The 60,948-nt window shown below is 41.9% G+C and overlaps 1 protein-coding gene and 1 pseudogene across 1 annotated transcript; both read right to left on the reverse strand.

The window, feature by feature from the left end:
* Positions 1–15,000: 15,000 nt before the first annotated feature.
* LOC113423640 (mediator of RNA polymerase II transcription subunit 6 pseudogene) lies at positions 15,001–16,572 on the reverse strand (annotated as a pseudogene).
* A 4,400-nt stretch (positions 16,573–20,972) lies between these two features.
* On the reverse strand, positions 20,973–60,580 carry CHRNA7 (cholinergic receptor nicotinic alpha 7 subunit). Its single transcript, XM_026685129.2, has 10 exons — positions 60,335–60,580; positions 56,442–56,581; positions 42,984–43,028; positions 38,156–38,265; positions 30,714–30,793; positions 29,838–30,005; positions 26,421–26,615; positions 24,404–24,490; positions 23,012–23,121; positions 20,973–21,756 (listed from the first exon to the last, which is right to left on the reverse strand). The coding sequence occupies exons 1-10, from the start codon at positions 60,387–60,389 to the stop codon at positions 21,241–21,243; spliced, it is 1,506 nt and encodes a 501-aa protein (XP_026540914.1). The 5' UTR covers positions 60,390–60,580; the 3' UTR covers positions 20,973–21,240.
* Positions 60,581–60,948: the final 368 nt, after the last annotated feature.

Raw genomic sequence — 60,948 nt, forward strand, 5'->3', positions numbered from 1 at the left:
GAGGAGAGGAGGAGGAGGAGGAGGAGGAGGAAGAGGAGAAGAGAAGAAAGAAGAAGAAGAAGAAGAAGAAGAAGAAGAAGAAGAAGAAGAAGAAGAAGAAGAGGAGGGAGGAGGAGGAGGAGGAGGAGGAGGAGGAGGAGGAGGAGGGAGGAGGAGGAGGAGGAGGAGGAGAGAGAAGAAGAAGAAGAAGAAGAAGAAGAAGAAGAAGAAGAAGAAGAAGAAGAAGAAGAAGAAGAAGAAGAAGAAGAAGAAGAAGAAGAAGAAGAAGAAGAAGAAGAAGAAGAAGAAGAAGAAGAAAGAAGAAGAAGAAGAAGAAGAAGAAGAAGAAGAAGACTACTTTGGGGTTCTTGGTGCTCTATGAGCTTGGTGGTTTTCTTGCAGACATTTTGGGACCTGACTCGGTAATGTTATTGGTACTAGAGGGATTTGCAGGGGGGGAGGAGGAGGAGGAGGAGGAGGAAGAAGAAGAGGAAGAGGAAGAAGAGGAAGAAGACTACTTTGGGGTTCTTGGTGCTCTCAAAGCTTGGTGGTTTTCTTGCAGATATTTCATGACCCAACAAGGGAATATCATCAGTGCTAGATTTTTTGACTCCAAGCGTCAGAGATAAGAGTGAAGAGGTGATGTTGTTGGTCAGTGTGTGTTCAGGAGAAAAACCTTGGAAAATAACAGAGGGAGCCTGAAGCAAGAACTCATGGCTTCAGTCCAAATCACAATCAGATCAGAAGAATTATTTCATGGATGGACGGAGAACATTCTCCAGAAAGGATGTGGTAGAAAACAGCCAGGAGAGTTTCAGTGAGCAGAAGGAATGTGGAACAGACAGCAGCAGGTGCCAAGGTGAGGAAGCTGTGTAAAAAAAAAAAAGTGTTATTGTAAACACAAGTGAAAGACAGTCTCGTGTGTCATCTTTCCACCAAGGCAGGAAATCAGGTGTCACAGCTTTCCCGACTCTATCCAGCTTCACTTTAAAAATGACTGAAACAAGAAATGCAAAAAAAAATTGTTTTCTATCGTAGAAAGCCATTTTTATACAGTTCCCAGGAGAATAGCTTTGTCCTATCCTCCCTTCCCAGGGGAGCCATTTCTAGACGTTCCTCACCAACCAATACACAGGTAGGACATTGACCTTCCTAGCTGAAATAATAAAAAGAAACCCATGGACCTCCCATCACAACCATATTGCAACAGAATGCAGCCTTGAAGTAAAAGCCATCGAGTTTCTCTTGAATCAACTCAAAGTGTCAGATTTTGGAGGCCTCAACCCACATCTGAGTCAGCTTGAAGAAGTCGGGGTGTTGCAGAAGAGTTTCCCCCATGAATGGTTCTGAATCACATGATGAACATCAACTTCCAGGTGAACCTGAATATCTGTCCAGGAGACAGATAATATTGCTCATATAATATTTTTTTTCTCCGAGGCAGTTTTCTTGGAAATTGATTAGCCACGTAGTCTATTAATTCCTTGGGAATCCTAGACAGAGAGGCTCATTAAAAGTGACAGCAGAATGAATGACTGCCAAGCCGTAATTTTAACTCACACTCATTAATCTTACATCCCTTCGTAATAAATGCCACGTGTGCCCTTTTTCTGTTTTACTAGCTGTGGTCCCTGTTCAAGGACAGCATTTGGCAATGTGGGTGGTAGGATGTCTTTGTCTTCATCTTTAGATTCCTCCTCACCCCCTGGACACCTGCCAAAGACGTGGCCTAAACTAAATTTTCTACAGAACGTTTTCCCATACTAATGTCAGGTTAACAATACCATAGTTGTAATTCCACAATTTGGTCAGCCAGTAGCAATCTCTCCTTTCTGAGGACCCTGCTGAACATTTTTCTTAAGGATTTCTCCTTGAGTCACAATGTCCAAGTTTTTGTACACACAAACAGTTTGCCTGCAGCATATCTTGGTTAATTATGTGCCAGTGTAGACTCTTAATCACCATAGAGATAGACCATCTCCAGAAGATTTGATCCCCAACTTTGTCCATCCAGTTGTCCAAAGGGGCACCATCACTTCTATAACGGGGTCTGTCCACTTTACCGAGGATTAACCTCCTCTTTCGTTGCACGTGATCTTGCCCAGCACTATGGATTTCTAAAAAAACAAGTCTTGGCAAAATGTGTCTAAAATATAATAATTTGAATTTGACCCTTCGTGCCTCAAGTTCATTTGTTTGTTTTTAGGCTGTCCATGATCAAGCTCTTTCCTTCCCACCCTTCATCCATCCATCTATCCATCTACTGATCGATTGATCAATCAATCAAACAATCAATTGATTGATCTACCTGAATGCTTGATATGTGAAAGCTTATAAACATTCTCCGAACTGTGATCCTAGGATGTAATAAGCCTAGAAAAGAAGAAATACATTTGTACACTTCAGAGACCTGCTAATATAATCCATTTGTGCCATATGGCAGTTTTAAAAATTGAGGGGGGGGGGGATTGCTCGTGGCATATCCCTAACATGTGAGCTGTCATCTTAATAATCTCCCTTGTTTATGAGTAAGTAGTTTCTAAACTGCTGATCATGTGAGCCACCCGTGCCTAAGCATAACTCTTGTTTGATGTATTTAAAGACGTCAGATTGCATCGACCTGAAATGTGTTGTCCTCTTATTTCGGTGAGATGATAAGAGATTTTTGTCCCCTTCCCTTAGAAATAAAGTGATGTGGTTCAAAAGACATCACAACCACTTTAGATCAGTCAAGCAGTTTGGGGCCTTACAACGTCTTTCGATTCAGATTTTCAATTGTGCATCATATCATATGAAATATTCTGTATTGTCCTACAGCTAGGCAATAGGGAATCTGATTTGGTCTCCAAGTCAACTGTTCCACCATATTTTTTTCAAAGGGGAAATTTAACTCCTACTGCTATCTTTGTCCATCGCTATTAGAGGTGGTATTCAGCTAGTTCTGACCAGTTCTGGAGAACCAGTAGTGGAAATTTTAGTAGTTCGGAGACTACCACCTCTGACTCACCCCACCAACCCCATCTATTCTCTGCCTCCCAAGTCCCAGATGTTTGGCTGGGTCTTCTTTGGTTGCCCTACACAGGAGAATGGAGCTGGAAAGCAGGTTAGTGGGGTGGGGAGAGAATGGGATTTTGCAGTAACCTTCCCCTGGAGTGGGATGGGAATGGAGATTTTAGAGTATCCTTCCCCTGCCACTCCCACCAAGCCACGCCATGCCCACAGAATCGGTAGTAAAAAAAATTTGAATCCCACCACTGAATTTGCTGTCCCAAAAGATTCAGATATCTCATCATTTCAAGTAGTAATGCTTGATGCAAAGAGAAAAACTGTCAGTCTTGGAAGCCATTTCTTTACTTGGAAGCTTCAAAGCTGCCACATTCAGTGCCTGGGAATTTGGGAGGGGGGATTTCATAGAGAGGTAGAAGATTAGACACAATAACATTCTTTCTCACAGAGTCAAGGACATGTTGCCCTGCACCTGGAAAGGACTGTCTGGAGGAAGGCCTCCAGTTGGGATGAAGGTTTGATTGGGCCATGTGATGGACCGGTGGGTGCAGTGGATGGATCTTTGATTTCTCTTTTGGGAGGGGAAAAACTCTCAGATTTGGGTTTTCCCAGATGTGCCAATATGACAACTTTAATAAAATGGAACTTTGAGGAAATGTCATCTCGGAGTTCATTAGTTTGGAGTTGGTTAGCTGGAACGCTGACAAAGACAAGGCAAACTTTGCGAGAACATTTGTGTTGCTCGTGTCTACAGAGTTGGAGGAAGTCATGGAACCCAAATCATTGAACCATGTTCTCCTGGACCACAGGGTTGATCTCATCTGTGTATTCTGGGCTACCTTGGTAACAAACATTTATGATTGGGAGTTACGCTGGTCAACCTCACAAGGGTATTTACAAATCAATTCCTGGCTTATGAAAAAACGGGGTTCAATCTACCATGATGCTACTGGACATAACATTTTGCTTTGCATGGTTTTCAGTCTATAGGCTGCGATTACCAGAAGGCCTTATACAACTGCTCAGGAATTGATAATTTTCCACCCATCATAAATCAGGATATGCAAAAAAAAAAAACAACAACAACAACCCTCTAGTGTTTGAAATTAGAGTCTGAAATTAGTTGTCAAGTATCTAATGGACTGCTTAGATGCCTTCTTAAGAAGCGGAGGCAGCTCAGATGCTATCCTGTGATCAGAGAAGGATGGCAATCAGATCAGGGGGGAAATGAAAGTTGGGTGCCTGTTTGTTTTAACTGTGATTTGTGTGGGAGTTATGCATATAGATTTACCAATTAAACTCTAGAAATGCCGTTTGTTAAACAGTTAAAAAGGCCTGTTATGCAACCCCTCCCTGTTTGTCCTTCTCAACCATTTTTTTTCTCGTAATTCAAACGACTTGTCTTCTTCTTTCCTTGATTTTGCCAAGCTAATTTCCACCATGAGACTTAAGTCCCTCCAATGGCCAAGAAAAATGAGTCCTTTGGAGCTGCGGAAAAAGATGGAGGCAATTATAACAAGAAAAAGGGCAAAATAAATTTATAATTACGCCTCTTTTAAATATGCATGGCTGTGCATTTTAAGATGCTCTATAAATGCCAGTGCTGGGATAGATAATGTCCCTTTGCTGCAAGGAAAACTTTTGAAGAGTTCTCTGTTCATAGGACATCATATAAATTTGACAGAGTGGGAAAGAATTTGGAACCTAAATTATAAACTAACAAAATTGGCATTATACAAAGAGAATGTTTATAAGATGTTTTATAGATGGTATTTACCCCCCGCGAGATTGGTGAAGATATATCCCAACATGAATCTGGCATGTTGGAAATGTAGAAAGAAAGAGGGTAGCTTCTACCACATGTGGTGGTCCTGTTCAGAAGCTCAGAAATATTGGCTTAAAATTAAACAATGGATGCAAGAAATCCTTAAGGAACAAGTAGAATTGGAACCGGAATTATTCCGGTTAGGGATATTCAAAAAGAAATGTGAAAAAAATATAAAATATATTGTATTACATATCTTAACGGCTGCTAGAATAGCTTATGCTCAGTGCTGGAAGCACAACTGTATACCATCGGATGAACTGATTATTCAAAAAATAATGGCATGTGCTGAAATGGACAAATTTACTTTAATGGTAAAGAGAAAGAGGAGTCTGAGTACTTTAGAATTTGGGGGAAATGGTATAATTGGATCGAATTAAGAAGATAGAAAATGAAGGAATTAAAGATAAACAACTTATAGATTAAATATATATATTCGCACAAAATTGTATATATTTGTAAATAGGCACAAAAGATAGAAATGGATGAGATGGATGTCACAAAACTGTTAACTTCATGATATTTATTTTTTGTTTTATTTTTAAAATATATAAAAGACTAATAAAGTTTATTTAAAAATAAATAAATAAAGAGTTCTCCGGTCCAAACTGGAACAACTTGAGTTTGCGGTTGAGTTGAAATTCCCAAAGACATCTCAACCCCGAAATAGTTTCCAAATTGTAATTTTTAATGTAACAGAGCATATTATTAATTATGTGACAGGGTTAATCGACAATATCAAATGCACTTGTTTTTTTTAAATGATTAAAATGTGTTGCATCTACCTCTGCATTCTGGCTTTTCTTTTGGCTCCCATTTTCATCATGCCACCTTCTTTTTTTCTTTTTTTTTGGCAATAATATACAAAAACGGTGTTTAAATTAAAAATATAATTCCGTCTGCAGAAAAGACAGCAGACTCTTTTCAACCTCTCCTTTTTCCTGGCTGTGCAATCTGGCATTTGTCCTTTTCTCTGCTCTCTGCAAAACAGTGCAAAATTTAAAATGTCAATGAAGGAATTTTGTGAGAAGATAAAAGAGCCAACCTGGAATCGGTTGGCATCTGTCATGAAAATAACAACCTGCTCACCTGCGTGACAAACACAAACCAATTGAAACCTACCTGCCTCTGCTTTTGCAAAGGATACATAATTGATAGCTATAAAATTAAGCCAACATTTTAAAGCTTCTTTGGGGAAATATTTCCCCCCGCCCAATTCGTTTAGATTTCTTTCGCTCTCTCCCCGGCGGATTTCAATGTTTCGCTAAATAAGGTTTTCTTTTGCTACTGTAACATGGCCTGTTTCAGAGACTGTGATCCCTAGTGGGCCGGAGCGAGATGTGTGACTAATGTTCATTTTAAGCTATTCTTTGCTTCTCTGCTCTATGAGATATGACAACAGGTTACAGGAGCATCTGAAAAGTGGGATCTGCAAATTGAAAGGTTTGCACAGATATCGGGAGGGGTGTTTTGGCACAACATCAGTAAGATTTGCCAAGCCGAGAATAATGGGACGTTAATGGTGAAAGGTCCTGTTAATAGATGTCTTAGTTATTTTTCCTTCTCTTCCCTCTCATTTTTTACAGAAATGTCTACATCATTATTTTAAACCGATGACTCCTGGTTTTCTTGCAAGTGATATAAATTATTTAAAACTTGATGTATTGGACTGAAGATGAAGGCATGACTAGGTCAATAAATTAAAAATGCCAGATGGTGCTGTACATCAAAATGTAAATTTCCACCAAAGGTCCCACTGCTGTGTTAATTCAAAGTTGTTTACCTTATCAAGACCTATTAAATATAATACACATCCAGAGAACGATTAATCTCTTAGAAATAGAGAGTAGGATTAACACCAGGGAGAAAATAAACATTTTTTTAAAAAAAGATCTTCTTCTATTAAAGATTTCCCCTGGTGAATCATCTGTCTTTCAACTAATTAATTGGCGTATCAATTCATTAAATAAATGGCCTTCTCTCCTAATCCTCATTCTGAGCTGCTTTTGGATATATTGAAAGACATCAAGAAGAAGACAGATATTGCCAACAGGAGAATGTGATTAAATCCATGGAGGACAACACCAACACCACAGATTGATGAAGACACTTATTTGGTTCAATTTTAAAGTGAAGTTAGCCGATTCTGAACAAGGCTGAGACACAGATATTTTCTCCACTTTCATGAATCATCCCAATTCAAAATTGGTTCAAAGATGATTGAAGGTCAGAGAGGCAGGTTTTGGTTAGAGGATGGTAAGATGAAGACAGTGGTTATTGAACCAATTTGTCTTCCAAAAACCCATAGCTCTCATCTCCAACCTTGTTTTTAAGGAGAAAGCAACTCTTTTGCTGCCTAACTGTGGTTGAATCACTAGCTAAAGGGGAATGGGGAGCTAAGAGACATGGAAGTATGGAGTTGCTCCAGGGAGGAAGGATGAGTGAAGTCTTTATCTACTTGTTCCCAAGGGAATGCAAGCCATCTGGGAAGATTCTCGTCAAAAAGGTGATCCGCAATAAAGAAACTGCTTTGCAATCAATGGAGTTGTTCTGTTTTCCTTGGGATATCTGTGGAGATTCTCAGTCATCCAGAACATGGTTGTCCCGTGAAGTTGCTTTTTTCAAGAGGCAACTGGACTTTCTGGTTTTTCTTTGAAGATCGTTTTGCTTTTCATCCAAGAAGCTTTTGAAGAAGCTTCTTGGATGAGAAGTGAAATTGTCTTCAAAGAAAAACCAGAAAGTCCAGTTGCCTCTTGAAAAAAGCAACTTTGGATTTTCCTTGGGACCAGGTTGTTTGAGGGACCATGTATCTCCTGTGGTTTCTGTCCATCTGATAAGATTCAATGCACGTCAGGTCCTCTTCATTAAATACTGCCATTTTTTGAAACCCAGGAAATGTACCTTCTCTTTTTTGTCCACCATCTGGAATGATATCCATGCATCACCCATCCTGATGATGTCCTGGAAGTCTTGAAAAACTTTCCTGTTCTCCCAGGCTTTGGGATAGATGAATGTGAAACCCCTGTTGGATGTGTTCTTGAAATGTGAAGTGGTATATAAGTCTAAGTGCTATTGCTATTTGTCCAGACACATGTTATAATTATGGGGTCCTTCATTCTCTCTGAGCTTCGTTGTTTTCTTATAGTCATCTCATTACCCACCTAAATAACATCATCAGCGCTCGAAGGGAGTGGGGTTTGCTCTCTGTTTACATATCAGTGGCAAAATTTACTCCCTCCGAGCACTGATGATGTTACCTCGTTGGGTAATGAAACATCTGCGAAAGAAAAGCAACCGAGCTCAGAGAGCACCAAGGACAGAGGTGGTATTCAGCAAGTTCTGACCAGTTCTGGAGAATTGGTAGCAGAAATTTTGAGTAATTTGGACAACTGGCCAATACCACCTCTAGTTGGCCCCGCCAACCCCATCTATTCTCTGCTTCCCATTGAGTCCCAGCTGATCGGCTGGGTCTTCTTTGGTTGCCCTGCACAGGAGAATGGAGCTGGAAAGCAGGTTAGTGGGGCGGGGATTTTGCAGTATCCTTCCCCTGCTATGACCACCAAGCCACGCCCACCAAGCCACACCCACAGAACTGGTTGTAAAAAAAATCTGAATCCCACCACTGACCAAGGACCTCACAATTCAACCCTGAACTACAAATAGCCTCTTCTATTGATACCACATGTTACATTTCTTTCCCATTTTATATTTTTTTTAAGCACAAGTCTAAATCTACACAGTAATAATAGTTTACAGCACAAAGACCTCAAAGCATTGCACATTTGTATGATTCAACTCCTGCTTGACAACACACTATTGACCCAACTGTTGTGACAACGGGTGTTTAAAAGAAAACAAAACCAGACCATGTCAACGTGCGTGTGTCCTAGAAGGAAGCATTATTATTCTCCATAGATTTCCTCTTGATAGGTTTGCAAATCTTCCCTACCTTATGAGCATTCAAGGATTTACTCTCTTGTTGATTGTTGGTTGCGCGTGGAATGTTGCAACATTATATTTTCAACCACTGCTATTATTTTCAAAGGTGCTTTTCTAAATTTGACGTTGATAAGAATACTGATTACAATCAAAGTGGGTTTGCACCTGTAACTATAAATTATTATTCGTGCTTAGTGAGGAAAAGTAATTTACTGGGTTTTACCGACACTGTGTAATTTCTCATTCAACCTGTTGATTATTTGATTTGGACAATAAATGGTTTCCCTTATGAAGTCTATGATACTCTAAATAAATGTGTTTCTTTGGAAGAATTTATTTATGGCCCATGACATACTAAGCAATTAATTAGAATTCACAAAACAAGGAACTCACTTAAAGGTTGCAGGTCTTCATATCTCTGTGGAATGCCTCATGATGTGAACAATTTTGCAGTATTTGGACCTCTGGGTTGTTTAATGTGGCCATCTTTGCTCACTTTTTGGTGTTACCTGGGGTGCCTCCGTTGGAAGGGTCAAAAAAAAGTCAGGATATCAGCTGGAACTATGCAATTTTTTTTTGCATATGTTGTGTGCATCTTAACTTTTTCAACTCGCCCTGCAAACACTCTGCATTCTCTCTTCCAATGTTATCATTAAAATATTTTTGAAAGCCCAAAAATGAGACTATAAAAGGAAAAGAAGAATCTTCAGCAGACTTAAATAGAAGTGGGGAAAACTCTGTACTGTCCTTTTTTCTCTCCTTTGCTCAATGTGTTAGATATTCCCTTTCTTCCTCTGTTTCATTTTCAGTGTGTTATAATTAAGTATTTCACTACCTTCGGTGTACGACACTCCTTTCTCCTCCCAAGGCCAAAATTCCTCACAAACTGTAATTAATGTTTTATATTTTATGCAAGTTATGCTTAGAAAAAAAACAGAGGCTGTATAGAATCAAGTCAACAGAGGATGACCCTTTGCGGATTATGACTGTCATGTGAATTTTCAGGGCTCGGGGCTCCCACCGCAAATTTTCACTGATTGCAAACCCCAGGGGGGAAAAAATAATCAGGGAAGCTGAAAGTTTTGTGAAATGGACAACCCGGATTTTTCTTCCACATCTGACAAGCAGCCACCTCTTCTCTTCTTCATTCATGGCCTCGAGGAGCTCACAGTGTTTCAAATTATTTTTTGACAATGATTTCTTCTTTCTTTCATTGCGGAACTCTACCTCTGCGAGAATTCACCTGCTGTGACTGTTGGCGATAAAAGAGGAGGAAAAAAACACCCCAACGAGGCTGGGCAGAAATGAGACTCCATGGATCCATTTGAAGATGTGGTTTTGACAAGAAAATGTCACACCCACCCCAAATACAATCCCAACTCAATTTGTAAGCCAAAGAGAAGTAGGCGATGGGCATTGGATAGGCCTATGACCTTCTACTCAAAGGACAACCTTTTGAAATAACAGTGATACTTCTGCCTCATTCTTCAAAGTGCATTGATTTCTCCAAATAAAACATGAAGCATTCAGAAAAAATAATCTTCTTTTTCCCCATTGCTTCTTCTCTCTTTTTCTTCCACCCCCCTGAAGTCAAGCATGCAGTGTGTGTATTTATGCTACAAAGCGTAACTACACCAGCTCTGATATTCTGGGTTATTAAATACCAAAGGCATCCCAAATTGAATTATCTGTGACAAGACAAATAACACTATTATCATTGGTATTTTCCAGGTATGCTTAGAGAGCCTTTTCCAACACCCCAATAATAGAAAGGGGTGGAAACTCCCGTTTAGACACAGATAAATGTAGAATAAGCAAAGAATGAAAAGAAATTCTGACTTTGCTATCCATTTCCTCCTCCCTCTTTTTTTCCATTTGCTCTCTGAGTCTAATTCCTTCTCCTGAGCTGAACCTTCTTTTGTAAAGATTTCTCTGATGAAATTAGATTGCTGTAAGATGCAAGTAATTGTTGGTTCTTTTTAACCTTTGCATTTTGTGTAGAAAAAAAATGTGTGTTAGTCCCAAGAGCGTGCATTAATCACACATTATGCGATGCTGAAGGGGAGTTGGTTTTTTCTTTCGGTTTCAAACAAAAACGGGCAATTTATACCTCTCTTTTGTCAAGGGATGATGGCACACTTGATCTTTCTTGCGAGGCGGGGATGAGAGAAAACCTAACATTTTCCGTTCAAAAGAAAAGCAAGCCAACTCTTAGCCATATTGCCATATATGAAGTGATCCTTAACCATCCTCTGACTCTGGAAATTAAGCCTGGATCTGAGACCCTCCCTGGTTTAGCATGTCATGGGTGGTAACCATGGTTTCTGATGTGGCGTATAAATGCCAAGCCAGACAAAGAAGCTCTTAGAGACACTTCTTGAAGTTGAATTCTGTTTGCAGATATGAATGAAAGAGAAGAGAAGCATTGAAGATATTGTGGGCGATGAGCATTACTCCAGTTGAATTCAACATAAATCAAAGGATTGGAAAGCTGGGTTTTGTTGGTCCCACCCAAGAACCTAAAGCAGGGGTCCCCAAACTTAGCAACTTGAAGACTTGTGGCTGGAGAATTCTGAGAGTTGAAGTCCACAAGTCTTAAAGTTGCCAAGTTTGGAGACCTCTGACCTAAAGATAAAAACCAAAAGCCCATCAAACTAATAGCTCCTTAGCTCAGTGTTTGTGTGAATGCAGCACAAGGTGGCCTTGTTCTTATGACAGCTACAATCCAATCATGTATCTGGGCTCAATGTGTACCATCTAACTGTAGGAAGTGGAATTATGATATGAAACAGCAAGGGGAATCTTTTTTTAAAATGAATGCAAACCCATAATCCATGTTTAAATTCATAACTGTGTAGACTGTGATTATCCTGATTATAGTATCTTGAAAGCCAGTAGAGAATGGTGGAGAGCTAAATAAGTGCCTGAAATAATGGCACATATTGTTTTTTCAACATTTATCCATTATTTGAGGGTGTTGTTTTTTTTTTAAAGTAGGTGGGTTGATAAAAACCTTGAAAAATTGGTCCTGATCGGTGGATACATGCTGCGGGAAAAGAAATTGGTTTTCAAAAAGAGCAATGAGTGACTTTTAGCAATATTGGCAACAAATGGATTTCAGATGAGATATATCATTCTATATCACAATTGCTTGCCGGACTTGAAATAATAGATTGCCTTAAAATGTTATGAGATTTAAATGATAGATTTTGGTGAGTTGTATAAACGTAACACACTTTTTAAAAATAAATTGCATTTATTTAGATATAAAGCTCCTGACAGTGGGACAACAAGGAAGCTAAGAGAAGCAACCTAGAACTAAGAAGGAATTTCCTGACAGTGAGAACAATTCACCAGTGGAATAGCTCCCCTCCAGAAGTTGTGGATGCCCCATCACTGGAGGTTTTTAAGAAGAGATTGGACAGCCATTGTCTGAAATGGTATAGAGCAGGGGTGTCCAACCTTGGCAACTTTAAGACTTGTGGACTTCAACTCCCAGAATTCCTCAGCCAGCTTTGCTGGCTGAGGAATTCTGGGAGTTGAAATCCACAAGTCTTAAAGTTGCCAAGGTTGGACACCCCTGGTATAGAGTCTCCTGCTTGAGCAAGGGTTGGGCTAGAAGGCCTCTAAGGTCCCTTCCAACTCTGTTATACTGTTACTTTGTTATTCGAAACAAGTAAACTTTGATTGGTGTCTAGTATTCTAATCCGAGGCCAGCCTATTATTGGTTTAATCCAAATGCATTCCCAATGCAGTTATTTTTCATGTAAGAGAGAGATGTACTGTATTAGCACCGTTCACATAGCAGCTGCTTCCCAGGAGAAGGGTTAACAATGCCTTCTAATCTTCTTAAAGAGTAATTAAGATGAACAATAGCTGAACTATGATGAATGCAACTGGCTAGCAAGAAATGATAACAAATAGAAGCAATACGGCAAATGATGCCATGCTTAGTTACCCCTTAAAAATAGAAAATATTTTCCCTGTTTTGAAGGAAGCAATACATAATTTCTCCTTTATGGAGAGAGAACTTAAAAATGTACCACTGTTTATATGTTGTTCTGGTTTTTATTAAAGGGACGTTAAATTCCATGAGATAGTATTAACCCATAATATGCTGTTGCCAAAAGCATATAGGGGTACTGTTAATCATGTATAAATTTCTTCCTTTATTCTTCCCCAATTACTCTTTTATGCTATTCATACTATAATAGATGTATTTGCCATGCTGTATGACTTTCTAAGTTGCTTTATTGTTCCTTGGAAAGAATCAGGAGAAGTCCACGTTTCAAAGGTTGGTTGTACTTTGGGCGGCATTTGTTATTTTGAAAGAACAAAATTTGGTAAAGTTGCATTAAAATTCTAATGGGATGAATTTGTCTTCCAAATCCTCAACCAACCAATTGATAGACCTTTTGAGTTCATCTCTAGAAATAGCTGATTAGGCTAGCCAAGGCATAAACCTATGCATTGCCATGGTATAGTAGAACTAAAATATTGCCTAAAATGTCTTTACCCTCAAAAAATAATAAATATATTGTTGGACCAATGTGCCAACAATCACAGTCAGACAAATCCTGGTCATCTGCCATGTGGACTATCGTGATATAAACCTTCCCTCCCTCTTCCCTTCCCTTCCCTTCCCTTTCCTTCCTTCCTTCCTTCCTTCCTTCCTTCCTTCCTTCCTTCCTTCCTTCCTTCCTTCCTTCCTTCCTTCCTTCCTTCCTTCCTTCCTTCCCTCCCATCCACCTTCCTTCCTCCCTCCCTTCACTTCCTCCCTTCCTCCTTTCTTTCTCTCTTTCTTTTCAGAAAAGGAGAACACCCATCAATACCAGGATAAACCACCTCCTTGTACAGTAAAGAGAAAGAAGATTGGAGAAATTAGATGACATTTGGGGAAATTAGCTGAAAACAGGGTCCAATCGAGACATGAAAAAGATGAAATTAGTGAATTGGACTAATGCTGCCTGCCATGTTTGGATTGTTCTCAGCCCACCACCAATTCAGTTTACTGCAGTCACATGAACTTATAATGTTCTTTTTTTTTTCTTCCTTCTTGGTCTGGCAGGTAAAGAGTTAGAGTACAATTGAAATAATTTCTTGAAATTTATTTTCAAAGTGCCATCTCCCTCTTATTTTTCCTAAAGAAACAGAAAGGGCAAAATGACTCGGAGCTTATAATGTTGGTGAAGCCACCAAGTTGCTTAAGGCTTTCCAAATGAATAAAAGTTGAACTACATCCCATTTCCAAATAATGGGTAGTCGGTGGGATATAGCAACCATCAATAAATGCAGTGCTTTCTTTCAAATAGTCACTGTTTCAGGAACAGTAAACTAAAAAATAAATAAATTACAAGGTTGGGTTTCTAACCTTCTCACTGCTACCAAAATTTGAGTGCAATTCAATGAGATCAGCGGAACAAAAAAAATCATTGCAGAACAATTGATGCCCAAAATACTCAACCACAATGCCAGGAAGTAAGCTTCTTTTTAAGGAAAGTGTCAGTGGGAATCTGAGACACAGCTACAGGCTTTGTAAAGAAAATCCCAAGGACATATTCTTACAACAATAGGCTAGAATAGCGGTCACTATTTTCAGCTTCAGCTGAGTCTTAAAATGTCACTTTTTTTTTGCTGAGGTCATTAACAGAGAATGAATTCACTCCAGAAACCAACATTTAATGTAGGGTTATATGATTGCTCAAACTTGAAGATGCAGTTCAAAGACATTTGGATAGAAACTTCACTCTAGTGAAAATCATAAGAAGGAGGAGGAGGAGAAGGAAGAGGAGGAAGAGGAAGAGGAAGAGAAGGAGGAGGAGGAGGAGGAGGAGGAGGAGGAGGAGGAGGAGGAGGAAGGAGAGAAGAAGAAGAGAAGAGGAGAGAAGGAGAAGAGGAAGAAGAAGAAAGAAGAAGAAGAAGAAGAAGAGAAGGAGGAGGAGGAGGAGGAGGAGGAGGAGGAGGAGGAGGAGGAGGAGGAGGAGGAGGAAGGAGGAGGAGGAGGAGGAGGAGGAGGAAGAAGAATCATCTTTTTTTTTTTTTTGGAAACAGTATTTAAAATGTTTTATTTTTCAGTGGAATAATATAAAAGTAGACCTAAAAAAAATACAAATGGACAAAACATTTTTAGAATAAAAAGAAAGGAAAAACAAACCATGTACTGTGAAAAACCAAGAAGAAAGATTAAAAATCCTTTAAAAATATTCTTGTCTCCGGTCCCTCTTCAAAACAAATAAATATTTACAAAAATCACAAATTATAAATTAATTTTATTGACAATTACCTTACAGGATTTTTCTCTGCAGGAAGTTGAGTAAGATGTTCCTAGCTTGTGTACTGACACTACCAGAGAATATCTACCACATAATATTCTACACATATAAAGCCTCATCCTTCAAAAAAAATATTACAATAATTGAGAGAAGCTAAGCCTATGGAATATTACTATGCTCTTATTTACTGGCTATTTTACATCAATATTTAAGCAAGTATCAAAATCATGGGCATTTTTTTTTCACCCCCATGCATAAGCTGTTCAAAGAATAAACTAAAAAAGGGAAAATCACCAATGATCAATACAATAAACCAAGTTGTGGGAAAGAATTTTTTCAAAAAAATAAATAAATCTTCTATCTCAATTTGAATTTAATCTTAGAGAAAAAGTGAAAATTCAGAAAAAGAACTGTCTCTGAACTGCTGTAATCAATTTGTTTGGAAAAGACCTGACAGAACAACAGAGCCACGTTCTATTTATGAAAGATTAAGGTGTTTCAGACTCCAGCAAGACATTAATAAAAAGTATGAAATTACAATTTGAAAATATCAGAGGCTAAAAAAAAGTCCTCAAAACACAAAGGAAAATTCAGACTTGAACACTAAAATAGGTCATTCCATCCTGAATGTTGCTGTAAATTTGTAACATTAAAAAAAGGGGGTGGGGGAATCAAATGCTGGAATTTTGGAAATGTCACAGTTCACTGTCCCATTTTTAAATAGCTAACTTGTTTACCTCTGTTTCTTCACCAAGTCCTCACTAGTTACGAATGTCATTTTCCCTTCTGTCATGGTAATCTCATTCGTTTCTCTGGTGGCCCTTTAGTAGTAGTGCTCTGTTGTGTGGTCTTTGCAGCTTCCTTCTCCTCTTGTTTTACAGCTTCAGGTGCTGGTTCTGATTCTTTCTTAATCTGATCCACTGGGACTGGTTTTTCTCCAGATTTTTGCTGCACAAACTTAGGGGGAAACTTTTTCCTCAGATCTAGAAGTAATGCATCCACACGTTGCCTCTGGAAAATAGAGCTTGGTTCCTCCTTCTTCTTTGTTTTTGGTTTGGCTTTATCTCGTTCCTCTTGATCTTTGAAATGCCACCAATAGCCTTTGGAAGGGTGATAGCGACAATAAGACATAGCTTCCTCAAAAGCTGACTGGATTCCATGTACTGCTGTGAGCACTCTTGAGTTTACAACTGACCCCAAGTCAGGTGCCTGATAAATTACTCCAGCAATAATGTAATAATCAGCCAATGGAATAACTTGGGTTGGGTTCTGTCTTTGCTGCTTACGGATGATAAAGAGGATTGGCTCTTGTGCATGGAGAAGAATATATTCTACTCCAACCATTTGATTCAAGTGGTCCAAGGTTAGCCTTTGCATTTTAACCATTTCATTGTTGCATGTTCGATCATAGAATGGATTACTGCGCTATGAGAAATAGTCCAATACACACCCAGTGTTTAATATTGGAATCCATGAACTATCAACCCAGGAAATTCCCAGAAGATTATCTCTTATATCGACCGCCGCCATGATTAACTTCCACGCGTCGCAGCCACTCTCGCCTTGACACCAAGAATCATCTTCTCAGGAAAGAAAAGGATCTCCTCTCATTCAACAGAGTAAAACAGGATGGATGAAGGATGATTCACGCTCAGTTTTAATCATTAAAATTCAGCATTCTCTCTCTGGCTGGACGTAGCTGCCGGCTTCTCACGTGGGCATCTATGGAAGTGCCATGGTCCTTGGGTGAAGATGATTGAACTTGCAGAAATAGCTAAATTGGCTTTTTTGATCAGAGGAGGGGGGAAAATGTCTACATTTATGGTTGAATGGAAATTCCTGAGAGACATTTTGCAAGAAACTGGGGGATGGGGAAATTGCACTTATGACTTGTGGTTTTGATGATTAGGAAAAGAAATGAGTAACAGGAAAGGTAGCTTCTTTCGTAACCATGGAGATAATGTTGTACTTGCACTTGTATTTGCTGCAAGGGAAATTGGAGGCTTCTTTATATTTGTTTTTCACTCTTTCTTTCCTTTTTCTTTCTTTCATTCTTTCTTTTTCTTTCATTCTTTCATTGCTCATTCTGCTTTTTATCAGTTTGTATTAATTTTTATGTTGTTTATAAAGCATTTGGTCGCAGTTTGTTCTGCAAATAGTAAAAATATGGAGGACATTTTAAATGGTAAGGAAGGGAGGGAGAGAGGAGACAGAAGGGAAGGAGGGAAAAAGGCAGGGAAGGAAGGAAGGAAGGAAGGAAGGAAGGAAGGAAGGAAGGAAGGAAGGAAGGAAGGAAGGAAGGAAGGAAGGAAGGAAGGAAGGAAGGAAGGAAGGAAGGATTTTCTCTACTTTCCAGCCTGAAGAGCCTAAGCCAAGCATAAGTTAGAAATGACTGGTTTTCAATCATTTTCCCCCCACCCAATTCCACTGGTTTGCTAGTTCGATATACTATCTTTGAAAATGCAAACCGCTAAGCCCTCCCAACCCTGACCAGACTGACCTCAAAGTATCTATGCAGAATTCAAAGGCCACCAGCTGTTAACAAAAAGAAAAGACAATTCATGAAAGAAAACATCTACAAGAAATATGCCTCCCTAAGGAATGCTTGGATTCCTTTGGAACATCAGTTCTTCAACCCATGGACCAATTTATGGCACACACATGGATAATTTGCTTTAACTGTTCTTTTACTGAGTCGTTTTAAATTCTGTCTCTGCCCAATTCAATAACCATCTCCTCCCCTCTCTCTCATTCTCTCTTCCCCCCACCCCTTTTATGGATTCTGGATGTCCTTGTTTGAGCCATATATCTCTGCTTCCTTCCTTAAGAGAAGCCAAAACAGATTCAAAACAGGTTTACTGGCAAATACCAGGACTTTCAACAATGAAAAGGAACAATCTAATAAACAGCAAACATAGGACAGTTTCAAGGGCACGAGGCAAGAAATCAAGAGAATTAAGTAGACATTTTGCGTTGGTCCAGATCAAAGTTGATAGCAGTAGGTGAAGATTGGGTTACCCATCCATTTAAAGAATACCAATTCTGTATTTGTACCATCCATTAAACATTTGGTTATGTGCATACCCAAAGATATAACTCACTAATATGCAATATAGAGAAAATATATATAAGAAGAGGGTTTTATAAGATATGGATAGATGGGAGTCATTCAATACCCTTTTAGTGAAAGGTGAGTATCTCAGAATAAATATTATTTCCAGATCAATTTATATTCTGAGAGGAATTCCTGTTTAAATAGCTGGAAAATATTTTCAGAAAATCCATCTCTTTGTTTGGAAAAATGTTATTATGGGGTTCTTTGATTCTGAGAATATCTTTACAGAAAATGCAATTACCAGTTACGGAGGTCTTTCAATTTGGACCTGTATCATCAAGCCTACCGAATGTCAAGTATTAAATATTGGAAGTCAACAATCAATGTTAATTTTCTAATTTGAGCAACTTTGAAATAGACATATATAAAACTCCTTTGGTTAGGTGGATAATAATAAGATCTAAATACAGCAGAAGTCCAGTTTCTCTGAAAACAATTCTTTTCAATATAAACCAATTAAATTGGTTAGAAAACTACAGAAGATGATGTTTAATAAAAAGATTCGATCTTTTTTTCATGCTGAATTGACTTTATGGGGAAATGCAATATTAAAAATTGGGGACAAGTGTTTTGGTTAAAAGCAAACTTTCAAGTCTATCTGCCCTACCTCCTATAAGGTAATCAACCTGGTTTAGCTAGAAAATAATGAATATTTATTTTTCCTACAAAGCAAAGCACAGTCTGCGCATTCTGAAAGCAATTCAAGATTGATCAACTATTAACATTTAATTGCACCAAGAAGAACATATGTGGGTTTCTCTAAGCAATGGGCTTAGATTAGATTTCTCTTTCTCTTTTTTTTCCTGGGAGTTTACAAAATTCCCTGTAATGAGGAAAAAACTAAATTAATTAGGGGGCTGGAGGCTAAAAGGTATGAAAAGTTATAGGAATTGGGTATATCTAGTCTAATGAAAAGAAGGAGCAGGAGAGACATGATAGCAGCATTCCAATAGCTGTGGGGCCCCTACAAAGATGAGGAGGGTGAAACTATTTGCCAAAGCACCAAAAGGCAAGACAAGAAGCAACGATTAGAAACTGACCCAGGAGAAAAGGAAGCTAGAACTAAGGAGAAATTTCCTAATGGTGAGAGCAAACCCCCAATGAAATAGCTTGCTTCAAAAGATGTGGGTGCTCCATCACTGAAGGCTTTCAAGAAGAGATTGGACAACCATTTGTCTGAAATGGCATTGGATCTCTCCTTCTCATACATGAGGTTGACTTAGAAGACCAACTCTTATTATTCTATGTTCTAACAAAACAGTGAGTAGAGAAACAAACTCCACAATCATACATTGCAATGTCCTACCTGTCAATGAATACTTCAGCTTCAACCATAACAACACAAGAGCAAACAATAGATACAAACTCAAGGTTAACCTCACCAAACTCGATTGCAGGAAATACAACTTCAGCAATAACAGAGTGGTCAATGTCTAGAATACTCTACCTGACTCCGTGGTTTCTTCCCCAAACCCCAAAAACTTTAACCTTAGACTGTCTACCATTGACCTCACCCCTTTCCTAAGAGGTTTGTAGGGGGCATGCATAAGCGCACCAACGTGCCTACCGTCCCTGTCCTATTGTTTCTTTTATATATTTTTTTATTTTTCTTATATGTATCCATGTATTCAAAACTATGTTTTTACTTATACCTATTATTTTGTAAGCAATTGGCAAATAAAATAAATAAATAAAATAAAGTTTGGCCTGGCCAAACGTTTTGCCAGAGATGATGCTGAAACCCAGCCAAATGCCGGTGGATCAAAGAATCCTCCCCCCCCCACAAAAAAATAATAATTGCTCATTTCTGCCTGTCAATGTGACTCGCTGGGGTGTCAAATGGTGTGCAGCACACTCAGAGGCCGCTTTTTCTTTGAAGTTAAATTCAGAGGGCCTGTGGCATTAATAATCCAAAGTTTTGCAAAGAAATCAAAGTTAGGTCTTTCTTCACTCCAGTTCAGGGAGACGCACCAGAATACATCCAGGCATCCTTAACCAGAAAAGGAAGCTTCTCATTAGGGGTCCTTTATGGAGAGGGCTTTTTTAAACTTCTTTATGCAAATGGTATTGGTTTAATTTGCATACAGCTGTAAATCTTGCTTACCATTGTAAAAACACCGCACAAGCAAGTTTTAAATGCATGTACAACTTTGGCGTTGGAAAATTAAAAGAAACGAGGGTAAGCTTTAGGAGTTGATGGCACTGATGAGAGGTCAAGAGCCTTGTGAGACAACTCCTTCTCAGCCATTTTTTTGAAAGGATACTGGGATGGCTGTCATCTGAAACGCAGCCATTAAATGGAAGCCACCAGAGGAAAGCAGTTGTGAGCTCCTTTCTCATAGGTAGCTTCCATGCGTCCAACTGGGACATGCCAACAGGATGGGCAGGTTCTGCTCGGAAGAGAATCTGGGAGTCAAGCCATTTAGGTCTTCCAAGTTTAAAGGCAACACTATAAATACTACCATGGACCTACAGAGATGACCTTGGAGAAGGTTAGGACAATTGGTGCAGAAGAACTGTGTGTTTAGTTCAGGGAGGTGGGAAAGGATTTGATTGAGTCCCATTCTCTAGGGTGAAGGGGAGGAGGAGGAGGAGGAGGAGGAGGAGGAGGAGGAGGAGGAGGAGGAGGAGGAGGAGGAGGAGGAGGGGGAGGTTCAGATTTCCTTTCTTTCTTTGTACGGCTTTCCAGTATGAGTGACATCATTGCTTAAAGAATCATTTGGAGTTGCGTGGCACCAAATCCAATCAAACAAAACAAACGAACAAATAATAAAATTATCCCTGAAAACAAAAAAAATATTAGAAGCTGAATCAATCATACAAGTGAGATGCAAGCTGACTTTATTTAAAGAGTTTATTCCAGACACCAAAGCTGTGAGGTCAGGTAGTGACGGAGGAGCACTTATGGTTACCTCACTGAGGTTCTTAATTAGCCTGAACCTTCACCCTCCCCTGCCCCTCCCCAGGAAAGAAACAAAAAGAAAGAGCAAAGTTTGCATCCATACATCCAATAGAATCAAGGGCCCTGAAATACATTATTGCTACATAACAGATTTTGAGAAATGGCCAACTTTGGGGGTCAAGGGCAGTCCCCAAGCACGGGGTCAAGCAAAGTCTTTCGAAACCGCCTCCACAAAATTGGGCGCCGACATGAGGATGCCGATGGTGCAGATGATGGTGAAGACCGAGAAGGCCATCAAACAGAGGCGGTCCACCACGGAGGCGGCAAACTTCCACTCGTTGCCAATCGCTTGAGCCTCATCCTGGTCTCTGAACCGGTTGGCGATGTAGCGGATCTCCTCCAGGATCTTCGCTAGATCTGAGTCCATTTCAGAGGAGCGACTGTTGTGCAGGAGGTTCTCCTCGTCCGTGGGAGAACAAGCCATTCTTCCACAGATCACCCCGGAATCAGTGGTCGGGGTGCAGTGGACACCTTCCAGGCCACGGAAGCCAATGTATAACATATTCCCATTGCTGGATTGCTGACCGCTGACTGTGTTGATCTCCATGCTCGAAATGCTGCAGCGGCGTTTGTGCTGGCAAGCCGAGCGCACTCGGCCTTCTCCGGGCCTTTTCATCCTTAGGAACCAGGCACACCAGTTGAGGAGGATAATTCTGGTCTGGAAAAGAGAGAGAAGCATGTGGTTTTGACAAACAGAGTCTTATCCGTCAGCTTCCCTAATTAGACTGGACAGAAAACACCACCAAGATGAGCTAATTCTTCTTCATTGTGAAGCTACATTAACAGAATCTTGCAGGTCTAAAAGTACCAATCTTCTGCCTTCTCTTTTGCAGCCTGATAAGCTAAGAAGGATCCCTTCTTGGTCTCTTGGTTAACAATGGCAATGGTTCACTTAACGACTGTGGCAAGAAAAGTCGTAAGGTGGGGCAAAACTCGCTTAACGAATTTCTGACTTAGCAACAAAAATTCTGGCTTCAATATCTGCAAGTAGATAAGAGGAACGCATAAAATTGGGGCACATCATCTTCAGATGTTTACCTAATGAAGTCACAATCATAAATATGGGGCACTGAGACTCACCCATGGGTTCCACTGTTCAACAGGACCCCAAACAACACTCTGGACAAGCAAAACAAATTCTACTTTAATAAATTAACAGGGTTGGAAGGGACCTTGTAGGTCTTCTAGTCCAACCACCCTCCACCCAAGCAGGAGACCCTACACCATTTATGACAAATGGCAGTCCAATCTCTTCTTGAAAGTCTCAAGGGATGAAGCTCCCACAACTTCCGAAGGCAACTTTTTTTTACAACTTAGTTGTAAAGCTATGTTAAAAGAAAGTCTGACAGTAGAATTATTTGAAGTTGGTAACAGTAAGAGAAGATTCCCTACTCTGAAGTTTTTTGGTAATGTTTGGTGGGTGTGGGGGGAGAACAACCACTTTTAACGCTGTAGTTGCAAAACCTGTGCAAAACCATCCAGAAAGGAACCGGATCCCTTTTCAATGGTACTCCAGATGCCTCCTGAAAGTTTAAAAAACATTAGCTTATGCAGCCGAAGAATTTTCTGCCTGCTGGAGGGAAAAAAAGATACGTATTCCTTTATTTTCAGTGTTCTTTATTGATGGTGACTTGGCTGCTTGAATGAACTTCACAGATGAAGAGATGGAGGAAGGTCTCTGAGTAAATAAAATATACATTGCAGCAGCACCTGATCCCTAGCAGCAGGAAACAGAGAGGAAGCTACGGTTGGTTGATCTCCAGGTAGCAAAAATCACTACGCAGCTTTTCTCTTCTGCCTGGAAAAATCTCGTATTTCTTACAAGGGGGCTGTTCCCCTGTCTTTGTGGTTGGTGAGGTGTTCTTAACAGAGGAAAAATAACATTCTGCAAAAAAAAAAAAAAAGGTGCTTACCCACTTTGGCATTTTCCCACCTTCGGGGTCATGGTGATGATATTGGAGGACAATGACCGTTACCACCACCGAAAGTCCGACAATAATCATGGTACTGGCGAAATACTGAGCTATGGAAGGAATCAAGACATGCATTTTTTTTTAAAAAAAAAATAGATGCCGCAAGATTGATATAGAAGATCAACCGATTGCTCTATTAGATATTTCATCTTGTTGTTGTTTAATCATTCAATCATGTCCAGCTGAAGATGTCAGAAAATATGAATCCAGGAGTTTGGGTACTTTGAAACTGCCTTCTACCTCCCCCCCGCCCATCCACCTACCATGACTTATTTACCAATGAAAGAAGAGATTAAGGTTTTTGTGATGACCCAAAGGGACGCGGCACAAAGGCAACACAGTCACATAAGTAAGAAAAGTCCCTTTAATATCTCCAACTTTGCCCCCAGTGTCCAGTTATCTTCGGCTGGAGAAAAACCTCTCCCAAGAACAGTTTTTAAGTGGAGGAAATTCAGTCCAAAAACAAAGTACATACAAACTGTAACTAAAAATCCAAACAAGCCAAGCTGCAGCAATTAACTGGACAGGGCAGGAGAAGGAGTTGCAAACTTCAAAGGCCAACAAAACACACACAGTTGGAAAAATGCCAGGAACCCAGATAAGCCTCGATGATATCAGATAATTCACGATTTGCTCCCAACAACTTTGCTGTACGCAGCTTCCCTTTTTAAACACTGTGTTCCTAGCTGCAGTTAATGAAGGGAATCAGAGCCCTTTCCTCCCCCGTAAGCCACACAACCCACATTGCTCCCTTCTCCATTCCTCCCTGCGTGCCCTAGGATAAAGAGGGAGTGGGCCTGGATCTTCCTCTGAATTCCCTCTCCCTTGTTCTACCTCTTCCCTGCTCTGCCCAGCCAGACTTTGCCCTTCCCCAGTTTCTTCCACAGCCAACAGAGCCACACTCCCACTCCCTGTCAGCTGCTCAGCCTCCCCCTCAGAATCAGATTCCAACAGGAGCATGATAGTTTCCCTGTTCCACTCCAAAAGTCAGATTTTTGAATTATTCAATCTGACATAAAGGAGAATATTTGTAGCACAGGGTTGACATGAGAAGTCCTTGATGCTCTCTGAGCTTGCTTGTTTTCTTGCAGATGTTTCATGACCCAACTAGGTAACATCATCAGTTCTAGTTATTGACTAGCACTGATGATGTTACCTAGTTGGCTAATGAAACATCTGCAAGAAAACAAGCCAGCTCAGAGAGCACCAAGGAGCCCCGAATCTAAAATTCTGCGCAGCTAGAACTGGGTAAAACACAAACTTCCTAAATTAGTTCTTTTTGAGACTGTATTGCATGATGGGAAAGAGCTTAATGCTTTGATAGGGACTTACCAATTAACGGCACAGAATCCGAAGTTGCTGGCATGATTTCGGCCACCAGGAGCATAAATACGGTGAGGGATAACAAAACTGTGATTCCTGGAAAACAAAAGATTGGGTTGGACCCAGGGCACTTTTGTTGCTGAGGTTGAATAAAAGGGATTAAATATTCCAAAGTTCTCAATTTTGGCAACTTTCAGATGGTGCCTTCACTTCACAATTTTCCATTTTGAGAATTGCAGTCCATACATTTGAAAGCGGCCAAGGTTGAGAAACAATAAAACATACTGCATCGTGAAAAAAATCTCAATCGCCTTTGCGGAATGGAACCCAACCTCACCCATCCCTGATGCCCTTCAGATGTTCCAGTTGGCATTTCAAAGACATCTAAAAGATGCCTGGCAATTGGCAAGTACCCAAAAGGATGGCCAAGAAACAGATAAGAGGAAGTTGATGAGACTGGAAGTGTTAACGTTGGATGGGAGAAGACAAAGGGAAGATACAGATGGAGTCTGGAACAGTTGAGGTTCTTCACCAATGTCTCAAAGAAGAGAAGGAAAAAAGGCAGATGGCACCGGATGTTATGTTTCAGAAGGTGTCATCTCTTGATGATAAAACACTTTGTGGAAAGATAATTCCAGCTGGGGGATGTCTTTGGCAGCCCACCATGGTGTTCTGTCTACCACTTTTTATACACTCCATTTTTTCATGTCTGTCTACTCTACGCAACCACCTGCAGGGCTGGTGAAATCTTAAATTCCTTGCAAGGATGCTCTTGGGAGAAACAAGACTCCCACAGAGAGTGATCCTTGTAGGCCCCTGGCAATACCAACCCTGTGTATATTTAGCAGGCAAATTACTACACGTTTTCCCTTCCTTCTGGCTTTGCTGCACTGCTCTGAGTAACCAAATATAAAATATTTAGTAGCTACCCTTTGAATCCTGTTCATGTTGTAGAAAACAAGGGGATGGAGAGGAAGAGAGATAGAGAGAGAAGCCACCATATGCTATGCAATATGGACTTGGAAAAAGTTCATAGATGACAATGGTGGCAATGATGATGATGATGATTATGATGATGATGATTTAGAAATGGTATCCTTTGGCACTTGATTCCACGTTGGACAGAGAAGCTTGCCAAACTGAAGTGCCAGAATAAATCATCCTTATGCTCTTTTCCCCCCAATAATTGTTACAAACATACATTAAGTCAGTTTTTTATGTCCATTATGAGATAAAACGAGAGACGTGTCTATAGCAGAGGTCTCCAAACATGGCAACTTTAAGACTTGTAGTAGTTGAAGTCCACAAATCTCAAAATTGCCAAGTTTGGAGATCCCTCTGGTCTATACTAGTGAAACTCTAACAAGGAGGCAATTGTAGTCCAGCTTGGGAGACATCCTCATTGAGCAAAATGGAACTTGCTCGTGAGTAGGTGCGTGGGGTTGCAAAGAAGCTACACCTTTGCCAATGCCTGGTCTGGAACTCACTTCTGTTGTGAACCCAGGGGCATCTCTGGCAAAGTTATTTTCATTTGTTCATGTCTGCCCACCAGCATTACGGGAATCAGAATGTTTAGCTCCGTTGTTCTGGTTCAGAACTGCTGGATTCCTTCTGCTAATGGCAAGACTAGGATTTGATTATCATAGCTGGCTCCAAAAATCAAGAACATTGGATGGCAGCAAATAATTAAGGGAAACTCTTTGCTGCAACTAAATGTTCATCTAGATGTTTACAGTTGGATGTAGCAGGAACTCAATTCTCTTCTTTGCCAGTTAGCAAATGATGCAGATCTGGTGACCAACATAGAAAAACACTTTTTTAAAAAAAAGTTTCAAGGTTATAAAAGTTATATGGGCTACAGTTTCCTTAGTTGTTGGTTTGACTTCCTTCACTCCACACTCCTGGTCCAATTCTTCTATGATTTCATGGAAGTTTCTTTCTACATGCTTTCCACACGCTTAAAACTGGAGGTGACCTTCAGCGAGAAAAAAAACTTGCTTCAAAGCAAACAGAATCAGCTCTTTACCAAGTGAAATTTTCTCTCCAGAGTCAGCTGGAAGCAGGAAAACCAGAAGGGCAAGTGCGGAGATCAGGACGCATGGGATGAGAAGATTAAGTCCATAATATAACGTTCTCCGTCGCATTGTGATTGTAAAGGTCACATCTGGATAGGGCTCTTTGCAACAGTCATAGAAAGTTTCTGTCCGCTTGCCTGGAACTCCTGTGTGGGAAGAAGAAAAAATCAGATGGACCAGTCCTGGAGAAGGAGGGGGAGAGGAGGAGGAGGAGGAGGAGGGGAAGGGGAAGGAAAACAGAAGGGGGGAGGAAGGGGGAACAGAAGGGGAAGGAGGAAGAGAAGGGGAAGGAGAATAGAAGGGGAAGGAGAACAGAAGGAGAAGGAGGAAAAGAGAGGTAGGTAGGAGGAGGAGGAGGAGGAGAAAGGGAAGGGGAAGGAGAAGGGGGAAGAGGGGAGGAGGTGGTAGGGAGGAGAAGAAGGGGAAGGAGAATAGAAGGGGAAGGAGAACAGAAGGAGAATGAGGAAAAGAGGAGGTAGGGGAGGAGGAGGAGGAGAAAGGGAAGGGGAAGGAGAAGGGGAAGAGGGGAGGAGGTGGTAGGGAGGAGAAGAAGGGGAAGGAGAATAGAAGGGGAAGGAGAACAGAAGGAGAAGGAGGAAAAAGAGGAGGTGGGGGGGAGGAGGAGGAGAAAGGGAAGGGGAAGGAGAAGGGGGAAGAGGGGAGGAGGTGGTAGGGAGGAGAAGAAGGGGAAGGAGAATAGAAGGGAAGGAGAACAGAAGGAGAAGGAGGAAAAGAGGAGGTAGGGGAGGAGGAGGAGGAGAAAGGGAAGGGGAAGGAGAAGGGGGAAGAGGGGAGGAGGTGGTAGGGAGGAGAAGAAGGGGAAGGAGAATAGAAGGGGAAGGAGAACAGAAGGAGAAGGAGGAAAAGAGGAGGTAGGGGAGGAGGAGGAGGAGAAAGGGAAGGGAAGGAGAAGGGAGAAGAGGGGAGGAGGTGGTAGGGAGGAGAAGAAGGGGAAGGAGAATAGAAGGGGAAGGAGAACAGAAGGAGAAGGAGGAAAAAGAGGAGGTAGGGGAGGAGGAGGAGGAGAAAGGGAAGGGGAAGGAGAAGGGGAAGAGGGAGGAGGTGGTAGGGAGGAGAAGAAGGGGAAGGAGAATAGAAGGGGAAGGAGAACAGAAGGAGAAGGAGGAAAAAGAGGAGGTAGGGGAGGAGGAGGAGGAGAAAGGGAAGGGGAAGGAGAAGGGGAAGAGGGGAGGAGGTGGTAGGGAAGAGAAGAAGGGAAGGAGAATAGAAGGGAAGGAGAACAGAAGGAGAAGGAGGAAAAGAGGAGGTGGGGGAAGAGGAGGAGAAAGAGAAGGGAAGGAGAAGGGGAAGAGGGGAGGAGGTGGTAGGGAGGAGAAGAAGGGAAGGAGAATAGAAGGGAAGGAGAACAGAAGGAGAAGGAGGAAAAGAGGAGGTAGGGGAGGAGGAGGAGGAGGAGAAAGGGAAGGGAAGGGGAAGGGGAAGAGGGGAGGAGGTGGTAGGGAGGAGAAGAAGGGGAAGGAGAATAGAAGGGAAGGAGAACAGAAGGAGAAGGAGGAAAAAGAGGAGGGGGGAGGAGGAGGAGAAAGGGAGGGGAAGGAGAAGGGGGAAGAGGGGAGGAGGTGGTAGGGAGGAGAAGAAGGGGAAGGAGAATAGAAGGGGAAGGAGAACAGAAGGAGAAGGAGGAAAAGAGGAGGTAGGGGAGGAGGAGGAGGAGAAAGGGAAGGGGAAGGGGGAAGAGGGGAGGAGGTGGTAGGGAGGAGAAGAAGGGGAAGGAGAAGGGGAGAGTTGTTTAGTTGCCAACAGTCAAACTGAATCAATGGACATTCAGCAAATGTGGAAGAGTGGACCAATGGGAAGATAAAAACATTTCAAAATATCTGACTCTCATAAAAATACCACTCCAAATAAAAATACCAAAATAAAAATACCACTCAAAATTAAAATACCACTCAAGTTCTCTTTCATGAATCAGCTACAGAGATTGTAAAACTAGTCCCCAGTCTCGTATTCTTGTTATTAGCTCTCATCAGAAAGACTGACCAAGTGGCCCATCTTTAATCTTCCAACTTAATAATTTACAACTTTAAGTAGGAATCAGTGAGGCCTCCAGTGACATTACCAAATACTTCTTGTTCGGGGTTGGCAGCCTCACAAAACCCTGGGCTGCTTTTAATGAGCCATCAGGAATATGGACAATTAAGAAGTATCAAATTGTGATAGCGGCCCACCCCACCCCACCCCAGCTGTCCTGTTTTTCTAATGGGGTGATAAAAACACAACTTTTTACACAGGGTGCAGTAAAGCAGCATCTGTGAGCTTTCTCCCTGCCGTAACTATTCCCCCAGGGAGGATAACACTATCGTGATGTTTAGGTTTCGTCCCAGCCCTGCTCATTCTCAATCTTTGTCATTTGTTTCAAGGACCTTTCAAAGCATACTTGACACCCAGGGTGGATGAGGGGGCTGATCATCAGATGCCAAGATATTAGCCGATATGACCACACCATCACCGTCCCATTTGGATTCATCTCCATTGCAGTGTAGCTGGCCACCCTGATCCATGCATCACCATCAGTGAACCCAATCCACACCCACTTGAGCAGGGGTCTCCAACCTCGGCCACTTCAAGACTTGTGGACTTCAACTCCCAGAGTTGAAGCCAGAGCGAAGCTGGCTGAGGAATTCTGGAAGTTGAAATCCACAAGTCTTAAAGTTGCCAAGGTTGGAGACCCCTGCTCTGGAGTCCCTCTGAGCTTGCTCTTGGAACATCATGGAACTGTAGATCCCTGAAGAATCTTAAAAAGAAGTCTTCTCCAGGGCTTGGAGAATGGACACATTGGTTTTTTTCAACAAACATACCCAATAATTTTCTCTGTTGACTCTCTTCTTCAGCCCCCAGTTGTCAAGGTGACAGGGAGCCCACAGACTATGGTCATAAAGAGTCGAAGCAGTCTATAAGAATGCATCCCCCTTCCCTTCTTTCCTTCCTTCCTTCCTTTTCCCTTTCCCCTTCCTTCCTTCCTTTCTTTTCTTTTCTCCTTCCTTCCTTCTCTTTGCCTTTCCCCCTTCCTTTCTTCCTTCCTTTCTTCCTTCCTTCCTTCTTCCTTCCTTCCCTTTCCCTTTTCCCCTTCCTTCCTTTTCTTTCCTTTTTCCCCTTCCTTCCTTCTCTTTGCCTTCCTCCTTCCTTCCTTCCTTCCTTCCTTCCTTCCTTCTTTCCTTCCTTTCCTCCTTCCTTCCTTTTCTTTCTTTCTTTTTTCTTTCTTTCTTTCCTTCCTTCCTTCTTTCTTTCTTTTTGCTTTGCTTTTTTTTTTTACATGCTGTTGGTTTTATACCACTCTGAGCCACCCACTATTCAACTGGTGAGGAAAAGAGCCCTGTTTGTCAAGAAGATCCACAGATTTAACTTACCGACTAAATCCCACTCTCCATTCGAAATGTATCCAGTGGTTTTTGCTTCTTGCATCTGAAGGTCAAGAGACCAACCTCCATAAGTCCATGATCCAAACTTCAATTTACAGTTCTGGACATCAAAAGGAAACCAGCGGACATCGATGGAGCAAGAACTCTTGAAAATCCCTAGGTTGAGGTGGGAAGAAAGAAGGAAGGAAGGAACAGGTCCACCATTCAGTTTTTTTTAAAAATGCAAAACTTCTGCCCTTCCAAATTTACAACAGATTTATTTAAAAGCAATGTTATTGTGTGTTCTCTGCAAAATAACAGAAACTATTAACATTACTAATATCACATTGATTCCTTTCTGTACCAATTGCTTTTTCTTCCTTCCTGTAACTATTATTTTATTTTTCACTTTAGTTCTGTGATTTTTGTTTGTTTGCTTGTTTACATATTTCTGGTTAGACTCTTTCTTGTATTTTTGATCTAAGAGAATGATTTCATGTTCCTTTTCTAAAAATATACTTGACTCTTGACGAATGTATCTTTTCTTTGATGTACCCTGAGAGCATTTGCACCAAGACAAATTCCTTGTGTGTCCAAACACATTTGGCCAATAAAGAATTCTATTCTATTCTATTCTATTCTATTCTATTCTATTCTATTCTATTCTATTCTATTCTATTCTATTCTATTCTATTCTAAATATTTCTAAAAGTTAGTCCTGCCATGGCTATTTCTGTATCTCTGTAGGTCTGAGGAACCTCTGGCCTATAAATATCTTTTTATCTATACCCATTATCATACTGAAACAACAGCATCTCATTGCTGGAAGCACGCCAGGACTCCTGAGAAAGGTGTTAATTTCCCCAGTATTCCCACAATTCATACCTGGAGGAAGATACTGACAGTGTCCTGTAGAGTTGACCAAAACATTTGTTTGGAAAGTAGCATCAAAACGTTCATCAGCACTGGGGGGAAATCGACAAAGAAAAGAGAAGTGGTTTTATTAGAATTAAACCCGGCAAACAAAAAAAAGAATCATGTTTGGTCAAAATATCCTGTATTTTGGCTTTGATCTTCCAGACCTAGTCCGTTTTCCTCTACCTTGGACACCAGTTTTCTACACCTTTCCATAGAGATGGGAGAAGTCACAGAAATAAGGTGTGGGCTTATGAAGGAAACGAAATTGGGTTTATCACTCTGTCTCCTGGTGAATTAGGCACCTTGTCACTGCTCTCTGAAAGGAGATCCATCACAATCCGGGTCAGAAGACACAACGTCTCTACTTTCCTACAACGCTACTTAACAGACTTGACAAATTGACAACTGAATGGGTTGAAAAATGAAGCCTGCCAAAAGAAGTCGCCTGAGCGTATGTTTAGCCAGAATCCAACAATGCTCTTTTGCAGGTCTCCCACGAGATGCATTTCAGCTCTTAGGAACGGAGCAATCCTCTTGTTCCTCAACAGAAGGAGACTTCTCCCCATACTTTGGACACTGTGAATTGGAAATTCCTCCGGGCTCGCAAAGAAGGAAGCGTTCTTGCAGAACGGTTGCTAAGGAGCCAAGCATCAGAGAATCACAGAATCACAGAGTTGGGAGGGGCCTTGGAGGTCTTCTAGCCCAACCCTTTGCTCAGGCAGGAGACCTTATACCATTTCAGACAAGTGTACAACTACCTTGCTTAGCAATGGAATTTTGGATTCCAATTGTGGTTGTAAGTCAAAGTCTGCATTACTTCTAAGCCCAACTAATAGGGATGAATCCATTACTTCATATTCCTTTTGAAGAAAAGATCTGTAGATCAGGACTGAATTGTGGAGTTCTTGGTGCTCTCTAAGCTTGGTTGTTGTTATTGTTGTTATTGTTGTTTTGCAGACATTTCATTAAGCAATGAGGTAACCTCGTCAGGGCAGGACAATTTGGAAAAACTGAGGTTGAACCAAGATATCTTTGGCCAAACCCAACGGAACCAACCGCTGAACTTTCTGACTTTTCTCCAGTGCTTAAGGAAACCAAAATTTCCAACAAGGGTTAAAAAAAATACATTGCGCAGAAATGAATGTTGAAGAACCACAGTTGTTCTGAGCATGTCTTGAGTTTGTTTCCCATAAGGAAGTCTTCCTAAGCCTTTTCATGTTTTCCCTTCCCTCCAAGGCTAATAACATATGCTCATCTCCAGCTCTTGCTTAAACACGGGCACCAGAAACAATTATTCCTCTTGACAGATGGAGCTGGTAGAGTGTGTTTTGAGCAAATTTCATCCAAAATTATTTCAACAAGAAAGAGATGCATGAGATGGGGGGAAAAAGACTCGCTTGGATCCTGAAGTAAACAAAATGAAGTTGTCAGGCCTGAAAGAGGGTCTTTGTTGATTGACAGGAGAAAGTATCTTCTCTACAGACGACTAAACTAAGATGACATCATGAGTTCACACCAGCATCTAATTGCAATGCCAATCCTCAAGTGGGCCAGAGGGAACACCACCATGATTGACAGTGGCAGCTCCAAATTGCAGCAAAATTAACCAAGTGTCAAAGCCATTTGAGAAAGGAGACAAGGCACTTTCTTGGTATTTAACCCAGAATGTAACCAATCCATAGATGCATGGCCAAAGAACAGAACTCATTAGTAGGTAATAAGCATATTAAGACACTTACACAGCCTAAAAATGAACAAAGACCTGACTCTGTTACACATACTGCCTGGAGAACACCATCACTTCAAAGATACTCTAGATGTTCCAAAGATGTTCTAATGTCCTACTTCTTTAGTCCTTTGAGATGAGACACACATGCTAGGATGATGAAGTCACCCTGAAAAACACAACAGTGACTCTTGACGAAGGTATCTTTTCTTTTATGTACACTGAGAGCATTTGCACCAAGACAAATTCCTTGTGTGTCCAATCACACTTGGCCAATAAAGAATTCTATTCTATTCTATTCTATTCTATTCTATTCTATTCTATTCTATTCTATTCTATTCTATTCTATTCTATTCTATTCTATTCTATTCTATTCTATTCTATTCTATTCTATTCTATTACAGAAAACTAGCTTTGGTGGCATCTAGTGGTCCTGTTTGCTGATTGACAAATTCAGGGAGTTGAAGTCCACACATCTTAATGTGGTCATGGTGGAGAAACACTGGCCTAATTCTTTGAGCCTACATAACCCCTTCTCCAAAACACCTGAAGGCAGGAGAAGAAGCAATGGATGGAAACTAATCAAGGAGAGAACCAACCTAGAAATAAAGAGAAATGTCTTGACTGTGAGAACAATTAATCAGTGGAATGAGTTGCCTTCAGAAGTTGTGGGTGCTCCATCCCTGGAGCTTTTAAAGAAGAGATTAGACAACTATTTGTTCAGAATGGTTTAGAGTCTCTTGCCTCCAGGGTCCCTTCCAACTCTGTTATTCTACGGCCACGTAAAACTCATCCACACACACATGGTTTTTACCCCTTGTTTGACTCTGATACAAATCCCCAAAGTCTATGGATCCTTTCCCAGACATTGTTTTTGCTGTTGTCGTTGTGATTCGGGTGATGGAGCAGCCAATTCACGCTCTTTGTCAGACTGATTTAACTTGGTGGCCAAAGTGTTTTGGGTGATCTCCCTTGTTCTGTGTTAGGTTGTTGTTTTGTTTTCACTTTCAGGGTTCACTGTTCCTTTTCAGTTATGGAAAGCTGCAGTCCTAATTGCTGCTTGTAAAGCCACCATCGTGTACAATGTGAATTTTTGCCAGGGCTTGTAAAATAGTCGATCTCCCACCCTCCGAAACCAATCTCTTGGTTTGATTTTCTTTTTAAATCTTCCGCAAGGAACATTTGCCTTCAAGCAGACAAGATGTCTGGCTCAGATGAACATTTAAGGGGGGGGGGTTGGGAATAACAAACTAGAATCCAAAAATTCCTGTAAAACCTAACAAGCCCCACAGCGCTCAGTCGGCTACCTGGACCAAACGTAAAAGGGGTTATTATCTGATATATTTCATTCCCACCCACTTTCCCTCTCACCCTGGAAGCAGCGAGGTGAAACAGACTTCAGATATGCCTCTGTGAGCGCTCGACCTTCAGTCTGGCCCTATCAAAAAAAGGCTCTCTTGAAATGAAAACACCTGCAAGAAAAACCCAGCTTAAAATAGCCAGCTTTCGGCCCAGACGATCAAATGCCTAGTCAAAGAGACAGTGACGCACAGCACAGAGGGCAAGGCAAAAGGTCTTTGGCCTAACTTCAAAAGCCCTTCACAAGATTGCTGCTCACGTTTGGCCCGGCCATGGCAGTTTCGATGGGCTGCCAAGTGCCCCTTCAGCCTCTCCTCAGCTTGTGACAACGTTCACCAAAGCTTTCGATCCATGGCGCTCTCTCGCAAATGTCAGCGGAGGCAAAGTAGCATGAAGATATGTGGACACTTCGCTTCGCTGAGAGAAAGCAGGGAGAAGTGTCCTTCACGAGGTGTTCAGAAGAGGGTTTATAAGAGGGTTTCGCTTGATTTTTTTTTTTTCTTTTTACTGAAGGGTTAGGGCAGTGATGGCTAACCTTTTCAGCTTGGTGTGTCAAAAATCGGGAAAAAGTGTAGCCTTCCTCGGGTCGCGTGTCACTTCAAGAAATATCAATAATTTGGTTTATGTCGGACTGGGCTGGGGTGATCACACAGGGCTGTGAAACTCGTCTCCCTGGTCTCAGGGCTGCAGGTGCAGGATGTGGGGATCGGAAGGCCACCTTACAGGGCTGTGAACCTCATGGATCTCCTTTCCTCCTGTAGCGTTCCTGAGGTAATGAAACTGACAAACCTCAGTTTATGGTGGTTAAAACTGGTTCTCTGCTGCAAAGATCGTGCGGCAGCGGTGACACCACGCCTCCACGCAACAAGCAGGGAGCAGGGATTGGAGCAGAGCACAGGCAGCCTCTAAATGTGCAGGCTTTCCCCACACCAACAGGCGTGTCAGTCAAAGTGCCTCGGCGTGTCACGAGTGACACGCGTGTCATAGGTTAGCCATCACTGGGTTAGGGTCTCCTTGAAAACCTAGCTAGACTGTGACGCCTTTCATGTCCCTGCAACTAGAGAGACAATGGGGGAGGGAGAGAGAGAGAGAGACAGAGAGGAGGAGGAGGAGGAGGAGGAAGAGGAGGAGGAGGAGATGATCAGATTCTAAACAAGGATCTTTAACTACTTGCAAAGTACCTCCCAAAAAACTAACCAAGACTAAAACTAATTAAACTTAGCACACCGCATGAAGTCAGGTTTTAACTAGCCTGGAGGTGCATGTTGTGTGAACCAGTGGTGGTATTCAATTTTTTTTTACTTCCGGTTCTGTGGGCGTGGCATGGCTTGGTGGGTGTGGCTTGGTGGGCGTGGGAGGAGAAGGATACTACAAAATCTCCATTTCCACCTCCTGCCAGGGGAAGGATACTGTAAAATCCCCCTTCCCTCCCCACCCCACTAGCCTGCTTTCCAGCTCCGTTCTCCTGGGCAGGGCAACCAAAGGAGACCCAGCCGATCAGCTGGGACTCAATGGGAGGCAGAGAATGGATGGGGTTGGCGGGGCCAGTTGGAGGTGGTATTGGCCGGTTCTCCAAACTATTAAAAATTTCCACTACCGGCTCTACAGAACTGGTCAGAACCGACTGAATACCACCTCTGGTGTGAACCTGCCCAAAAGGTGTGTGTCTTTGAAAAGTGGTCAAAAAAGAAAAGGCTCCATGGATTACTTAAAACATCTTTGGTATCTAAGAAGATCTGCAAAGCAAAACAAAAATCTAGTCACGAGAGAGTAGACACGAAGCAGAATTTTAATCTGCTGACGTGCGGCGCTTCATTTGCAATTCCAAACCTGAAAGGACTTGGGAAGAAATATCTGTCCATTTTGGATCTCTTGTGAAAAGAGAAGCAGGCGTCTTAAGCACCACTTCTATTTTTATCTGTGAAATATTGGCGAGGTGGCTGATGGAGGCATTTCTTTCAGCCTTCAGCCAGAGCCTTCAGGTTTTGGGGGGCCACCCATCTGCAGAGGCAGCCAAGAATTTAGTTCTACGGGGGCTTTTTTTTTTTTAAAGACCAGCGAGGGAGTCGGTGAGGATTGAACAGAAGCCAGCAAAACAAAGCGTAACACGACAAAACTCCCTGGGAACATTTAAATCCACTCTCCGGCTTAATCCCTTCTCTCTGTGGCATTCAACAAGCAGGCTTTTCTATCTGGTGCATAAATATGACTCGCCCTGCATAGAGAGGGTAGCTTAGCAGGATGAATGGACACAGAGAGCCGGGAATGCACTCAGAAGGGGAAATGTGTGAGCAAAACCACCCGAGAAGAGAATTTTAAGGTGCTATTTCTGTAGCTGAACTGCCCAGGAAGAAGGTTTAAGAGAATGCAAAGGGTTTTATGCTAAACCCCAAAACTTAGCTTGCCCAAGGATTCCTCCCAATATTCACGCAAGCCCAGCATATAAAGAATGGCTCAGTTATTGACCAAGATGGACTTGAAATATGTCACAGCAACACTGGTGAGACCAGTAGGAACATTTAAAATGGTTAGAACTCCAGGATTATCAACCCAACCAGCAACTTCCAACTGGGAACTAGAAAGACGATGGTGAAGAGAAAAGGAGAAGGAGGAAATTCCCAATCTAAGCTCTTTGAATTTTTGCAATCAAGATCTCGTCGCCTTAAGAGAATACCTTGCAAGGTTTCAGGTAGATGTTTCTTCAGCTTTACTGTGAAATGAATCTGAGAGGTAAAGGGGTGCTAAAACCACTAAGCTACGCTCTCAATTTAAGTCCCAGTTCCTCTTGTTTGGTTTTAACCTGTTCTGACTGTTTTTTTACTACTTCGGTTGCAACTTGATCTCCTGAAACAGAGGCGATGGAGATCAAACTTCCAACGCCTGTTGAAGAAGATGCATTACATGGACCTGTGACCCTCTCTCATAACTTACAATTGCTCTAATATCGTGGAGCCAGCGGGGTGGAAATGTTTGGGCAAGAAGCATTGTGAAGTGCTTGTGTGATTTGCTCATTTCCAAATGAGGGATGTGTTTATTATTCAGCTGCAAGACTCTGCAGACAACTGCTGATGTCTTACTAAGGAAACAGAATGCTTGAATTACGCCAAACAGCAAGTTGAATAAAAATTTACTGCTTCCATTCGCCCCTTCCTCTATCTCCATAATGCAATATGACTTTGTAATTAAGCCGGTGATGAAAGCATAATTATAGCAGCAACAATATTGTGCAGCTAAGTGACAACTTTGTGCAATTTGCCGGTGTCACTGTTAAAGTATGTATTTATACAAATGCATCTTAAGAAATGCCTTCTTGCCAGACAGCTACAAGATATTATTTATAACCTCAGCCGTTAAAGGCATCTCCAGAAAACGTGTTCAATCTTTCGCAGAAATCTGTTTTCTTCGGCTGAGAGTTTCAGCTGATCATTTCACAGATGATGTTGTTCCTAGTGGTTGAGATAGTTATACACACACATGCAACACCCTCCCGCTGTATTCCAATCTGGGTGTGTGTGTGTGTGTGTTTTGGACCATCTGCCACTCTGTAGTTGCAGATATCACGTGACCAGAGGGGTCACCCTCTCTGGGCTCCCCATATTTGAAGTTCTCTAAAACTCATCTGGGTGGAAATGCTGCCATCTAGAAACCTAAGTAGATGCATGGTGGTCCTTCACATGTTCTCAAGACGAACAGCGAGATGACAGCCCATTGCTCTTCCTTGCGGCAGCAAAGGTTTAGGATTTCTTCCCATCTTCTTCTGTTTCATGAATAATATTCCCAGCCCCAACATACTCAAGAGGATTTTGGAGACACCTCATAACAGGCACATTGTCCAGAGTTTTTGCAGCGTTAATTCAGCGCCAGAAAAATGAACACAGATGGCTGATGCTTCATTTAACAACTTTATAAACATAATAAGTAGATTTTACAAACCAGTTGTAGATTTCTCCCACATGGAGCAAACTCAAACTGAAGCAGGCAAGCAAGTTAGTTTCTCTTTTACTTTAGTTCAGCTGGCAAGCAAGAGGAGAGAAGCAGTTTCATTTTCAATAGACAGACTCAGAGCTCAATATAGCTGCAGAGTTGCAGAGCTTAATATAGAGCCACGCCTAGGCTCCTTCTAGTTTCCGTTTCTAGCCTAGGCTACTTCTAGTTTCAGTTTCCAAACTGTCCTCATTGGCTGATTTAGTTGCTATGCCTATTTATTGGCTGACCTTGTTACCAAGCTCATTTCCCGTTCATGAATATACTTTGATGCACATTCAATTTCCATTGTCCTTGAAGTGAAATTCTCGTTCCTTCTTTTAGCATCAACCCATCCTACCTGTTGTACAGAAGGATGTCTGGCTTCCATATCTGTCCAGCAGGAAAGCGAACGTTCTTCACTCCAGGGTACTCAGATGTGTTCCATTGTAGATAATAATCCGTCCAATGCTTGAAAATTAAAAAGAAGAAAAAGGGAAACTGGAGCCAACAGCCAGAAAGCTAATTTACTTTTCCATTAGCACCAACTTGCTGCCTTAGGACCTGGATGCCCACAGGGGCAAGGGATGTCAAATGGAACACAGCATTGTTGCAAATCTAAAGCAAATGATGTCATTTGCACCTGTCACAGTTCTATGCACAACAGTTGCAAATTATGAGATGGTGTCATGCAGCTGGAGGCAGCTCTATGGCTCATCCCAGAGGCAAGTCCATGGAATTCAATATCCCCCCCTGTGAAGACCACTGTCTATTCCACCCCCCCAAAAAAACCCCAATGTTTTGATGGTAAATATAAGCTCATGTTTTAAGTCACCCAATTGCACTCAGCTACCTCTAAAAAAACCTTTGGCATCCAGCAAGCCATCTCAAGCAGAAAATTAGAATATTACAGAAACACACACACAAACACGCACACAAACACACACCTCTTACATCCCAATTACATTTCTCTTTAGAACCCTGACTTGCATAGCTCTTAAAAGCTGAAAAGGAGAAGACCGAAATAACCAATTAGAAGTCATTAGCAAGACTGCTAAACATCTCTCTGAAGGAATATATTTGTAGCTCAGAGTTGAAATGTGGGGTCCTTGGTGCTCTCTGAGCTTGGTTGTTTTCTTGCAGATGTTTCATGACCCAACTTATGTGACATCATCAGTGCTAGTCACTAACTAAAACTGATGATGTTATCTAGTTGGGTCATGAAACATCTACAAGAAAACAACCAAGCTCAAACATCTGTCTGTTGACCTTGTGGAGAACGCAGCTTTCTCTCTCTGCTTTGTTCCTGGAGAAATTGCCCATGGTTATAAATAGAAATTTCCCATGTTTTCCTTTTGTTAAAAATGAATTCTTTGAAAGTATTTTGGTGTGCGGGCAACTCAGGGATGGTGAGGGAGTCCTTTTTTTTTTTTCTTCAAACATGGTTTAGAATGGTTGGTTAGGAAGGAAGTCCACTCTTTTCCTTCTTCTAATCTGCACCATTCCCTGTAATGAACCAGAAGTTCTGAAAGGAGATTTATCCAAAGAAGCTACAGAAATGAAAGGAATTTGAATCTGAGATCTCAGAAATGAGATTGATCCACCCATGGCTTCCAAATTTCCTAAATTCAAGGTCCTAAATTCATTGAAATCCATAGGGATTCTATCCCTCAATGTGTTGAGTGGCTCTGCTCTGATGGCATCAGCCTGGATTCCAAATTTTGCCTTTCATCGAATAGAGCAAAGACATGAAATTTACTCCTAAAGTCTTTCAGAGAGACTCTCCCTTCATTTTTTAAAAACAAATTAACACTTCCTTTTACTAGCCAGTCCAAAGAGAAAAGGAGGAAGGATCAGGGTGCACTAAATATTGTTCATGGAGTTGAATCCATTGGGAGGAGTTTGAGTCGAGAATGCCTTGTATGGGTTCCTTTTCAATTTGCAACGCTCTCTTGTCATTCGTTTTGCCTTCTCCAAGTCAAACACTTCTCACCAAATAATTGTTTTGCGCTCCACAAAACCGTGTCCCTGGTTACACTGGTCTGCTGCAGAGGTGATCATTAACCTCCTTCCTTACAATCCTATCGATCAGTAGGGGTTGCTCTCTATGGATAGACAAGTGGCTGTCCCTGTCTGTGTTGATGGGCATGTTCTTGGTAGTTCTTTGATTAAGCCGCTATTTATGGTTAGCTTGTTGGCCTCAGTTAGTACTTCCTTGATTGGGGCATTGTTGACATCTTGATTGTTAATCTAGTATGAATCTTGGTGTTTAATCTCTGTTTATCTGGGTGTTGATTGCTGGTGAGGAGGTGCTTTTTTGGCTTGTTGATTATTCCTTTTGAATGGCATGTAAATGTTGTTTATCTGTATGTGATGGCTGTTGATGGCTGCTTTCTCTGAGCACCCCAGGCTTCCAAGAATTTTCTAGTATTTTTGGACTTGCTCACAATTTCCCAGCGGAAACTATGGTTACATCTGTCCATGAGTTGGAAGGGGGAAAAACAAACTCAGAGAGAACCAAGGCCCCCATGGCTAATCCTGAGCTACCAATATTCTCTTCTATCAAAGGAAGATATCTTATTTGAGCCGTGGTGGCGCAGTGGTTAGAGTGCAGTACTGCAGGCTACTTCTGCTGACTGCCAGCTGCCTACAATTTGGCAGTTCAATTCTCACTAGGCTCAAGGTTGACTCAGCCTCCCATCCTTCTGAGGTGGGTAAAATGAGGGCCCAGTTTGTTGGGGGACAATAGGCTGACTCTGTAAACCACTTAGAGAGGGCTGTAAAAGCACCATAAAGCAGCATATAAATCTAAGTGCTATTGCTATTATTTCTGGGATAATTTCAACCACACTTCAAACATGTGTCTACCAACTTTAGGATCCAGAATATTTTAGGATCTGCTGCTGATTTTCTGACGTTTAGCCCCGAAGTTCTTTCTCTTCCCTCCTGAAATCTCTGCACTTGGAATTAATCTGTCTTCAAAGCAAAGCAAGGATTTGAATATCTGGAACTGCCACACCTCAGCATCCAAAGCCAAAGGGGGCTTAAAAGCTAATTTGGCAGAGAGACAGAAACAGTGGCAAAAATCAATCCCAGACAAGTGTTTTGCATGGAAAAATGTTGGTCCCAGGCCAACGTAAGAGGTAATTAGAGTATCTTCTTTAATGGGACCATTTTGTTGACACTTGGCTTTTTGCACTTGGAAGTCAACCACACACGACTATCCTCCCCTCCATTCCTTCCCCATCTCCAACATTCTCCGTGAATTCTAGATTTGCTGTTCTTTTTTTAAAAAAGTAATAATAACACAGAAATTTGGGTGGTTTTGCCAATGACAGCATGTATGACAAATTGAATTAGCATCCCTTCTCTGTGAGTTTCTCCCTGCGTCTTTTTCTGCAGAGGCTGTGACAGCAGCTGTCATGTTGGCATTCGTAGCCACCATTCAAAACAATGACAATGCACCATAGATGTAAGAAGGAGCTGCGATAAATCTCTCTTGAAACAGGGGCTTGAAGAAGTGGTGGGAAACGCTCGGTTTCCAAGCTTGCCCCATCATATCCGAGGAGCCGCAAGACGGTGCAAATATTACTGGACCAGTTTTAATATCATTTTATGTATTAATGGGTTCATTTTACAGTCTGGTCTTCAAGCTCCAATTCCCTAACTATGAGCGAACTTTTAGCCGGGTTTGGACTGCCTTCGAATGAAGCCGCTGTAGAATTGGCAAGCAAAATGGAGATTCTTCAAATTAAATTTCTCACCTGGGCAAAACCAAAGATCGTCAAGCTTAGAGATAAAGCCATTCAACCCACCCAACCTAGATGGGATTAGAATAGAATAAGAGAGTCGGAAGGGACCTGGTAGGTCATCTAGGCCAACCCCTTGTTCAAGCAGATGACCCTACACCATTCCAGATAAATGGCTGTCCAGTCTCTTCTTGAAAGCCTCCAAGTGATGAAGCTCCCACAACTTCTCAAGGCAAGCTGTTCCATTGGTTGATGATTCTCACCATCAGAAAAATCCTCCTTATTTCTAGGTTAAATCTCTCCTTGATCAGTTTCCATCCATTCTTGATTAAGGTTAATTGCCAAGGGGGTGGATTTATTTAACGCACTTTCTGAGGTTGCTGAAAAAGAGTAGTTTGGGTGAGAAGTTGCTGGTTACTTTTTACCATTCTACCATCGAGAGCATTTTGGCATACTGTGTAACAGTGTGTTATGCTGGATGCTCTGTAAGTGGATAAGAAGATGATCCAGAGAGTCATCAACACAGCACAAAAAAAAGTCATCGGTTGCTCTCTTTCTTCTTTGGAAGAGATGGCGAAGACCAGACTCCTCTCTAGAGCACTAAAAATCTCCACAGACCATTCTCATCCTGGACATTCATATTTCGAACTGTTACCATCAGGGAGGCATTATAGGTGTCTTAAAATGAGGACTAATAGACTGAGAAACAGTTTCTTTTCCAAGGCAGTAATTGTCTTGAATCAAACAGTGCATTTGTGATCTAGTCCTATTATTATTATTATTATTATTATTATTTTAATTTTTAAAACTCCGTAGTGTGATTGTGATAGGGTGTTTGGGGCTTGCACATTTCATTGTATTCATGGAATGCAATGACAATAAAGGTATTCTATTCTATTCTATTCTATTCTATTCTATTCTATTCTATTCTATTCTATTCTATTCTATTGTTTCAGTTTTCCTCTGTTTTAGCCCTACTGATGCCACATCCCGATTTAATATGATCATTTCACTTAACCATCAACCCAAACTACTGTAGCTTCCTGACCTATAACTAATCCTTTGGTATTTGATATTCTAAAGAAGGTGTTTGACATTTCCAGTGGGTGACAGCTGGCATGGCCTAAAACCAAGCATTGTTAAAACCCTGCTTGGTGTGACAGACAGCTTTGAGACTCTTTTCTACTTGACAGCTGATGCATGACAGCAGCTAATATTTGACAGGATCTCATTCAGGGTTTCCAATGGAATTCTCTCATCTCCATTCACCGGATTCATTCATTAACTCCATCACGGCGAACTCAGATTGAGCTAGCTTTTAAACCACAACCCAATCCCCCGTTTAACAGTCCCCTTTTTTGAATCTTCTCCTTGGCTGCGTGAAACCATTATGGTACCCAGCTACCTTCTCTGAAGGAACTTCTGCGCTCTAAAACTTACCATCCCCAGCCAAACGTTTGTAGTTAATACTTGATTTTTTTCATCCTGCAAAGCCAAGGAAAGAAATAGACCAAGTCAGATATCTTTAGAAGGATACATTTTAGATGGAAAACCTTTCCTGCTTTCCTTCCCATGTGATCTTTCCAAAAAAATAAATAAAACCCACCTAAAAACTAAGGAGCTTCTCCAAGAAGGATGTAGAGCAGGGGTCTTCAAACTTGACAGCTTTAAGACTTGTGGACTTCAACTCTGAAGCCCAGGAGGCCCCAAAACAGGGGAGGGGTTGCTGCAAAAAAGAAGCCACACCCACCCAGGCACATGGCCACGCCCACCTAGCCACGCCCACAGAACCAGTTGTTAAAAAATTTGAATCCCACCCCTGAAGGAGTGCCTGCATTTGAAGTGCTCTCCAAATATTAATTTCTGTGCTTCCTGTTCTGCCAATATTCCAGCATAAAATATTTTCTTGATGCAAAAGCCTTGGCTTTGTTTTTTAATCTCTCTCTTTTTTTTCTTTCCCCCCTCCAGAGTTGACATCTTGTTTTTAATGAAGCTCGCTTCTCTTCTCCCAAAGGTCTCCCATCTTTCCATTTCTTTCTGGCCTCTTAATGACGATGGTTTTTAAGTACAAACTCCACAAAAGCACCAGCCTATATTTTCACCATTCTTAAAACAAGAGGCTTCCAGATGAAGACAGGGATACAAATCTAATTACGGCCATAATTGGATGAACAAAAGGAATGCTCAAATGTCAAGACTATTATTATTATTATTATTATTATTATTATTATTATTATTATTATTATTATTATTATTATTTTCCCAGTTCAGCTCGGAGAATGACACCTAAGTTTGCACGGCTTCTAACAGCCGTTCTAATCAAATGTCAAGAGTTGCCTTCGTGTGGAGAAAAAAAATAAGAAGTGAAGAGCTGCAGAGATGCTTTTCTTCCCACATAATTTGCAAACTTTGGCAGAGCACTTAGCGCAGAGTTAGCAAAAGAAAGAAAAAAAAATTATGAAGAGCTCTTCCTGTAGGAACAGCACTTGACTTTAAAAATTCAGAATGCATGTGAGAGCATTTTTAGATGCAATTCCTTCCTTTCTGGTGATCGCATTGAAGATTTGTTACTCCAAATTCCTTTTCCAGGGCTGTTAACCAGCTATAAAAGTAAACTAGCATTCTGAGGCTCGGCCAGCAGTATTTTTTATTTTTTTTTTGCAGTAAACCAAATTACTCCAAAGGCTTTTTTGGCAGATATTTTGGCTGTTTGATTGCAAACAATTTTATTTGGAAGCCAAAGGACAGGTGGCCGACGATGAACATCTTGGCGACAATAGAAACGGTGCTCTGCTTTGCAAAGGTCAACCCATCAAACTTCATAGCAATTTGATAAATAAATAAATTGCATTTCCAACAGCTAAGCTGACCCCACACACAATTTCTTAGCAAGTGAAGAGCTTGGAAAGCCATTCCCTAAATGTTAACTTGCAATCACACGGGGTCGTTTTCTGTTCTTATTTTTCTTATGCTCCATAAAAGCAGCTTCAACTATGGTGCCTCTATGGTGCCTCTACTTCTTAAGTCTGGAGTAAGGACTCAGTATTCTTGCTCTTTGCAAAACTAAGTCCTTTGTTTTATTAAAGGATCTGTTCCCCTTCAATATATATATATAAACCAAAGAAACTCTTAATACATGTGGCAAAAGAAAATGATTATAATTCAAAATAACTTTGCTGTACCCACTCCGCGTCTTATGCCATTGCTAAATTCACACTGCACAACAGTAGCCTGTAGTAAAAACAGAGTCCTGGTTCCCCAAGCTGTTGTAAAAATTGTCATTCTGGGTTAGTTTACTATTCTACTGATGATGCATAATTCAGAATTCCCTGCAGGCAAAGAGTGTAATCTGGAAAGAAGGAAAGGAGGCTAAAATCTAAGAATCAATTGCTTTGCGTAAAAGTGCCTTCATTATATCGAATAACATACTGAACCAGCAACATTGGAAGCAAACCTGGTTTTCCGCAACATCCCATAATCTCAGCAGTAGATCCAGTGGTAGGATTCAAAATTTTTTACTACTGGTTCTGTGGGCGTGGCTTGGTGGGCATGGCAAGGGAAGGATACTGCAAAATCCCCATTCCCTCCCCATCCCACTAACCTGCTTTCCAGCTCTGTTCTCCTGTGCAGGGCAACAAAAGAAGACCCAGCCAATCAGCTGGGACTCAATGGGAGGCAGAGAATAGAGGGGGCGGGGCCAACCACCAACCAGAGGTGGTATTTGCCGGTCCTTCAAACCACTCAAAATTTCCACTACCAGTTCTCCAGAACTGGTCAGAAACTGCTGAATACCACCTCTGGCACAGTCAGAAAATGGACTAGTTTCTTAAATTTTAAGAAGTTTGGGCACATGCTCTTTTTATGACACATGCCAAGAAATATTCCACATTCAAACTCCCAAGGGATGGGCCTCATCAGTTTTCAATAATCATCTTTACCACCATGAGCGTGAACTTCAATAATTATTTCAGAAATCATTAAATTAGGGGCAGCCATGCTCAACTATTAAAAATGGGTTGGAAAGGTAGAAATTGGTATCACTCAATTGTAAATATGCTGTCCAACTGGCACAAGGAATGAGGGCCATTTGTAAGGTTGTAGCATCATGTGATTTGTGCACACAAATCTGGTCAGGTAAAGTTCAACACTAAACTGGAGCCGGATAAGGTTCCACAGTATTCAAGAGGGGTTGGACTTGGAGCACTTGTGGGAACAACAGTGATTCTAAACTGATGACCTGCTTAACTCCACCTCCCCAGCTGTGCCTGCTCTTCCCCTACATTAGAAGAACAGAAGAATGGAATAAAATCCAAGGAATTTTGTTGGAGATTGTGAATCTAGTCCCATCTTGGGCACAACTGGGTGGGCTGGTTGATTTGAGGTTGCACTGAGTTAAAGGGGAAGCTCGTTAGCTTTCATTTCCCAACAAAATTTCTTGGATTTTATTCTGTTCCTCCAGTCTTACAATGTAGGAGAAAATCAGGCACAGCTGGGGAGGCAGAGTTAAGCATGTAATTAGTTTAGAGTCATTGCGTTCCCAGTCCAACCCCTCCTGAATTGCGTTGATCCTTATCTGGCACCAATTTAGCATTGAACTTTAATTGACCAGATTCTTGTGTACGAGCTTGAATAAATCTTCTACTCTACAACCTTACCAGTGGCCCTGATTCTTTGCACCAATTTGACAGTTGTCTGGTCTGTTCAGGAAAGCCATTTATAATCACTTTGACCTTTATTATCATTATTACCATTATTATAATTATTAAGGGACATGGGGAAGCTGTGGAGAAATTATTGGTTGACTGGGGCAGCTTTTAATTTATTTTTTTATATAAAATAATGCATTTCCCCAACATTAACTAGAAGTGTACTATTGCTTTCTCCTCCATCCACTGTTGACCTGCTAATGAGTCTTCCACTACAGAGGTTATGTTGCTGTTCATTTAATTGCAATAACAAGTTAAGTTCAAGTAATTAATGAAGAGATTGTCATGGAGGTCGAAAGAGTATGCCAAGCTATAAATTTCTGTCTAACAGTGCGAAAGCATCAACATTATTATCCCTGCTCCTTCAGACAATAAAACAAACTTCTTTCATATCCTCTGGAGGAAACGTAGTCGTTAAACATTAAACAGAGAGGGCTCTTGCAGAGAAGCTCTCATAACCTAGTTTAATTTTGCCAACATTTTAAAAATGGTTATAATTATAACCGTTTCCAGTTTTCCAGTGAAAACTTCACCATTCCATAATCAAAGCATTTCCAATACTCTCTTCATTTAACCCTCAAACTTCTGAGCACAATCTAGCAGAGTTGATTTCTTTGAAGGCACAAGAGGAAAGGGCCACATTATGTCTGTCTGCCTCTCACAAAAGGAAAATTTTTAGGATGAATAGAATAGAACAGAACAGAATAACAGAGTTGGAAGGGACCTTGGAGGTCTTCTAGCCCAACCCCCTGCCTAGGCAGGAAACCCTACACCAGATAAAGTCTTCAAGTCAGACAAACGACTTGAAGGTATATTGAAGACAACATATTTCTATTGTTATCAACTTCTGCAATGTTGAACCGATTTAGAGGAAGTGGAGAAAGAAGCTTAGGAGCCAAGAGAAAACTAAGAAGACTGTAGGTAGTGAACAGATGGGCTGGTCAATGGGATCCCATCCAACAAAAATGAATGTTTTCATTGGGACCCCCTCCCCTAGCTGGTGGGATGGTGGGATCTGGCAAGGATTTCTATCAGAGCTTCCACCTTCAGCTCCTCTGTTGTTGGAATCGACTGGCAACAGAAAGCTTGGCTGCATTTCTGGTACAATGTAAGTCATCTTCTTCCAGCAAAAATCCTTTATTTCCACAGCAACAACCCATAAGGAGAGCAAAGCAAATGGTCTCCTTTGCAAATTCAGAAAAGGACAAACAGTCCAAGCCTCTTCTCTTCTCCTCCTTTCTCTCTTCTCTTCCCCTCTCCCACTTTCCTCTCTCCCTCCCTCCCCCTCCTCTCTCTCTCTCTTCCAAGGAGCTGCTGGTGTTTACATGCACATTTTTCCTGTTTACAATTAGGAACATCATCGGAGCATTTTCTATTAGCTGGAGTACATCGTACAATACGTTGGTTTGCTTTACACCTTGAACTAGTCAATCTTGGCAACTTTAAGACCTCTGGACTTCAATTCCCAGAATTCCCCATCTGTTCTCACAAGCTTAACACATCACTACATCAATTCTAAACCCAAACTATATGTAATAATATCTAGATCCTAATTTACTAACTGCTAGAAAAAGGCCTATAACCAGTTAACTATGTAGCAGATGTTACCTGGCTGCCGGTATCCAAACTCACTTTCTAGATAGAGTCATTTACAACTAGAGGTTTTATGCAACCCTCTCTCTTAAGACATTAGTCTTAAGAGTGAAACAGACCATGTCAACTATTTTTAAGAGTTTTGAACACTTAGAAATACATTTCCAAGATAGATGCCTTTTCACACTCAAAACAACTGTTCTGGCCTGGAAGTGGCTGGTTTTGAATTCAAAATGAGACACTTCCCACTCAGAGCAGCTTAATTCAAAACATTTTGCACCCTCCTAGATAGCATCGTGATGATAAATGCAAATTTGGAAAAGTAATTGAAGCAAGCACAGCTCTTCCTGAAGCGGGCAAAAGCATTTCTTATACTTGCTGGGTTAAGTTCCTTTTTCAGTCCGAAAAATAATGGCGACCCAATTGCAACATCAGACTCAAATATTCATAATTGCAGAAGAATTATTTCTGCAATTCGCTGTTCACAAGATTACAAGGAAGCCTTTTGGTAGCCAATGATTGTGACTCCACGCATCCTTGGTATTTAACAATCGCCCACACTCTGTCAGAGACCATAGTTTATACAACGTCATCAGATAAAAGGCACTGCTGTGTCCCCATCCTAATTGGATCTTTTTTTTTTAACTGATGCAAGACAAATTACTTTTCTTATTAAGTAATAAAAGTCCTAAGGCAGATCTGTGGAAATCGCATTTCCACTTCTCCCAAAATGAAATCTGAAGAAGCTATTAAACAGACGGGTATATTTCTTCCATTTCAAATGAAAATTCCAATAATTACAAAATGGCAAAGATAACTGAAGGTGTTTAGAAGTGATGCGGTTAGAAAACTTAGCAAAATCTATATGTTCTTGAGCAGCACTTGTGGTATAGTCACGTAGAATACTTCTCCTTTTAGATCTCCAAGGCTGGTTGAACATAATTTTGATTTAATGGGAAGGTCCATTTAATAGAATATATGGAATATGTGCAGACACTGAGCTAATTTGAGGAGCCCTGCTTGGGATAATGGGAATGTAATGGAGCTTTACACAAACCCAATTTTTCGATTAATTTCAGAATTGAGACAGCGTATGAAATGCCAAATACTTGCACAGTTTGGTCCAAATAAGCATTGACATACACACCCAGCGTACTATTCCTTTTTGGGATAACAAATAGTATATAAAACACACACAAAATATAGCAAAGGGTGATGAAAAGGAAATATAGCTAACACTACAAGAAGAGTCACATGGGTGAGTTAGGTAGCTACAGAAATTTGAATGAATGAATGAATGAAGTCCATTCTTTATACCTCTCCGTAGCTTTCTGTTGTTGAGATAATTATTGGTTCCATCATTTCATTGTCACTGTTGTGATGGCCTCTGTTTCTTTTTGCCTCTTTGTCATTCATCATCTTGGCTAATTCTTTGGGCTACATTTAATGGAGCTCTTTTAATAATAATTTCTTTTTAACTGTCTGAACCACAGATCTCTTTTTCAGATACAAGGATGTCAGAGTTCAGTGGGAATCTTCTAAGCCCTGGAATGCTTAGAAACAGTTTGACACTGAGAGCAAACCTATGAAAAGGCAGTTAATCTGTCCTAGAGATAGACATGGCCCATCTGTGCATGTGTCCAGAGTGGTAAGAAAGCTGATCAATCAAGTTGTCAGATGGAACACCTTTTAAAGCCAGGGTGAGGACACCACAAATGGAGCTTGACTCATAGGAGAAATGCTTTCTCCTAAACTTGCCTTGAAAAGGCAAACCTCCTCTCAGCAGTTCCTTCCCATTTTGAGTTTGCTCTCCTTCCGGGTAGGGGGAAAGGCTGGAGATACTGACCCTTCGAATGATAGGGTCAACATTTTGAAATGGGGGTGAGGACTTCATGGATTGACAAGCACAGACTAAATGCTTGTACTATGATCAAGACATTCTTTAAGGGGCATCATTTCAGGACCCTGGACAGTGTCATGAATGAAAAACTTGGGTCAAGGAAGAAAGATTATGATGGAACATTATTAGCTTAGCAATCATCAGAACTCTCTGCTGGACACATGATGTTCATCGCATAGTGGGCAAAAGGTTGTTTTTTGTGTGCAAGACAAAGTTAAAACTCTCTCTACTTGAAGTTCAGGAGGAGAGGGATCAGGGGGGGAACAATGTTTCTCAGTTTGGGTCCATCCCTTTGGAATAAGCTACCATGAAGATCCAGATGTTGCTTTTTTTAATGACATCCAGGAGCACCATAAAACAGATTTTGTCAATGCTTAAATCTAGATAGTAGCTGGGATTTGGGGCTGGCTTGTTTTTGATGGAGGTTGGCTTGTTTTTAATGACTTTAATTGTTGCATTTATGGTTCGGTATAGTAGCATCCCTAGGGAGCCACAATGTTGTCCAAACACTGATGTGTGCTTGGTGGCATCATCTCATCAACACTGTTGTTGCATCCTGACCTCTGTTGCAAGTAGGCCAGTTGTGATATCATCAAGGTGTGCTGGCATTGCACCTCCCACTCTTGGGTCACTGCATTTGATTGATTGATTGACTGACCGACTGATAATATGTTATCAGTTGGTGTTGATTGTTAGCAAAAACATATTTTTTTCTCCAGGGGGTTTATCTCCAACCTTCAGCTCTTTAAGAGTATATCCATTACCACTATAATTTAATCTGTCTATTTGTTGCTGATCATTCTTTTCTTCTGTTTCCTTTCTCAGCACTACAGAATTTTCAAGAGATGGGGGTCACCATGGATACCCATAATTTTATATGAAGCTATTCTTTGATTTGGGATTCTCCAATTGACAAGAATTTCTGTGATGCCATCTCTTCTTCACCATCTCTTTACTCATGGAAATGATGCACTATAAATTCATAAAAAGGGGAAAGTTTGCTGCCAACCATCCTCCAGTTAGGAATCCACTATGTAAATTTCTCTGCAACCGAAAACATTTGTTCTAGCCCCTGCGCTTACATAAAATTCAAGAACAACACAAGCCAAAGGACACTTGAACCGTGCACAGCTGAGGCATAAACATTACGAGCAAGGATGTAATTGTATTGCATTAACTGCTTAATTGTAATCATAACTGTCTCACGACATCTGGATTTGTTGATCCTGTTGTTTTAGGAGCGAAAGGAAGCTTTATATTTCAGCCCTAGTCATCCAAAGCAATCCATCACATACCAGCTATCCTCTAGGATTCCAGTCCTTTTCCCTCCTTAATCACAGCTGACTCATTACTAAATGCCCAATTTACATGCATATAAAAATATCTTTGGAATTCATAATGCCTCCATACCTATTTCAGAATTGCAGACACCAGCAATTTAGCATTCTGTTTTGTCCAGTCCTGACTGTTTCTTCATTTTATGCAAATTGCCCTTATTTTGGCAACAATTGGAAATAGCTTTTTTTCTCTTAGAAAGAAGGGAGAAAATAGGAGATGTTACAGTAATGGGCGGAACTCTGCACAGAAACAGGATCGTTTTCAAGAGGCTGAAAAAGGTAGCTTGGGAGACAGGTCAAACCCTGCTGAGATGGTTACAGATGAAGGAAGAGGGGAGGAGGAGGAGGAGGAGGAGGAGGAGGAGGAGGAGGAGGAGGAGGAGGAGGAGGAGGAGGAGGAGGAGGAGGAGGAGGAGGAAGAAAAAGAAAAGAGGAAGAGGAAGAGGAGAGGAGGAGGAGGAGGAGGAGGAGGAGGAGGAGGAGGAGGAGGAGGAGGAGAGGAGGAGGAGGAGGAGGAGGAGAAGAAGAAGAAGAAGAAGAAGAAGAAGAAGAAGAAGAAGAAGAAGAAGAAGAAGAAGAAGAAGAAGAAGAAGAAGAAGAAGAAGAAGAAGAAGAAGAAGAAGAAGAAGAAGAAGAAGAAGAAGAAGAAGAAGAAGAAGAAGAAGAAGAAGAAGAAGAAGAAACTGCTAGATGGTTGGACTTGATTTGAGGGGCAATGAGGATACCATTAGAAGTTCTGAAGGACCAGGTGAGGAACAGATCTTCATAGAGAAATGATGGGTGGTTGCTAAGAGTCAGCAATGGCTTGATGGCACATCACCCACCAATTAGAGCCATAAATCTACAGGAAGTCCTCCAATTACAACAGTTTGTTTAGTGTCCAGTTGAATTTACAATGGTTACACTGAAAAAAGGGGACTTTAAGAATGTTTTTCACACTTATGATCGTTATGGCATCCCCATGGTCACATGATCAAAATTCAGGTGCTTGGCCACTGGCATGTACCTACGATGGTTGCAGTGTCCTGGGGTCATGTGATCATGTGATCCCCTTCTGCGACCTTCTGACAAGCAAAATCAATGGTGAAGACAGACTCACCGTGTGACTAACTTAACAACTGCAATGATTCATTTAACAACTGTGGCAAGGAGGGTCATACAATGGGCAAAACTCACTTAAGAAATGTCTATGGATTCTCAGTCCTCCATGTCATGGTTGTCCCAAAGGTGCTTTTTTTTCAAGAGGCAACTGGACCTTCTGGTTTTTCTTTGAAGACATTTCGCTTTTCATCCAAGAAGCTTCTTCAGCTCTAACTTGGATGGTGGGGAATGGAAGGATTTGTACTCCTTGCAGGCAGCTGGTCATTTGCATCCTTTTAGAGAGAGTCCTTGAGGCCACCTGAAGATTTATCTGTGTCCTCAGGCTCAGAGCTGAAGCAGCTTCCCTTTTTAAACAGTGTTCCCAGCTGCAGCTAATGAAGGGAATCAGGGCCCTTTCCTCCCCCATAAGCCATGAAGCCCACGTTGCTCCCTTCTCCGTTCCTCTCTGCATGCCCTAGGATGAAGAGGGGGTGGGCCTGGGTCTTCCTCTGAACTCCCTCTCCCTTGTTCTACCTCTTCCCTGCTCTGCCCAGCTGGACTGTGCCCTTCCCCAGTTTCTTCCACAGCCAATGGAGCCACACTCCCACTCCCTGTCAGCTGCTCATCTTCCTCCTCGGATTCAGACTCTGACAGGGGCATGATACACCTGGAGATTTATCTGCATCCTCAGGCTCAGAGCTGAAGCAGCTTCTTGGATAAGAAGCAAAACGTCTTCCAAGAAAAACCAGAAAGCCCAGTTGCCTCTTGAAAAAAAGAACCACCCTTGGGTCACTGAAGAAATGTCTCACTTTGCAACAGAAATTTTGGGCTCAATTGTGCTCATACATTGAGGACTACCACAGTTAGCTCAAGATCTTGGGGAGGGATCCCTGCTTTCCTATCCGATTTCTGGGTCTCCCTTGGAACCTAGAAAGAAAAGGCTGAACTTCCAAATCCAATTTAAGCCTGGCCCAAAATTGCTCTCCTGACATTTTTCAATGTGGATTAATTCACTCTTTCCTGCTCTTTGGGTAGCTGAAGTATTCCACTAGTCAGCCACTGAAATTGTTTTATTATGTTCGAATAATATGATTACCTTAATGGCTCAGTGGCTGCTGTTCAAAACCTTTCAAAAAAAAAAAAAAACCCAAATGATTCATTTTTTTTAAAAAAGAAACTTGGTCCAAAGCCTTGTTTTTCAGTCTACCCTTAATTGTCTGATGCTGGTTTTTAGTACTTAGCCAGGTCAGTAAATAAGTAACCCAGGTAATAAAGGCTGGAGTGGCATTTCTCCATTTCTAGAATGGTTCATTAGGATGGTTAATTAGGAAAGCTAACCCCAAAATCGAAGCCGTGAGTGGAGATCCTGAAGGCAGATCTTTGGCCTCCCCCCAAAAAACTTGAGGTTTGGGATTCTGTCTGCTGGGGGAGAAATTGCAGAGCCTCAGCTGCTGATCTCTTTTTTATTTATATAAGAATTTTATTAAGATGATCATAGGATAAAATGCAAATCAATATAAAGATTAGGAAATAGAAGGAAGAGGGGAAGATGTAGAAACAAAAGAAAGGAAAAAAATGTATAGTCTTCCAACTTTTTTCTCTACAACAAAGTACAAAATACAAAGGAAAACTGTAAATAAAACATGAATTAAGAAAAAAATACAAAGTACAAAACCTCAACTTTGTACTTTACCAGCTTAACAAATACTACAGTCGTCATTTCTGTAACAACATATTATATTAATCTTAACTCCTGGTTTCTTGACAGTTCTGGTATCCACTGCAGGTAGTCTTGATTTATAACCACAACGGAGCTCCAGATTTCTGTTGCTAAGCAAGACATTTGTTAAATGAGTGAAAAATGGTCATAAGTCACTTTCTTTGGTGCCATTGTAACTTCAAACGGCCACTAAAGGAATGGTTGCATGTTGAGGACTAACTATTCTTGGAATCATAGCTACAGAGTGCATATTCTTACCATTTTTTTTTTACATTGGCACAACTTCAGAGCAGGGCGAGAATTTGCCGCAGAATCAAACGATGGAAATTTTTCAAGGAGGTTGGAAATCTTACAAATCTCTGATCGCTGACTAGGAAGTGGAGCAAGTCTGCAAAATGCTTTTTTTATTATTATTATGATTATGTCACTGCGCCCTCCTTTTCTTCCCCCCTGCACCCCAAATCAAAGAACAAAGGAGGATATCTGGAACTTCTCTGCTAAGCACTTCAAAGCTTTTTCGTGGTGTTTTTTTTTCCCCACTCAAACTGCTTTGGAGCAACTTCTAAACAGGTGAAAAGTAGAAAGAGAAGTTCTTACCAACCTGCCTTCAAAAGGCAAACAATTAAAAGCCCAGAAGCAGACGGAGTAACACCTCCAAGGATGAGTGAAGGTAACAGAGCCGGTTGGGGGTTTGGTAAGCAGGTTATCGGTCTTTCATCTCCCACTTCCGAATGAGGTTCCAAAGGCTGGTTTAGCAGCATTGGGATCTGCTTCGGCGGGGTTTAATTCTTTTCATCGTAATTTTTTTAAAAATCTGGTTTCTCTTTCATTCTTCTTCTTTTTTTTTTTAAGAGGGGTTGTTTGCATCTGCAAAAATCTTTGCAACATTCTGCAAGGATGACTTGGTAAATTCATTCTGCTAGAATCAAAAAAATCAACTTGCTCCTGGCGTTTGTTTCCTGACCCGGCGTACCTCAAAGGGGTGTCAGCCTCAAGATATCTTCCATAATATGTATATTCTGCATCCTAACTATTGCATCTTTTTTGCTGCTATGCCAATCTATTTCTTTCGGCTGTCATTAGCAACGGAGGGAGGGGGGAACTTGGAGGTGTTTTGCATTCCTTTGCTGTGGTTAGCAAGGGGAGGGGGATTCCTTTCTTTAACTTTCCATTTCTTGGCTAGCTTCTATCCCCTTTTGCGCAACTGCGAACTTTTTATCAAAATATGTCAAGGTCAACTGAGAGAAGCCTCATCACCACCTGGAGATGACCACATGATCTTATTCAGAACTTTTAATTGGAAGAGTCATTTGGACTTTGGGGGATGGGAGCATTTCCATTCCTTTGTATATGTGATCTGCGCGCCAATTTCTCAGATTCAGAATTAAATCTGTAGCTTTCACTTTATTTTCCAGTAAAAGGATAACTTTGCTCTAACCCATGGAGTCTGAGTATTTCTTTCTTGGGATTTGAAGGGAGCACAGACTGACAAGGGGTGTATACCGACCCATGAATACAAAAGCTTCCTTGGAAAGAAGCTGAGATTTTCCCCAATACGGTATAACAGGGAGCCAGTGTAGTGTAATGGTTCAGGTTAGAAACCAGGTGACTGTGAGTTCTAGTCTTGCCTTGGGCAGAAAGCAGAGGGACCCCGGTCCGGTCCAGCCACCTCAGCCCTAGGAAGGAGGCCATGGCCAATCATGCCTGACAAACCTGGCCAAGAAAACTGCAGGGACTTATCCAAGCAGTCGAGCATGAGTCAATGGAAATAAAACAAATAAGAGGGAGGGAGAGAGGGAGGAAAGAAGGAAGGAAGATGAGAAAGGGAGAAGGAAGGAAGGGAGATGAAGAAGAAAGGAAGGGAGGGAGATGAGGAAGGGAGAAGGAAGGAAGATGAAGAAGGAAGGAAAGAAGGAAGGGAGATAAGGGAGGGAGAAGGAAGGAAGGGAGATGAAGAAGAAAGGAAGGGAGGGAGATAAGGATGGGAGAAGGAAGGAAGGGAGATGAAGAAGAAAGGGAGGAAGGGAGATGAGGAAGGAAGGAAGGAAAGGAAGAAAGACAGACAGACAGACCCAATCAGGCTAACTGTACCTATGCCAATGAAGTAGAATTCCAGTCAGCCCTGAAGGGTCTGTTTGCCAACTTCAAAGAGCTGACATGACCAAATTCAAAAGCTGTAACTGGCAACCTCCCGTGGCCAGCTCAATAAATGTATAATAGTTGGCTCTGCCCACCCACTGCCATCCCTGGGTCACATTGCAAGTCACCCCAAAGCTGATTCACCCTCTAGGCATCGTGGTTCTCAACCATCTGTCAAGACTCCTAAAAATATAACCATTGACCCTCACATTAACACCATCGACTCTTGCACACAAGGCCTAATATATACTGACAATATCTGATTAGGATCCACGGCATAGAGGAAGATACAGATCTGATGAGTTCTAGGTGCTTCATGGCTATTGCCAATTCTCCTGGCCCCAGGGGGAGAAGCTGGATGTTTGTAATGCTGCCAATGTGGGCGGAGGAAGACAAGGCACTACGCGAATGAAGAAATCTTACCACATCCATAATTTGTCGAAGACTAAGGCTGAAAGAGACGGTGAGTGGCTGGGAATCATTTGCCACCGGCCTTTCCAAGGGGTTGTAATTCTTCAGCAGCTCTCGGTAAAGTTTTCGCTGGTATTCCCCTTGTAGGCTCACTGGAAGAGAAGAAAGAGGTGTCATTGGCAGCGTCCAAAATCCGGTTCATCTGGCGCATCTTCTCAAAGTGGCATCCTTTAACCAATGGTCCTCAACCATAGCGACTTCAGTATGGGTGGACTTTAACTCCCAGAATACCCCAGCCAGCTCAGGTGGAATTCAATGCCCAGAATTGTGGATGGGGAATTCTGGGAGATGAAGTCCACCCACTGACCATGCAATCACCTCTTTCGTCTTAATTCTTTTGACATCTCTCCCCTTGGTCCAAAGGTAAGCATTGACAGAGAAACTAAGGAGGAAGTCTATCGCCCTGTCCATGATCCAGCTGTAGGCTCAGCTGTCTCATCTCACCATTCCCTAAGTAGCATCTCTCTCTCTCTCTTTCTCCTGCCTCCCAAGGCCTTTCTCACAAACCATGAGCAAAGGATTGGACTAGAAGGCCTCCAAGCTCACTTCCAACTTCATTGTCCTGCTATTTGTTGTTTAGGCAGCATCTCTGGCAAAGCGGTATACTTTTTCCTTTCAGCCGGTACCAAACACTCTTCCTGGAAATTGGACCACAAATCACGGCAAGGCTCTGTCTAACCGCCCTTAAAGTAAGCGCTCCGTTAAGCAAGGGGGAAAAATAAGGAATAAATCTACCCACGTCCAACTGTTTCTCCAGATTTTTCACATTGTATGCAAAGTTTTTCTCAGCAGTTTGAAGGCACAGAATGCCTTATTTCTCTTCCCTGGGGGAAAAAAAGAGATGAGCATATGGCAGATTGAAGCGAAACATCTGCAGGCATGAACTCTTTTGGAAACCTGCTATTGCTTCTTCTTTCCCATGTGCGGTTTAGGGATAAATGTGCCAACAGTCTTATTGGAGGGGTTTCCACAGGTTACAGCTTCAGACCTGCAGCTGGAGACAGATGTTGATGCTTCTCTGCAAAGGCGATTCTCTTTGATGGATGGGCCCAATGAGATGAGACAGGAAGAGAACAACAAAACTTGCTAATGCAATGTTTCTCCCCCATGGCGACTTTAAGATCTGTGGACTTCAGCTCCCAGAATTCCCCAGCCAGCTTTGGGAATGCTGGGAGTTGAAATCCATGCATCTTAAAGTTGCCAAGGTCAAGGAACACTGCTCTAATATATGTGCGTGCGTGTGTGTGTGTGTGTGTGTTTATGGACAGGTGTCTTTTAAAAAAGAAACTAACAAAGAGATTTTCTAGCGCATAGCTTTCTGCTCAATGTGTGTGTGTTTATGGACAGGTGTCTTTTTAAAAAGAAACAAACAAAGAGATTTTCTCGGCGCATAGCTTTCTGCTCAATGAAATAGTTATTCTGCTCTCAAATTTTATCTCTTTATTTTACTCTCCTGGGCTGCCCCATCTGCAGTATTTATGTTTTATATTCTTTTCAGGCAACTTTAAAACTTTAAAACCAAGGCCACACAATTAATAAACCTCCATTGGGTGGGTTCTCTTGTCATGCTAAGGCACCCTGACTGCCTTCAGCCGCTCTTTTAATTTATTCAATTTGTAAGGCCCGCCTGATTCAAAACATTTCAGAAATTAAAAACAAAACAAAACAAAACTACAACAACAGTTGTCCAACAAGAAGTGACCCAGTAGACTTGGCAGTGTGCTAAGTTGAAGCCAAACAAGCGACATTACAGCTAAAAGCAATCATTTAAAAGCCATTTAAGTAGCTGAGAAGTGCAGAGGGTCGTTTGAATTGCTACAGACACACTTCTCCCCTGTCCTAAATGGGATGGTTTTTCTTTGTACATTCAAATCAAAGAGAGGGAGAACCCAAAGGGAAACCAAAATCCCCAACCAATCCCAACTAATAAATAAAAATACTGCCACGTGGAACAACTCTTTGTCTCAACCCGTATGGAAGCACTTGGCCAACCTTGTCCAGGATCAGATGCAAAATAAAAACACAGGCCTTCATTTGGGATGGGAGACCGCAAGGAAAGAGGTAGATCTCAGACCGCAAGAGCTGCACAGGTAGATCTCAACTTGCAACCACAAACAGGACCAGAATTTCTGTTGCTAAGCAATATGGTTGTTTAAGTTGTGTTGCACCCAATTTTTTAAGGCACCCTCCCCGCCAAAAAAATGAACGTATGATTTATGCTTCTGGGAGATTATGGAAAGAAGAGGGTCATATAGAGTAAGAGATAAACCTACTTCTAACTGTTCTAAAGACAATTGGAGTCTGCTTTCTTTTTGTTTTCCTCTCTTTCATCTTTAGCTTTCTCTTTAATTTCTTCTTACTTTACATTACTTTGACATAGTTTTTATCTTCCATATTATCTGTCTGTCTGTCTGTCTGTCTGTCTGTCTGTCTGTCTGTCTGTCTATCTATCTGTCTGTCTGTCTGTCTGTCTGTCTGTCTGTCTGTCTGTCTCTGCCTGCCTGCCTGCCTGCCTGCCTGCCTGCCTGCATGCCTATCTATCTATCTATCTATCTATCTATCTATCTATCTATCTATCTATCTATCTATCTATCATTTTATATGTATATATATAAATCAGGGGTACTAAAAACAGCTCCTCCAATGGAGCCAGATTAGCAGAAATTAAAAAGAACACACAGTACTTTTCCCCATCATAAAAACTTACTGGAAACTCTTTGCAAATCATTTCTGAAAATTGGCTTGATGGGATACCTTTTTTTAAAAAAAAAAGCAATTTCTTTATTCTTTCTAATTAACTTAAGAGCCACAAGCCTAACGGTGGTGGGTTGTTGTTTTTGCCAGCCAACTCAGAAGCCCCGGTGAGTTCAAAGCAAGTTACGTAAGCACGCATAAAACCACAGCAGCTGGACTCTTACATACCATCCCACCCCGGCTTTGCTTGTGAGTGAACCAAATTTTAAGCATCTGGGGGGGGGGGGGACGGTTTAGCAAATCTTCCAATTTATCCAGGAAAGCCAGAGGGGCTTGCCAAGTTTCACTGCACAATTGCCTACCTCCCAGGAATTAGACCCACATTTTCTAGGCATAGTTACTTCCCCAGTATTCGTAGATAGGAATGTCTGGGCATGTAGGTGTGTGATAGTATTAAGAATAAAGTTTGATTTCTTGAGATTATGCACACGTATAGACTTGAATATCCAATCAACCCCAAGTTGAATTCAGTTTTCTGGATTTTGTACCTTTCCCCCCTTTTCAGATCTCTGGAGTTTTGTATTCTGGAGTCTCTGTGTCAAACTGCTTGTTGAATCAGCAGCAAGTCGCGGGATTCACACAACTTCAAGCAAGGTTGGCCAAACCCAGGGAGCTGAGTTTGTGCAGCAGGCTAAGCTGAGACCCAACCAAACCACATGATGGCAAGGAGCAAACTCCATTGGGGGTTCCCCCAATGCTCGGTGGGGGTGGGGGGCTTGTGGGGAGGGTTAAACCCCCTGCTGGAGAAAAGCCCATGGACACAAAACAAGCCACACTTGGGTTCTTCTTGGTCTCTTGGGAGTTGTCCCTCCTTTCTTATCACCATGCGGATTTCAGAGGGGTTGATCCTCACGAAGGGTTGGGCTCCCTGCCTCCCTGGGAATCCCACCCGACTCGCGCGCACCTTAGTGCTGCGGGAAGACCCAAGACCCTCCCTCCGAATGCTCAAGTCCTCGAGAAAACCAAGACGGGGTGGGGGGTGCACTCTGGACATGCTCAGAGGCTCTCTTTCCCTCTGCTCTGCCTCCTCCTCCTCCCCAGCCCCTGAGCGAGCCTGAGATCGCAGGGTCCAGGAACACCCCCGCACTCACCGCGCACGAGTCCGCCGGCCAGGATCAGCACCACGGTCAGCTCCCGGAGCCCCATCGCGCCGCTCGGGCGGGCGAGGCGCAAAGTTGGCGAGGCGCAAGGCCGGCGGGGCAGCTCCGGGGGGGAGGATCCCGCGCAACCGGGAAGCCCCGCGGGGTGGAGGCTCTCCTTCTCCTTCTTCTCCTTCTTCTTCTTCTTCCGCCGCCTCCTCCTCCTCGGAGCCTGCCCGAGCCAGACGCCGCCTGGCCCGCCTCTCTGCCGGGCTCCCTCCCTCCCGCGTCCGCCCGCCTCCGCCGCCGCTGCTCGGCTGGGCTCCGCTCTGCCTTCCCCACGTGACGGGCTTCCTCCTTCCCCGCGTCAGGAGCCGAGCGGCAGCTGCTGCTGAGGCTGCCAGCGACTGCAGCTCCTGGACCCAGCCGGCTTTATGTATAGCGCCGGGACCCCCCCTCTTCCTCCTCCTCTTCCTCCTCCTCCCTCTCCCTCCTCCTCCTCTTCCTCCTGCTCCTCGTCTCCTCCTCGTCGTCTCCTTCTCTTTCTCCTCTCCTCTTCCTCTTTTCTCCCTCCCCTTTCTCCTTTCCTCCTCTTCCTCCTCTCTCTCCCCTCCTCCTCTTCCTCC

Source organism: Notechis scutatus, chromosome 11 (genome assembly GCF_049901735.1).
Source record: "Notechis scutatus isolate UNSWTSFEM ecotype Mainland chromosome 11, rNotScu1.2, whole genome shotgun sequence".
Taxonomy (NCBI): Eukaryota; Metazoa; Chordata; class Lepidosauria; order Squamata; family Elapidae; genus Notechis; species Notechis scutatus.

What these genes read in the sequence shown, in the direction of transcription:
- CHRNA7 (XM_026685129.2), bottom strand. Translation starts at nt 60,389, where the DNA reads ATGGGGCTCCGGGAGCTGACCGTGGTGCTGATCCTGGCCGGCGGACTC. An exon ending in GGCCGGCGGACTCGTGCGCG is followed by an intron (nt 56,582 to 60,334) that starts GTGAGTGCGGGG and finishes CTTCTCTTCCAG; the next exon opens with TGAGCCTACAAGGGGAATAC. An exon ending in TGGAGAGTGGGATTTAGTCG is followed by an intron (nt 26,616 to 29,837) that starts GTAAGTTAAATC and finishes CTTCCCACACAG; the next exon opens with GAGTTCCAGGCAAGCGGACA.